The sequence below is a fragment of the Monodon monoceros genome, unplaced genomic scaffold, assembly GCF_005190385.1.
Source record: "Monodon monoceros isolate NGI ecotype Baffin Bay Population unplaced genomic scaffold, NGI_Narwhal_1 Super_Scaffold_8, whole genome shotgun sequence".
Lineage (NCBI taxonomy): Eukaryota > Metazoa > Chordata > Mammalia > Artiodactyla > Monodontidae > Monodon > Monodon monoceros.
Window position 1 is genome coordinate 2,913,755 of NW_021703785.1, and position 71,857 is coordinate 2,985,611.

Here is a 71,857-nt window from a genome sequence, read left to right on the forward strand (position 1 = left end):
ATGGACAATTTGTTTTCCTGACCATTTGTACCATACTTTTACTTTCAGTGAAAGACTATGTCTGAATTAAAGGCTTACCCGGCAAAAATAAAGCTTTCCTATATATGATTTTACGGATGGTTCCATCACTGATATTCCTGGCTATTAATACTTCCCATGATTTAGGCCATGGGTGAGGGTGTTATTTAGAATCTGAAATATTACACAACAGTTTCAAAGGAAATATAATTATATGATCCATTATCCAGGGAGTGGGCCAGAGTTTTAATCTCATAACATCGAAGATATAATTTTTAATATTATGTATGCCTGGGATTCTGTTAAACTATAACTTTTAGAACCTTGTTTCTGTTGCATCAACAAATGAGGAAATGAAGCTGCAAGAGGAGGTGCTAGTTGCTTCACCTGAGATCTTTTTTTTAAATAAAGAGACAGACGACGGTGTGTACAGTGCTGTTGGGTGAACAGGCACAGATGGAAGAGAGCGAGAGCTCCGTCCTGGAGGAGGGGAGCCATGGAGGGCGCGTTATGTCACCTGAGAATCTGTTAATTTTACAGAAAGACAGCTATGTTTCCTTATCCATCAACCATGGTGTTTCCTTATTCCACTCTGGGCCAATGGGGGGGATTTTTCAAAAAAATCAAGTCTTGGATACTTCCTGATGGTATGTTCAAGCAGTTCATATTTTATCTCCAATGATTTGAAGCTCAATGTTTATGGATGGATCTTTACCTTCCTTGTGAGAGGGAACTGGAATGCTGCTCAGAGCAAAGTCTGTGGTCTGGGGGGAGGGGGCAGGGCCAGGCCATCGTCTTTGGCTGGAATCCTGTTCCCTCCAGAAATCACAAACAGCACGTGGGAGAGACAGAGTGATGAGCAGCTGCAATGTCTACTGGGAAAATCTTTAAAATCCTAGAGAACCTCAGTATTCCAGCTGTGAGCCCTAGCTGAGGGCAAAGTAGATTCACAGGATCATAAAGAGATTGTCTGATCTGTTGGTTTTCAAAATATTTCTCATCAACATGTCCTATTCTCAAACAAAATCTTAGGCAGGTCTCTAATAACACAAAATAAAGAGTAAGATAAAGGAGGAGCTGCTCTAGTGAGGGCAGGGGTCGGGTGGGGAGCCCAGAGCGGTTCGTTCTAGATGGTTCTAGGTGGTTCTAGATCAAAAGAGCAACCCTCAAGAGCAAGGGAACAGATGAGCCTATGTGGCTGTTAGCAACTCAGCTCAATGGACGCAGAAGTGCTACCAGAGCTTAGTTCTTTTGAAGAACACAGTGGGGTGATGTTTTTTCCAGCACAGAGTGTGCCAACAAGAAATGTGTATTTCAGTAAGAGGTATATTGTTTAAGAAGCAGAGAGATTCACATTTCAGTTTAGAAAAATTTCCGTTAAGTGGTCTAACGAATACACCAGGTGTTAAAGGTGTATTCACCTTTACTTATCTAGACAACTTATTCTCACGAGGGGAAACTTCATTTAGTGGTGCTGGACAAACAGGTGGTTTGGTACACACGTAGACAACAATACAAGTCATTTGGTCTTGTGTTTTACGTTAGTATGCACACCTTTCAGGGCCTGGGGACGCAAAACAACTACAGGCATCATTAACCAATCTCCTCCCCTCCAGCACCGTCACCTGCCTCTCCTGGTGGTACACTGGAATCTACTCTTAATCAAGGTACTATTATCCACGTCAACACTCTTCCCACCATTTCTCTCAGGGTAACACTGTCTGACTGTGTCGATCAATAAGAGTCTGTTGTAGGCTCTTCTCTTTCTCTTATAGGGTAAGTATGCAGGACGTGTTTAGTCATGGGGCTGTGGCTTATCACAAGCAGGTGCCATGCCGTATGAAAACTATTGTATCCACGAAGACGAGAAGTTTCTGGGCCCCCTTCTTGCCTCTACCCTCCATCTCTGTTCCTGCCACAGCCCTTTGTGTGACAGAAAGGAACAGCAGTGGGAGGTCTGTCTAGTGAGGGAATAGTCCTATACAGAAATCTACAAAGATGATGACATGGCACCCAGCACATTGCAGCAATGTACATTTCCTGGTTTGGATATTGCAGTGTGGTTATGTGATATCTAACCATAGAGGAAACTGGCCTGTGGGTATCAGAGGCCTCTCTACATAATTTTTGTAACCACTTGTTAACCTACAATTAAAGTACAGTAAGTCCCCTATATACAAACCTTCAAGTTGTGAACTTTCAAAGATGCGAACTTGCGTTCGCCTGTCCAATCACGTGAGCTAGTTCACGCGTATGGTGTACGTTGTCACGTCCGTGGATCCTCTACAAGGGGTTGTGCTTTTGTGTACTTTACAGTACTGTAGAGACTACAGTAGTACAATACCTTTATTTCTAGCCGAGGATGTCCAGAAGCAAGCGTAAAGGTACCGGTGATATAGCTGGTACTGCTACCAGCCCCTGGATGCCAGCTGTTGTACTGTATCACTGTACCTTTCAAGGTGCTGTTCTGTAAGATTAAAAATGGTTTCTTGGGCTTCCCTGGTGGCGCAGTGGTTGAGAGTCCGCCTGCCGATGCAGGGGACGCGGGTTCGTGCCCCGGTCCAGGAGGATCCCACGTGCCACAGAGCTGCTGGGCCCGTGAGCCATGGCTGCTGGGCCCGTGCGTCCAGAACCTGTGCTCCGCAACGGGAGAGGCCACAACAGTGAGAGGCCCGCGTATCAAAAAAAAAAAAAAAAAAAAAGGTTTCTTTATTTTTAGCGTTTGTTTTCTAGGTATTACTTGTGTGAAAAGTATTATAAGCCTATTACAGTACAGTACTATATAGCCGATTGTGTTAGTTAGGTACCTAGGCTAACTTTGCTGGACTTACGAACGTGCTCTTGGAACGGAACCCGTTCATATGTATGGGACTTCCTGTACAGAGAAGGAGCCCCAGAATCTCTTTCCTAGTTGGTACTTGCCCCTTCTCCCCATCTTTCTGGGTATCCCACCTCCACGACCTCAGCCGGATGGCAGCAGTCACCCAAGCTCTGGGGGAACGAGATGAGGGAAGAGCACAGAGCCTGGAAAAGCTGAGAGGTCCCCACTCCTCCTCCCCCTCTGCTGGGTCCCAGATCCATGCACATCAGCCCTAGGACCAGGACGCCTGTAATTTTAAGTCATCTTTTGCTGTCTTGCATTCAGTAACGGCACCCACAGGTCTGTGTGACAGATCTCTTGAGGTGGACCTTTTTCTTTTTTAACCAAGATTACTTTAGAGAACAAACTCACAGTTTTTCGACTTCTATTAAAGTACGTGGCTTTCTAGGTACTTTTCAGTGGCTCACACAAATCCCTGTTGTGATAACAGAGCTAATCAGAGGATGCTCTCTGGGCTCCTGTGGGGCTGAGGGTGGGAGTCTGGGACTCCTCCTCTGTCCCTTTGATTGGAGGTGTAGGAAATCTAGGTACTTTTCCCCACTGGCACTAAAGTCCTGTGTAAAATGAGTAATATCACAGGATACCGGGAAAACCCAACAAGAAATTTTCAAGTATTTTCCCAAATATTCCTTTGAAAACCTTTTATGCACCGTTGTCACATTTATTATAAGACATAACGCCTGTGGCATAAAATGTGTACACGGAGCTTTTCCCTCTGAGATACACAAATAGTAAATCTGAACAACGGAGCAGGATTAAAGCAACTTCAATTGTGCAGTGAAGATGCTGCATTCTTTTTTTTTTTTTTTTTTTTTGCGGTACGCGGGCCTCTCACTGTTGTGGCCTCTCCCGTTGCGGAGCACAGGCTCCGGACCTGCAGGCTCAGCGGCCATGGCTCACGGGCCCAGCCGCTCCGCGGCATGTGGGATCTTCCCGGACCGGGGCACGAACCCGTGTCCCCTGCATCGGCAGGTGGACTCTCAAACACCGCTCCACCAGGGAAGCCCAGATGCTGTATTCTTCACATGGTGTCATAGCCACCGTTAATTTCTTTTTTAAAAGAATTTATTTTATTAAAGTATAGTTGATATACAATGTGTTAATTTCTACTGTACAGCAAATTGATGTTATACATATATATAGTGTGTGTGTGTATATATATATATATACCTTTTTTCATATTCTTTTCCATTATGTTTTATCACAGGGTATTGAATATAGTTCCCTGTGCTCTACAGTAGCACCTTGCTGTTTATCCATTCTATACGTAATAGTTTGCATCTACTAATCCCAAACTCCCAATCCATTCTTCCCCTACCCAGGTGGGGCAACCCCTTGGCCACCACAAATCTATTCTCTATGTCTGTGAGTCTGTTTCTGTTCCGTAGATAAGTTCACCTGTGCCATATTGTGCCACTGCTAATTTCTAACTGTGTCATGGTTGTAATGATCGTCAGATCTGCTCTTAAAAAGGTTGTTGTTAAAATTTTTTTTGGAAAACAGTATTTAATAATTCGCAAACACTGACTGCAAATGAAGCATATGTAAAATTTTCTCCGGGCTTTGAGTGAATTATTATTAAAGAAGTGAAAGCAAAGGGAAATAGCTAATCCCGGTCTTTGAAGTCCGTTTGGAACTTAATTGACCATTAGGACACCAACTACTTTGGCAGACCACCATTCAATAAAGAGAGACTCAGCCTTACATTAGGGATGAGAGCAGAGCAATTCATCAAAAGCTACACACCATTTACATTGCTTTCCGTGGAGATTTCTTGGGGAAAGTGCAGAGCACACAGTTTTAAGTAATTTATGAGCTTTTTAGTAGTGTTATAGCAATTGAGTTCTGACAATAATGAAACTGTTTGTTGACAAGTATGTGTGAGATTTGTTTGACTTGGGCCGTGATTGTACCTCGTCTCCTGCCTTAGAAGCTCAGGCTGCAATGAATGAAGTCAGGGGGGAAATTTTTTGAAAAAAATAAGTAATGCTGATAAACATCTCCAGTGTTTAACCAGACTAAAACAATAATACTGCCTTATATCCAAACAAAATCCATTTGTAAAGTTGCATTGCTATTCTGACAAATCTCATTTGATCCATAGGGACCCAACTGTCAAAATATCAATTTAACAATTAATTTTCAGGCTTGAAAAAATATTACTCTCACATTAGCCCTATGATATGCGTATAACCAAGAAATATGATCAAAACCATTTTTTCAAGTTTTGATCTGAAAACGGACATAACCCTGGTCCCACTGGTGAGCTCTCCATGGTAAGGACACTGGATAGATTCCCACCAGCTTCTCTGTTTCGAGAGGTTGAAAAAGATACCAGAAAAGAGGGATTCTGACTTTTCTTTTGATGAGCTCCATGGCCTTGAGTATAGCATTCAGCCTGTCTGGACTGCAGGTCCCAGTCCATGATTCTAGACTGTCCTGTAGAATTGTGATTTTCAAGCTTTGCTCACGTGAGGACCATTTGTGTAACATTAACAACTATACAGACCACCATAAAAATAGTAGGTTTACCTTCATTCTCCACCGATGAAAAGAAAAAAATATATGTATATATATATTTATTTAATTTACTCAGTCTATAAAATCACAAGAGCTATGACTCTTAGCTAGTAAGCATTGTGCTAATTATGTACCTGACATTATAAGTGAACATTATTAGTATACTGATTTTACAAGTGAGGCCCTGAGGCCTTGAAAGGTTAATTAACTTGCTCAAGGTCACAGAGCTGGAAAGATGTGGACTATTGAACCCTCTCAAATTACTCCAGACCCTAAACGCCCACGTTCCAGACCTCGTGTTGGGTACTGCAGTGGGGCAGGGAGGTGGGGGTGGGTGGGATGACGATAGGTTTCGTCGTTCTATTATGATGCTTGAGTCTAAGGAAATTCTTCCTCACCAGTCCCCAGAGCATCAGTTGAGAAGACCACACCTGTTTGTTTATTGCACAAGCGTTGATTTACTCTGTTAGAAGCAGTGATGGATCTGGATCTACACACAAAGCAGTGAATAAATAATTAGCTGTGTTGGCGACCCTGTCATTGGCTAATAATGGGGCTCGTACTTGATTCCCTATGACTGTAGGATATCCCAGGTAAGAAATGTAGGAAGCAATGTATTTTTTTTTTGGAGAAGCTGACTTCAGATGAATAAACAAAATAATGACTTGAAATGTCTTTTCATGGACGCTACTGTATTATTTATCAAATGGTGTAAATGCCTACCTTTAAGGAGGTTTCCAAGGCAAACAACGTGTGAGTCTTGTTAAGTGCCCTAAAATACTTTTCTTTCTTTCTTTTTTTTTTTTTTTTGCGGTACGCGGGCCTCTCACTGTTGGGGCCTCTCCCGTTGCGGAGCACAGGCTCCAGACGCGCAGGCTCAGCGGCCATGGCTCACGGGCCCAGCCGCTCCGCGGCATGTGGGATCTTCCCGGACCGGGGCACGAACCCGTGTCCCCTGCATCGGCAGGCGGACCCTCAACCACTGCGCCACCAGGGAAGCACAAGTGCCCTAATATTTAACAAGAAATTCCCTGCCTAGATTTTCAGGTATGGCCCTATTGTCTGTGAGGATACTCACTGTTACATAATTCAGGACCTCTGAAATCATTTTGAATGTCTCTGCTAGAAGAACCTTACTTTCCACTGTTAACATTGGGCAGATATAAGACCCTGATTTTGAACTTATACCAAAGGGACACCAACTGACCTCTGATAATGTTTGTGTCATAGATCCAGCTCTGTTCCCTCCATCCAAATCAAACCTCTTAGGTAGCTTTGCGCTTCGTTAATCCCACGTGTGGTTCGGGAAGACTGTTTTAACTATAGGACTCACTTGGGGCGCAGGGTGAGGGCATCCCCACAACTTCACACACAAGTGAATCAAGTACACATATTTGATTTCGTTGTTATGTTAGGTTGGCATTTTTTCTAATCAAGCAGCATCTTTCTAAGGCTGTACTCCATAGGGTGTATTCATAGGGTGTTCTAGATTGAAATGTACATTCACACACATTATCATCACGTTGAATAATGCTAAGTCGTTCCAAATTTGAATATCTTAATGTATTTATATAAATCTCGTTATGAAAGTTATTTGCATATGGAACGTTATTTAAAAGAAATTGTCATTCCTAATTATTTTTTAACCACATCCTTTATTTATTAACTTGAATCTTTACTTCAAATAGTCCACAAGAGACAATATTCCCAACAGGAATCCACTGATGCTGGAGCTATTTTCATGTGAAACCGTTTTGCAGATGCCAACTGTTCTCCTTTTTCCCAATTCTATTCGCTATTTGAAGTTTGACCAACAAGTATTTGTATTAATTTGTATTATTAACTGAGCTGCAGAAATTTTCTTAGCAATGTTTTGAATAAATAGGAATATTGTCCCAATGATACTTAGACTGAAAAATAAGTAAATGCTTCAAGAAAGTATTTTGAGATGCAGGAATATTTGATGCATTTTCAGTAAGTACCAACAACAGGACACGCTGTGTTGACTTCACTAACTGAAGTGACAACTACAACAATAAACCCTCCACCTTATGTGTTGTTTCTAGTCACAAAAAAGCGTACTTTAAAAAAAAATTTTTATTGACTTATAGTTGCTGTACAATATTATATAAGGTACAGGTATATAATGTAGTGATCCACAATTTTTAAAGGTTCTACTCCACTTATAGTTATTATAAAATATTGACTACAGTCCGTGAGTTGTACAACATGTCCTTGTGGCTTACTTTATACGTAATAGTTTGTACCTCTTACTCGCCTACCCCTGTTTGCCCCTCCCCTTTCCCTACAAAAAGAGTACTTTGGAAGCTTTTCAATAGCCCCACAGTTTTCGTACAAATCTTCCTAACAAAATCTATCAACTCTTTTGCTTTTGACCAAAATAATATATTCCAGCTTGGCCTCTCCACATTTGTTTTATATTAATTTTTTTACTGGCATATTTAGTTGCTATGCCTAATTTGTGGATCATTACATCATTTTGAACAAAAATCGAAACCAGTCATTTTTTTTTTCCAAGGGGGTGTATGCTCCAAAATATTTGACAGACTCTAAAAAAGTGTTTGGGAGGAATCGTCGTGCACACTGATAAATTACACAGTTAAGGAAGACTCACCAGGTTCCAGACAATTAGCACATCAGTGAGCACCCCAGATGTGGACTTTATACTCTAATAGTGGGAAATGCGGTACAATCAGTAGAAATGATAACTAAACATAGTCTTTGCATGTTACAAATGGACCTTTGTTATGAAAAATAAAGTAGAAGAGGGGAGAGACACTTAAGGTGACACATGGGCAAAGTCTTGAAGGAGACGGGGGATGGGAGGACATCCAGGGCTAGCTCAAGGCACCACGTGCTGGAGGTCCTCGCCTCTTCCGTTGGAAAGAACTTGACTTTTTCCTCCCAGAATGAAACAGAGAGACAAGTATCAACTGAGAGAAAGCCCTCTGTGCAGAGGGAGCAGACAGGCACAGCCTTTACATGGTGGGTTAAATTGCGTTCCCCAAAGAGATGTCAAAGACCTAACCCCCAGTACCTATGAACGGGGCCTTAGTTGGAAATAGGATCTTTGCAGGTGTGATCAGGTGAAGATGAAGTTATCAGGGTGTGATCAGCGACCTTGCGAGAAGAGACACACCGGCCAGGAGAAGATCATGGGAAGCAGAGGCAGAGCTTGGACCACGGCATCATCCCCCCAGGATCAAAGGCCACCCGCAGCAGCTGGAAGAGGCAAGGTAGGTCCTCCCGTTGAGCCTTCGGAGGGGGCTTGGCCCTGCCAACACCTTGATTTCAGACTTCCAGCCTTCGAAGCGCAAGAGAGAATACATTTCTGTTGTTTTAAGTCCCCCAGTGCATAGTACGTTGTCACAGCAGCTCTGGGAAACTCACACATCAGCTGAGAATGAGGATGGGGCGCGAGGGGGCGGAGCCTGAGGAAGGAGGGCCCGGGGCAGGGAGAGGTGCTGGATCTGGAGATGCAGGAGGCTGGTCAGCGTCCTGGGTTCATTTGATGCTTGTGTTTGTGAGTTTCCCGGAAGACCCGTCAGCGGGTTCCGTTTTCTCTCACAGCCCGATGGTGGGGAATTGCATGAGGTACAGGTGGGCTCGTTACAGCGGGTGAGAGGCATGGCAGCATATAGGGTATTTGCCAGGGAGTGACATAACTAAGTTGACCTTGGAATTGAAGTTGGGTATCTATCGAGGGAAGCGAGGGCTTGAGGGCCGGCTGAGAAATCACGCAGAAGTGGGGAAAGCACTGAATTCTGGCTCCCACTAAAGTTGTTTTTCATTTTCCAATTGCTGGAGTAGTTAATTCCTGTATAATTCCTGTCCAATGAATTGACAAACTGAAATAATACAGCCCTAAGGTTGTATTGCTTACAAAATCAGGGCTCTGGGTTTAAACATGGTTGAGGAACGTAATTTTTTAGAACAGAAAGGAGCCTCAGCAGGCATCTAACCAGACACCCACATGTTTTTAGATGGGAAATACTTAGGGTAAGTGCGCTGCCCGTAATTTCATGGCTATTAAGTCATAGAAGCAGGAGCAGAATTGAGGTGGTCGGTTGGTGTAGCGCTGCTACCGCAACTACAACTTACTTGACGTAAACGTCCATCAACCCTGGCAGGCTGGAAACGACTTTGAAATACATTTTTTTAATGCGTCTGTTAATGTGTCTGTTAATGGTTATTTAGAACAGTTTGCTTTACGGAACACATTTTAAGATTCAAACAAGATTAGAATAAAAAGTAACTGTATTATTATATCTGTTCTATTTTAACTTACTTGCTTTTCCCACTAAATCACACCATTTAAAAAAAAAAAAAAACCCTACCATTATTTTTGTGTCTTTTAGCAACCTAAGCAAATGCAGTCACCTGGTGATTACTCAGAGGGGCGACGGGTGTCGGAAAAAGGAACTGTAGTCTGTGTAGCAATTTGCATTAAAATGTATGCTAGATGCTGGGTGAGGATTTACAGACGATGTATTCCCTCGTATTCCCTTGGTTGTCATACGTTGAAAGAAAATATTAGTCATAAGTGGGAAAATCTGCACTACTGACCACTCGCATGCACGCTTTTGTGTTTCAGTAAAGCTCCTTGGATGGAGTGGGGTGTAATTTCCAGCATGACTGACTGTGTCTGTTACTGGCCTCCAGTCCACTGCTTTCTCAGCAATTTATGTGTTTTGAAAATGTTCATGCAACCTCAGTACTTTCTTTTCCTTCCACTCAGCATCTCAAAGCTACAGACACCGAGGAACAAAGACTAGAGAGGAGGTGGAACCTCATTTCTGCTCCACTGAGGATGCCAGCCAAGTGGACGCTGAAACGTAGAAGTCCTTCCATCACTTCTGAAGGAGAGTCAAGAGCCCTTTGTGGTCTGTTCTCCCACGATTGCTCCTGGGCTACCTCTGTTGTTCCCAAACTCTCCGGTTCCTTATTCTATCGGCCCCAACACTTCTCTTACCACTGAGAACGTACCCTCGCCCATCTCACGTGACTCCAGCTAGAGGGTTAACTCTGAGACCCCCGTCTCCAACCACGAAATGGGCACCTGGCTGAGCCTGGTGACCCTGGCGTCCCATTTGCCCTTTGCAGTGATGGGTTCAAGGCGTATAGGGAACCCCCAGGTAGGACAAGTGTGAGTCGTTCTGTGACAACTGATACTAGATGCTGGGAGAGAGGGGTTCTTTCTACCTTCAGAGCACTAGCTGTAAAGAAATGGCCATCTTTCCAACCGTGGGGAGAGAGTCTGCTTGCTGGTGGGGACAACGGAGTCAACAAGGAAAATTAAATATTAGAAATAAGTCGAGAAGGGAGAGGGGAGGGAGAGACAGAGAGAGAGAGAGAGGTCAGGTTATATTATACCATCTAAGCTTTAAGCTCCAGGTCCAAATGTGCATTCCATCCAGATTGCGTGCTGTAGGTCAGTAAGCCTTTTCTAATTAAGTCAGTGCAACCAGTGGGCACCAGGAACTTCAAACACCTTCTACATCTTTTCCTCTTTCTGCCTCCTAAAGACACTCAAACCGGTCCCATGACTTTTCTGTCACCCTCAGTTATCGGCACCCTCATTTCCTCAGACATTACAAATGCCACTCCCATACAAATCAAAACCCGTACTCTTTCTTCCTGGTCAAAGAGCTCTTCTTCCCAGCTCAGGGATTCCCTGAAATGTGGGGACCAGCCATGAGAGAGGAAAGCTGGCATTTGTCCTTCAATTCTTGGTGTCGTGACTTTCCCCTTGGTACGATGACTTCTGCAGAAGGGAAGGGAGAGTGTCCTGCTTGAACAGTGTCATGGTCTGAGTGTTTAATCCTCGTTTGCAAATGCCTAGACATTGGGCGTTTCTATAATCTGGAGGCAGGAGCCCCATCCTGACCCTGCCTTTTCCCCGCCGCCTTCTTGGGCGAAGTCTTTGAGCTGGTGACATTTCCTGGTACCCAGCTGGTCCCTGGGAAAACCTGGCACCCTTGCCCCTCCCCCCTCCCCAATTCGGGAAGAGCTTGTTTCTCCCTCTGCTGCCTGTCTTTTTGTCTTGTCACTGGGGGCTACTTCAGCCTTCCTGCTTCCTACAACAGTCTCTTCCTTCAAATATGCCCACCAATTCCAGGGGTGCCTGTCAGCCCCCTGGGGGCTCCTGGAGGTGAACTTCTTGATCCATTGCAGGTCTTGTGAGGTTCTAGAGGGTGTCTCCTCTTCTTGAAAGTACATTCTTGTTGCTCAAAGATTCCCCTGGACTTCCCTCAGTTGACTCGGGAGCACAAATGCCATAAAATCCAAACTAGACCAACAAGTCCCGGCAAGGAGAGCAAGCTTGGCCATCAGTCTCCTTGACTCTCTCCTCTTCTTTCACCTTGGCTGGCGGTGGGTGATGGGCAAAGGATCTCAGAAGGACCTTCTGCAGGTGCTGTGCCTTTTCCCGTTAATAATGAGGACAATCCTGTCCCACTGTCCTGAACCTCTGAGGCACGAGGAAAGTTTAATGTAGTATCCCATGACAGCGATTTCAACTTAGGTTGACTTCATTGCAAGCAAAGGAGTCCTGACCTGCACACCTCCTATTTCTCATTCATTCCTGAGGCCTTGGGGTCTCCTGTTTATAGAAACTTGCTTCTCCCCTGGAAGGCCCCTATACATGTCAGGTTTATTACTGCTGTTTCAATTCCCTGTCATCCAGTTGGCATCCCCTAGGAAATCCCCTCTGCTTATATAGAGGTCCCAAATATTCTCTTTCCCACTCCTTGGCAACAAGTGCTGGATGAAGGCATAAATAGACAAGTCAGTACAGAGATCGATGCGCTGCCATCATCCTGATGTGTCAGGTCGGTAACTTTCCATGTGAAAGTTCATGACCAATGTTCGCTACTGCCAATAGTCAGACCGTTTTCCACCCCTACACCAAACAGTGTGCATCTGTCTGTGTAGAGACATGTCCAACCTAGAGAGGTAAGCCCTACCAAATGCTATAAAAGACAACGAAGACTCTCAAAGAAAGGGCAGTGAGTTGCCATCAGCTTGCAAACAATGAGAAGGCAACAGGCGCACCCCCTGGGCAAGCCCGTGGAACATAGGTACCACGATGCACGAAACGAAGGCGGGGCTTAGTCAACTGCTAAAAGCCAGTGAATTTGTTACAGCAACCAGGTCCATACGCTGAACGATGTCAGCCTCCCCAGAAGCCCTGGCTGTGTCCCCCTCCCCATCATGGGCTCTCACCCCTTCCAAAATCACCCCTCTCCTGGTTTTGACACTAATCGCTCCTTTACACTTCCTTATTGCTGTACTTAAACTTGATTAAGTTTTAAGTCCACACATCATCTCCCACCAACCAATTCTTTTTCTTACTGTTCGTCTGTTGAAGAAGGTGGGCCATTTGTCCTGTTGTGTTTCCCAAGGACTAGATCTTGCTGCTTGCCATATATCATGAACAAACCACACAGCAATAATTACATAAAGTTTTACTGATCCAAAAGTATTATATTTGCCACCAAAAATGATTCTTTGTATTATTTTTGTTCTAAAAATCATAATGATGCCACAATTCAGATTTGCTGCCTACTTTTACAATTAAATATTAAATTCTTTTGGGAGATCATGATACATAAGAGGGAGGAGATATGGGGATATATGTATACGTATAGCTGATTCACTTTGTTATAAAGCAGAAACTAACACACCATTGTAAAGCAATTACACTCCAATAAAGATGTTAAAAAAGCATTTATTTCAGGAACAGCTTTTGCAAAGATGTAATCGATAACATTAAAAATCAGAATATGCGTTTTCCATACTTACCTGTAAAGTACAGAAGTGCAGTGTTGAGATGTTAAGGCATTTCGGGACAAAGGACACTTCCATGTTTCCTTAGCTTAGAGCTTGCCTCTTTGCTTAGAAGACTCTTTCATCCTTTTGACAAAAGAAAGGTCCCCTACTCCCTAGAGCCAGTTATCCTGTACCCGCTGTGTGTGGTTGGATTCAGAGGTTCGTTCAGATCTGGGTTCAATTCCTTTGGCAAGACCACCCTGGGATGTATCCTCAGAACGTACTTTATGTCTGTTTCTTTGTCCTTTTCGACACCTCGATCCATAGATTCACTGGAGATTGGTAAATAGTTGCATTCAAATTTTATCATTTTGTTTTCATTTATTAGCTAGAATAAGTTTATAAGTAGAGCTTTCCCCTCATCTGATCTTTAGTTAAATGTCTATAGTTGATGGAGGATAAGCATAAGAAGTGCTTGATCCTTTCCTTTTATTTACTGGGGTTTCAAAATAATGGGCTCATTATTCATGCCTCTCAAGAAGTGACCAATTTGGTTTTGTAAAATATCATTATAATCACAAGGATTTAAGCCAATGTGATATAGGTCAATCTTTGCCATTTCTACCCTTTTTAAAACTCAAATTGCACCCTTTTGACCAGGGGGAAATTTGTCAAGCTGGCTCCCTAGTTCTTTTGAAATAAGCCTAGGAGTCTTTTATCGCTTAGTAATTATCTGGAATTACAACGTGTTTTAGGCTAATTGTAGTAGTTTCTTAGGGCTCCGTAGCAAAGTACCATAAACTGATTGTTTAAAGCAACAGAAAGGTATTCTTCCGGTTCTGGAGACCAGAAGTCTGAAATCGAGGTATTAGTAGGGACGTGCTCTTAATGAATGCACTAGGGGAAATCTGCTCCACACCTTCCTCTTGGTTTCTGTTGCTGGCGATCCTTGCTCTTTGGCATGTAGCAGACCTGACACTCCAATCCCTGCCTCTGTCATCAGGTGGCTTCTCCCTGTGTGTCTTCACACCATCCTCCCTCTGCATGTGTCTGCCTCTGTATCTCTTCTCTTCTATAAGGACACAAGGCCTATTGGATTAGCCCACCTAGTCCACCATCACCTAGGCTGTGTTATCAAAGGGAGATACACATGTCCAATTGCTCTCACCCTCCATTGTCTGAGGGTTGCCGCGTGGTATTGGGTTGCCGTGGGACTTTCATGTAGCGTAAGCCTGAGTGCTGAGAAGACATTCCCTTGTGTCTTTAGTATCACAGAAGCCCAAGGAAAGAGCAAGAGAGGAGTGGCATGCATTTGAGTTGAGGTGCCGTCAGCATGAGGCAAGCTGCAGCCTCACTGAACTGCCAGCCATCACTGTGGCCAGAATCAGAGAGGAGCCTGGAAGGATGGGAGGCTTTGCACAGATGCACCCAAAACAGGGGCCTGGCCTGGGCTCAGCATCAATCCAGAAGCAGGTGGTGCAGAATTGGTAAGGCAGCTCTGCCATCGTCAACACACGTCTTCTACCTCTGGGTCCAAAGTGGTTCCAGAAGTGCAGAAGCTAAGGAGCACATGCCCACTCCCTGGGAGGATGCATCCAGAATGTATTACCCATCTTGTCCCAGCAGCTGGAACTACGTGAGTCATGCACGTTGGGCTCCAGAGGAGAGGGGGAAGCTCTTAGCATGCTCAGCTGGTGGTCCTGTGCTTCCCCAAGATCTCCATGAAGGGAAGCAGAATGGGAGAACGCACATCCCGACGCAGATGTCAGGACCTACTCTGGAAGGAAGTCTGGGAGGGAACGGTGGCAGCAAGCAGGAGCAGCCCATCAGCCGGCAGAGACGTCTCGCGGAGGGCTTGGGAAGGGCAGCTGGGACAGTCATGCTAAGGCAGGGACCACCCACGGGAGTGCCAAGGTGTCAGTGCTGCTGGGCTCCCTTTCTTTAGCTGATGTGGTTTCAGTGCAAAGGAGTTGGTGTCCTTGCTTTTCTCCTTCAGCCCAACTTCCTGCCTGGTTGAGTGCCCTCCTCCCCTCTTGGCCAGAACTCCTCTGGGGCTCTACCTGGATCTCATGGTAACTTTTTCCAATTCTGCCAAATTGTCAGAGGAAAAATACATAACAACAGTTCCAAAGATTTACAGACAAAGAACAATAGCTTACAAACATTTATACCTGGGCCAAGTTTTCATAAATTTTCAGCCAGGTACTTCCAGGAACCCTCTTAGCAAGCATCACGCTGGAAACACCACGCTGAGCCCAGGGCTCGGGGCCAGGGCATATTCAGGGATGTATTGTGGGATTGTTTATGTCCAGGTTTGCATTTGGACTCGACACCAGCCAGGCTTCCCTGGAGCGCCTCTCACCAGGGGCTGCTTGGAAGCATCCAAACAGCAAACAGCTTGTGGATCGGAGGTTCTGAGAGGCTGGCTAAGTTCTGGGGTTCCCTGGGGCTTCTGCATGTCACTCTGCTGGCTGAAGGGTGTACAGGTCAGTCTCTGCAACTCGGAGCATTCTTCAAACCAAACTCGGTTCCTTAAAGATTCTGAGGGCTAGAGGTCGTCTCGGGCTGGCCGGTCACTGTTCCTTTCCTTACCGTCTCCTTCCTGATCTTCCTTACCCAAAGCGTCTCCACCAGGAAGGAGTGGGGGGGGGGGGGAACCCGGGACCCTAACCTGGACTCGTGGTACACAAGCAAAGCTTAATCGCATAATCGCTGTACCGTTACTATTACGTCTGTTTCCTATCCTGAGGGCAGGACCCATGGGGCTGCTTCATTGTCCCTCCTGACACACAACTCTGCACTGCGCACAGCAGGTCCCCACTGACCTTTTTGCTTAGCTAATGGTGGGAATGTGAGAAAGTAAGTTACTGGTAACCCTCCTCGCTCCTCACCAGCTGGCTGTGTGGGTTCTGAGCCCACCTGTGGCCTCGGGCACCACACAGCTTTGGCGGGGGTTGGCATGGCCCGCAGAGCTCGGCTGCCAGCCCTGAATCTCGGCTCTGCTCCTCACTAGCCATGTGATTTGAGCTTAAGCACCACTCTGTGTCTCAGTTTCATCATCCATAAAATGGGAATAATGACACCTGCAGTATTTAGGACCATTCTTGCTATATCTTCTATTTCCCTGACTCCGTTTGGTGTCCTTTCTCTTTGGGTCCTCTACTTAGCCAGGGCTCCTGCATGCAGAAGTACAACAAATGCTCAGTGAACTGAAAGGACCGCCACCCACGTCTGCTGCCAGCATCCGCTGTGTCTGCAGTCCCTCGGGAACAGCGACCATCAGACAGTGGCGGCGATGCTCACAGGCCGCGTCTGGCTCTTCCAAACGCTATGAGCTTGGCAGCCTGTGGGCAATGAGTGCAAGTGGCTGAAGGGACCAGGTAATTGCAGTGAGGAAATGGAATGGTACGTAGCCATAAGAAAAATCATGTTTTAAGAAATTGGTGGCATTGAAACATTGTAAAGCAGCGAGGCTTCCATTCTGCACAACAACGTATATGCATATGAAAAGACAGCCAGGATGTCCTTAAAGCGGTAACAATGGCTGTCTCCGGGTGCACACTTATGGCTCATTTTAATTCTCCTCTATTCACTTTTCTATAGTCAAAAATTCGTCTACGCTAAGCAATTATTCCTTCAATAATCAGAATATAGATGTAGCATTTTACACGGCAACTGAAATCGTTGCCAACCTCTTCAAACCCATGTTACGACACTGAGGGTGGATGGGTGGCTCGTGAAACCGTGCGTGTGCTGTGGGAAATCAACGGGGGAAGAGGGATGTATGTTTGTTATGCGATAATTATGTGGCTGAAGGTTCAAAGCCTCTCTGGGCAATCAAATTAGAGCATTCCCTCAGACACTGTTAATGCAGGATCGCGGATCGTAATGCCTTCTGTTCGAGTGCATCCCAGGTGATTCAAGGTCAGGACCCAGCACCTCCAGCACAAACCCCTAAGAGAAGCTTGTCAGTTTATCAGAAATTTTTGTCTTCTGATCTGGTGGGATTAGGGCACTACCTGGTTCTCTTCTCCTTAATTTGGGAATGTCAGCATTTTGCGTTTTAGCCTTGCCTTCCCTTTTTTCTTAATTTTCTCTATCCATTTCTGCTCTCCTTCTGTTTCCTGTTTTTGAAATAAGCACATCTTTTGGAAGAAAGATTATGCTTTGGTTTGATTGTCTGTTGCAGTAGGATAACCATGGCGTTACTTGAACCCTCTCCGTAGAGGTGAAACGCTTTTCTTTAATCACGGCGGATTCTTTTAGGTGAAATTCACATAACATAAAATAACTATGTTAAAATACATAATTCAGTGACATTTAGTACTTTCTCACGGGAGATGTTTTTTGAAACAAAATTTAAGACTTTATCATTTAGAGCAGTTTTAGGTTTACGACAAAATTGAGAGGAAGGTTTAGAGATTTCCTCCTGCCCCCCTCCACCCATTCACAGCCTCCCTCATTATCACATCATTCACCAGAATGGTGCATTTTTCACCACCAATGAACATATATTGACAGATCATAATCACCCAAAGCCCATAGATTACCTTAGGTTAACTCTGGGTGCTCTCTATTCTATGGGCTTGGATAAAGACGTAATGACACAGAACCATCATTACGTCATACAGAGTGTTTATTTTCACTCATCTCTCGCCTTCCCCCAGAAACCACTGATTTATTTATTTTTACTGTCTCCATAGTTTTGCCTTTTCCAGGATGTCATAGAGTTGGAATCATACAGTGAATAGCTTTTTCAGATTGCCTTCCTTCGCTCGGTAACATGCATCTAATGGGCTTTTATATCTTTCATGACTCGACAGCTCAGTTTTTAAAAGAACCGGTGAGTATACCACAGTTTGTTTATCCATTTACCTATGACTGTGAATCTTGGTTGCTTGCAGGTTTGGCAGTTAGGACCAAAGCTGCTGTAGCCGTTTGTGTTCACATTTTATATGGACATGAGTTTTCAACTGCTTTGAAAAAATACCAGGAAGCATGATTCCTGGATTGCATGGTAAGATTATGTTTAGTTTTGTAAGACATTGCCAAACCACCTTCCAACCAGCGCAGTTTTCCTCCCTCATCTCCCAAACTCCTCCGTAGGTTCTTTCAAGTTTGCGTTTGACTCTAAACCTGAGTCTGTCTTATGTGAACCCTCCTTCCATCCTGAGGACGCCCGCTGCCCTGTGTTCCCCAAGGATACTGCTGTTTCTCCACCTCAGCTTCCCTCGGAATTCTGTGTCCTGCTTGGTCCCCACCGCTCCTGCCAGGACAGTACTTTCAACCCATAATGGAAGTACTTCCCTTGTTCAATTTCATCCTCAGGGACCCTGCTCATCTTTCATGGCTTCTCTGGGCTTCCTTCCAACCTCCTTGTCTCCGCAAACACCCTCCATGAGGAAACCGCTCCTGTCCAGATCCACAGCGGCTTCCGTGTCACCAGATCCACTTCCCTGGGTCACTCAGCATCCTTATCCTGCAGGGCTCTCCTCCGCTCACTCTTGTGATGCCTCGCCCTGCTGTTTCTCCTGCTTCAAAGGCTGCTTCTTCCGACTGTGCTCTGAGGGCTCCTCTTCCTGTCACTGACTTTGAAATGTGAGAGTGTCCTGGGTGCTCTCCCTGCTCTCATCTCTCTCACTACGAGTTTAGCCCATCCCACAGATTTAAATGCCACTATATGCCTGTGACTCCCAAACTGATACCTCCGGTCCAAACTTCTGTGACAGTCTACCCAGCATCTTCCCTTGGATCCTGACGGTATGTCCAAACCCTCTGGCATCTCAAATCAACCTCCCTCCCCAGCCCTCTCTCCATGGCCAGTCTCCCCACCTCAGGAAAGTTTGCTGCCAACCACCCAGTTTCCATGCAAGACGTTTCAGGAGCCATTCTTTGTTGTTGTTTTAATTTGATTTTTATTTTATATTGCAGTACAGTTGATTTACAAAGCTGTGTTAGTTTCAGGTGTACAGCAAAGTGATTCAGTTATACAGGTACGTATATCCATTCTTCTTCAGATTCTTTTCCCATATAGGTTATTACAGAATATTGAGTAGAGTTCTCTGTGCTGTACAGTAGGTCCTCGTTGATTATCTATTTTATATACAGTAGAGTGTATCTGTTAATCCCAAACCCCTGATATATCCCTCCCCGCGCCTTTCCCATTTGGTAAACATTCAGTTTGTTTTCGAAGTCTGTGAGTCTGTTTCTGTTTTGTAAGTAAGTTCATTTGTATCTTTTTTTTTTTTTAGTTCTACATATAGGTGATGTCACATGGTATTTGTCTGTCTCTGTCTGTCTTACTTCACTTTGTACGATCGTCTCGTTGCTGCAAATAGCGCTACTTCATTCTTTTTTATGACTGGGTGATATTCCATTGTATACACGTGCCGCATCTTCTTTATCCACTCCTCTGTCGATGGACACTTAGGTTGCCGCCGTGTCCTGGCTATTGTAAATAGTGCTGCAGTGAACATTGGGGCGCATGTATCCTTTCGAATTAGAGTTTTCTCTGAATATATGCCCAGGAGTGGGATTGCCGGATTATATGGTAGCTCTACCGTTAGCTTTTTGAGGACCCTCCATGCTATTCTCCATAGTGGCTGCACCAGTTTGCATTCTCACCAGCAGTGCAGGAGGGTCCCTCCTCTCAGGAGCTATTCTTGCTTCTTCCCTTCCTCCCTCACAGACATACCATCAGCAAGGTCTAGTGAGCCACTAACCGTTAACATCCATTACTTTGACACCTTTGAATATTTAACAGATTCTTGTGTTATATTTTCTCTCCTTATACTGCATCTTCAGATACTACGGTCCGTACGAATAAAGCTGCCTCATTTATGCCTCAGTTGCAGAGTATTACATCCATATATGATTTGACCAGTCCCAAATTGTTGGCACTCAACTAGCTTCCAAATTTTTGCTATTCCAGACAAGACTGGAATGAAGGTCTTCCGATACATATTATTTCACACAGGTATATCAGGTTCATTCTCAGCAATAATGCAGTAAATACTCTTGTAAAGCAATCATTTCCAGAATGCACAAGTGATTCTCAGAAGTTAAATTGTCAGTCAAGGAGTGTGGGCATTTGTCACTTTGATAGATTCAGTCAAATTGCCCTGCATGGATGCTGCTTCAGTCTATACCGCCAGCATCCTTGTAGGGGAACCTTTCCTGACATTCTGGCAAACACACTGTGTTATCAAACTTCTCGATTGGTGCCAATCTGATAGGTGAACGATTGTACCACTCTGTGGGTTTAATTGGCATTTATCTTATTATGAGAAAGGTTAAGCAAGGTTTAATTGGATTAAGACTTTCTTGCGTTTATTTTCATCATTGTGAACTTTGTGTTCAGATCTTTCATCCATTTTTATGTTGTGTTTGTGGTCTCTTTATTATTGTCTTACAGGAGACTTGACGGTATGAAATAAACACAAAATTAGCACTTCATCTGTGATATTGGCTGTGATTTCTTCCCAGTTTGCTGTCTGTACTTTGATTTTGTATTTTTCTCCTCAGAATTCTGTTTCAGAAAGTTAAATTTATCAATATTTCTTTCCTTTTCTCCTAAGTTTTATGGTTTCGTGTTTTAAGATGCAGAACTTTGATTCATCTGACATTTTAGTGGAAGGAGACAGGGATGCAACTGTAACGTGTTTTCAGATTTATTTTCCGGTTGTGCCAACATCATTTATCAAAGAGTCTATCTTCTCCAGAAACGAAATAAAATGCCAACTTTAGAGTACACCAACTTCCCCTGTGAAGCTGGATGTATTTCTGTACTGAATGCTTCTGGCCCTTGGCTTTGGCTATGTACGTACAGGCTCTCTGTCCCCTCAGACGGAGCCTCCTGAAAGGCAGTATCTCAGGCTGAGATTTCATTGTGCTTTTTCCTTATGAGCTGAGCACTTAGCCTGTCACTGTGACATGCTCACTGGCAGAGGACGTGTGCTTCTCGGGTCAGAGACTTGTGCCACAGAAAAGAGCAAGACCTGCTTCTGTCCCTCACACCCCCCCAAGCATCATGGGGGTGATATGGGGAGTCCCAATGGATGTCCCTGCAGCAGGGGATAGGCTGTCACAGCTGTGGTTCACCGGGCTTGGGAAATCCACCTCTTTTGTAGCAGGAAATAAGCAAGCCTGCTCTTTATCCTGGAGGGAGCCATCCATCACCTTATCTCTTAGGGTGACTGCTGCAAATGCAGTCCCTGGAAATGACTTGAGTAAAGGGGAGCCAGGGACCTGCACATCTCACTTACCCAGCAAGAGGTATGGGGACCAGAGACACCTGTGGGAGGCCGTCCCTCCCGACAGGCACAGCTCGGGGGCTGCTGTGGGTTTGCATTTTGGTGCCAACAGGACCACACAGACTTTAGCTCAAAGTAGATGCTGGAGACATTGATCAATTTGATAGAATCAAATATTTTATTGGGTTAGTATGAGTTTATCACCAGATAACGTTAACTGCGGACCATCTACTAGTATTCCCTACTGTAGACCTTCAGGATCGGTTGTCTAAAATATTAGCTTTAAAAAATTTAACCTAAAAAGAGTCTAAATAGAATTACTAATGTTTGACTAGTTAAAACTAATTTCCATGAAATGAAAGTTAGAGACTTTTTTTTTTTTTTTTAAAACAATTTTCATTCCCTGCGGAGTTTTCAGCTTGGGAAGCAAGCACAGGGTTTAAGCACACTTAATCTCTTTTAAATGGATGTGCCTTGTTTGTAAAATGGGCACTTTGTTATTATCACTAAAATGTTTTAATTATGCATGGCTATGTTTGAAATTGTAGTCCAATCACGATTGGGAACAGCATCCAGAAAGCAAATTTGGGAAGACAACACGGGTTTTCCCTCCTATGGAATCAGCTGGAGATTGCAAACAGCACTGAGAAGAGAGTAAAGTGAACTTGCTTAAGAATTTAAAGGGAGGAAAAAAAAAAAAAAAAGAAAAAGAACCAGTGGAAAACAAACAGCTTAATTACAGTTAGGAAACATTTTGAAATGAATGACAGGAACTTCAATAGCATTAAAAATGGGGTTGTTACTCTAACTGAACATGGAATGAGGACAGATGAGCCAGGCACATGCTCCTGTGAGACCAGGTGGAAGGTCTTTGATGGCTCAGGATCACCTGCAATTTGATTTAAATGTTAACTGCTCAACACCTCACATCAAGAAAATAAAATAAAATAAAAAGCCATTTAAAACAAGGTTAATGTTAAAGTTGCCTCAATTTACCTTTTACTTGTTCTCATGTATCCTCTCTCTTTCTTCTAATTGCAAACAGAATTTTAACCAGAAGATAGTTCCATGTAACCAAGATGAAGTTCAGCTTTTGTTTTCTTATTATATCTTCATATCACCTTTTCCTGGAATTTTCCTAAATGTTATCTAATGTGATATGGGATACTTTGTGAAACTTCCTGGGCTTAAAGATGAAAATCACTTTCTCTACCATATATTATTAATTAGAAGAGGTTAAAATAGCAACATTAGGAACCAAAATACAGCATTAAGAAAATTAAGAAAAATGCCAGATGACGGTTGTAATAACATATAACAATTTTTGTTTCCAAATTATATGTGACAATATTGTAACGAAAGAAATTTCTCAAACGTAAATCATTTATTATTTAGATAGAAAACCAAAGGGGCAAAAACCTGTGTTCTAGATAATTCCTAAAATGTTTGATGCTTAAACGAATACTTAACATATGTTTAATAATATGATATTTCCTGATTTTCATATTTTAAATTGAGAAAGATAAAAATTCACCTGCGTAATAAAGGATAAGCCTACTTTTCTATCATTCTATAACTGAAAAATAATGTAACTTTAAACAATGTTGCTCATTGACAATCTGCATATCAATTTCCTTTTAAACTGATACCATGAGGGATACAGTTACCATTTTGAAACTGGAATCCACTTTTAGTGTGTAGAAGTTTTAAAATCAGGGACACACTTGCCAAAATAAAAACAGAATAATAAAGTCTCAAAATACCAAATATATTTCATTTTCTGTGTGCTGTTTAACAGCAGAGAAAAATATGGCTTTTTAATCCTTACTACTAACTACCTAAAAAGACATTCTTATAGTATCAAATGTCATTTCAAGAAATTTTCAATAAGTAATTCTAATTTTTTTTCTCTCTTCTAGCAAGACGATAGGCTGACATTTTAATGAAGAACTAACAAACGTGAAAATGCAGGCTGATGTGTGCACGCCCAGCAGGGATTCTTAGAATGTGTTTATCTGAACTGAAATCTCCATTTAACATTTAACAGTCAGTGGGGAATGGCGATAGTGGCATCTGCTTTAATTTCACAAGTTGTTGCTCTAATTATTTTCTTGTGAACCTCAGGAATCCCTCTTGCCTCAAGTTACTTCAGTTTAGTTAATATCATTTGTGTTCCACGTGTGTTAAACAAGGCAAAAAGTAGCATACACATATAAATAGCTCATCATTCTTAAACATCGTATGTGGGTTCATAGTTCAAGTTACTAAAGATAACCCAGAACGGGAATTAAAGATCTAGCTGGATGCTCACTTGTGTCAGAACCATATGTTTATAATATTGGCATTATGGGAGAATGATGTATTTTATTATATTACATTGATACCTATTATAATAATATATCAATATGTTATTAATTATTATAATATAGTTACAACTATAATAATTATAATATATTAATTAATAATATAATAATATATATTACATTATTTGATTTGATACTCACAGATTGGTGGGAATCAAATGCTGTAACATGTAAATACACTGATAAACCACTCTAATTAGTTGTTATTATTATTATTATTGCTATTGGGTTTTTTTTTTTTTCCCTCTTTCATCCAGGATAAAGGTACCTGAAGAACAAATTTGGGGACTTCCCTGGTGGCGCAGTGGTTAAGAATCTGCTTGCCACTGCAGGGGACACGGATTCGACCCCTGGTCCAGGAAGATCCCACATGCCGCTGAGCAACTAAGCCCATGCACCACAACTAATGAGCCTGTGCTCTAGAGCCCACGTGCCACAACTACTGAGCCCGTGTGCCACAACTACTGAAGCCCGCGCGCCTAGAGCCCGTGCTCCGCAACAAGAGAAGCCACCGCAATGAGACACCTGGGTGCTGCAATGAAGAGTAGCCCCCGCTTGCTGCAACTAGAGAAAGCCCGCGTGCAGCAATGAAGACCCAACGTAGCCAAAAAAAAAAAAAAAAAAAGAACAAATTTGGTAGCAAATAAATCCCATCTTCTGATCCCTTCACCTTATTTGGGTAACTTAGCTCAAATACCATCACTAACTTGACTATCTCTGTCATTGGCATTGCCTAAAAACTGAGACTAGAGCAATTATGAAAGATGGTATAATTTATACATTTAGCTTTGATAAATAAGCCATGAGTTCATAAGTTCAAATTAATTGGAAAGATAGCCACGGTTGACACTTCACTGCTATTTGTCATTTATAGCTTTTAAAATGTTATTTATAGTTTTTAAAATATATTTTCTTTCCTCCATACTTTTTCAAATTTTGCTTTTCACTATCTCTCAAGATGACTTTGGCTTATTCTAAAAAAAAAAAAAAAAAAAATTGAGACTGATAGGTCGGTTCAGTGGAGAAAACAACGAAAAGTTTGTATCCCTATTGTAACCCTTAGGTTTGCTCCAGGAAATGCTCGAGAATAATCTTGTTTAGATTCTTGTTTTTAAATTGTTGGTTAAGTAGTTTTCTAAAATCTTAAATGGACATTGCTATACACTTTTTATACAGTAGCTGTTCTTGGTAACTAAAGATGCAAATTGAGATTTAAAGAATATTAGAAAATGTGACCATGTTAGCTTGATACCCAATCCAAAAAAAAAAACAATTCTTAAACTTACTAATATACTCATCCCTCATTTGTCATCTGACTTTGCCCTTAGTTCACTTGTTGATATTTCTTTGTTTTATCTCAAGTAGTTTCTATTGATTTATTTAAAGATTTGTGCAGAGCAAGTGTAGGTGAGGTTGCAACCAGCTTTCTACAAAAGCAGGCACCACTCTGGCTGTGACAACTCGCTTGGGAGCTGGTCCCGCCTTGGGAAGAAGCGTTGCCAGTTGGTGGCAGCATTCACAAGAGCGGGTCACATTTCCTCTCTTATCTTTAGGTTGGATTTCAAAACAACTCTAGAAAACAGACTGAAAGGCAAGCCTAGAAACAGCACGTGAATGACTGCAGAAAAGTGGAAGGTTTCTGACTACAGCCCAAAACACCAGAGCATTTGGCGCAAAGCGGGACAGCCGTGTCCTATTTGTGTCCTGAGCAGTTTGCAAAAACAGGGCGAAAGCTTGTTCCCAGAACTAACAGTGGGATCAATGAACTCGGGTTGATCTTTCCCCTTCCTTAACATTTGCGCTCTGTTCAAGGGCACTCCCAGCGGGCCTCACTGCTCATCCCCCCTCCCTTCCCAGAAAATATAGCTGTGTCATTTTAAAGCCCCCCCCCTTTTTTTTAATGTCATCTGCTCATGAACTACACGTTGAGAAGCAGACACTTTTGTTCTGCTCTGACAGGAAAAAACAAACAAACACAATAAACAACGTTTTAACTCTGCAGCCAGAACATTGCAAAGCATCAATTTAGTCAAGCAAAATGTTAGTATATTCTATTTCAGGGCCAAGAATTCCAAGGAAGAGGGATATTTTAAGAAGGAACAGGTTTTTTGTTTGATTGTTTTTTTAATGATTCAGTAATTTTATATAGCCATTAATGTGAAATTTTTATTTCAATCATGGGAAGTCTTTAGGGAAAAAAAAAGTTCTGTTTGGTTTTGTTTTTAATCTAGAAATATATTCTCGAAATTTAAACACAACAAAATTCAGGGGTTAATGAATAAGAATTTTAAGTCACTGACAGCAGTCACTATGTAATTGGTTGTTTATGTGTTAATATTTCTTCAACACAATTCTATTTAAAATAAAAATGTTTTTAATATTGGATTAGCCTATCCTGGTGCCTACTACTTAAATGAGCATTTTTCTAAACAGTATTAATTCAATTCATACACTTTTCAGAATAATTCTTAAGTGTTAGTTTGCTCTAGCATATATGTGCATGAGAAATCATTTATTTTAGAAAATCCCTCTTCCCCAAATGAATATTTAAGGAAAGGACTATTTAAAATATATCAGGATTTTTAATGAGCGAAAGAAATAGTGAAGTGGAAAGCCTTTACAACTTCCGAGAAACCGATACAATCTATGAACAAATCCTGCTTTTTCAAACATTTGCAAAGCCACCCGTTGACAGTGAATGATCCAAACAGCAGTTACATTCCTTCATGTAAATCATTCTGTTGCACAGCACTGGAATGTTACAAAATCCTTGTGAAATTTCAGTTGAAACATATTAGCAAATACATTCGTGAGAGAAAAAAACTAGCTGCGAAAGTGTAGGAAGTCCCCATATGAATCCTAGATGAGGAAAAGTCTGTCCTCAGGGTTCATTCATCACAGAAAGGGAAATGTATTAAATGAGCAACTGTCATACATTATTTAACACAGCAAAATTGATGAAATGTTGCCACTCTTTTTAAAGACTACAATGTAAACCTCTGATGTTAAAATTTCTATTCCTAAAATACATTTTATTTATTTTTACACTGTATATCTTAATTTTATTTTTTTAACATCTTTATTGGAGTATGATTGCTTTACAACGGTGTGTTAGTTTCTGCTTTATAACAAAGTGAATCAGCTATACATATACATGTATCCCCGTATCTACTCCCTCTTGCGTCTCCCTCCCACCCTCCCTATCCCACCCCTCTAGGTGGTCACAAAGCACCGAGCTGATCTCCCTGTGCTAGGTGGCTAAAATACATTTTAAAACTGGTCATATAATATTCCACTTAGTGATCTGCTTACTCAGTTAGATAAGAGTTCATCCAGACCAAAAATACTGTCAAACAGCTACAGGGTTAAGAATTAAAAAAACCAAAAATACAAAAAAAAACCCTCTCATGTTATCTGCTTTTCTCCTGTTACAGATGCTTCCTTATATGAAACAGAGAAGAAAATTAATGATGGTCACTATTATTGTTACTGTTATTTGTGTTATGGATTTATGGTACGTATGTAATGTCTACACTTATGTGAAATTTACTACTTTATGAAAGGTAATTAAATTATTCCAGAAAGGACTTTGGGTTTTAGTAAAAGAATCCTTGTGTAAGATTCTATGTTAAAAAACAAAACAAAACAAAACAACAAACCCAAACAAACAAAAATCCCTCCTTGTTTAAAGATATGGCCATTTTGCTATCCACGAAAGGAAAGAGAATTTCTGATGCAAGCTTTCGGACCATGAGAAAAAATGTCATCCAGGCTCTTGCTGGCAACAGGCCACACAGCAGCACCCAGCCCTGCGCAGAGAGCAGGTAGGCAGATGTTATTCAGCTGACTTTTGCTGGAAAAGTATGGGAGAGCAGTTGGAAAATCACAAGGTGTCACACAACCTTTAAATAAATAGCTTATTTGGCAATGGAAAGGGAAAGACAACCAGTTCCTTCGCTGAGGAAGAAGACTGGGATGCTTCTAATTACAGAGCTCCTTTCTGCTGGTTTCATGGACTGACTTCTTAATGAGAATGGAAACTGTGCTCCCACACTTGTAGTGAGAGGTTCTAGGACTTCAGAATGACAAGTAGTTTTGCTGTAGCTTTGTGATCTTATAGTATGAGAACGCCACTGAGAGAGGAGATCATTCTTCACCCTGCCTTGTCTGCCCCTAATCAGTGACTGAGGCAGTACTACATGGGGAAAGTGTCAACTGCCAAAGGAGAGCTTCTGACACCTTTACTTGAAACCGGCATTGAACGTTGTAATCCCTCTAAGGGGAAAAAAACAAACAAATCCAAGATGGACTTGTTAACATCTGAAGGGCACAGCAAAGAAGTATTCAATGAATATTTGAAAACTTAATTTTGTATGAAAAGTCAAAATCAAAAAGAAAAGGTACTTTCTCAGAAGAAATTATTATGGCATGATGCTGAAAACAGGTTGCCCCATGATCCCACTATGCCCATTAGGGTTACTGAACATACAGGCAGCGCTGCTTTACGGTAACTCATCACAAAGCCAATAAAATTGGGCCACATTTTCTTCAAGCTCCCAGATAAGAACCCCTTCATCTCTCTCTCTCTCTTTCTTTTTTTTTGAGTTCCTAAGAATTTTATTTTTCGAAGGGTCAAGGAAGAAGAAAACATGAATGGATATTAACTACCTAGCAGATTGCTAGGCAACATGTTACCATAAAAGGGGCAGCGAGATCTAAAAAGAATAAAAAACCGAAGCACAATGTCCATAAGGGTGGTGCCCCCAACACATACACAATCATACACACACACACACAAATGTATATACACACCCAGGCCCACACACAGAAATACACATGCACACTTAAAAGGGCACTCCCAGAGGTATTACTTTTTAAAGCATGGTTTAAAATGAAAGATCAACTTTACATACACCTCTTTTTTTTTTTTTTTTTTTTTTTTTGCGGTACGCGGGCCTCTCACTGTTGTGGCCTCTCCCGTTGCGGAGCACAGGCTCCGGACGCGCAGGCTCAATGGCCATGGCTCACGGGCCCAGCCGCTCCGCGGCTTGTGGGATCCTCCCGGACCGGGGCACGAACCCATGTCCCCTGCATCGGCAGGCGGACTCTCAACCACTGCGCCACCAGGGGAACCCTACATACACCTCTTTGAGGCAAATTCTATGATGATTTTTGTGACATTGATTATTCTTATGTTTGTTACTCATCAATAATCATAATGTGTATACACAACAAACAAAACTACTATGATCTTTCTGTAAGTAAGGATCTCTTGGCCCATAAAATTAACTAGCAGAATTTTTAGGTCACAGTTTTACAAACAGGTTAAAATATATATCACCCTTTCAAATATTACAATCTTGTTACTTTTCTTAAATTTAAGACTTTATTATATTTAAAATAAAGACTTTTATAAAGTACAGAGGACATTCAAAGGCAAACTTCCAGGACTTAATAAAAAAATAACCAACATTATTGTTCCAAATCATTTCGTGAAGACACACAATTGAAAAAAACAAAAAACGAAAAAACAAAGACACAGGCTTGCTTTTAGCCTTCTTGGTTTCTACAGGATCCGGAGCCTGCTCTGATCTGAACTCGGGGACTCCCACCCTCACCAGTAGCCCTCACTGTCATTTAGGAGACGCGATTGTATGGTGGGTCCTTATTTGTGATCGACTTTGAAAGTCACAGAAGGCACACAGATGTAAAAATTCGAAGCATCCATGGGCGCCTTCCACGCGGCGGCCGCTGCCGGCTAAGGGCGCGCGGGTCTGGAACCGCCCACTCCCGCGCCTCCGCGCGTGGGGCGGAGGGTCTAGCAGGAGGAGGGCACCCGCCGCGGGGACCCGGCTCACAGGGCTGTGTGCTCGCTGGAACGCGCCCCCTTCCCGGCACTAAGGAAACTGCAGTTTTCTACGCCTGCTCGTCCTCCTCTTTCTCCTATTACATCCAACAGACGATTTCAACTTCCCGAGACCCTGACAAGTGAATGGCGCTGATGACGCCCCGGAAAGAGCCCACGACCCGGTGCGAGGGAAGGGCGCCCCTGAGCGGGTGGGACCCCGGGAGCACCCCGGCTCTCCTTCCAGGAAGGGGCACGAAACTGCTATGGATCCAGAGCTCACTAGTGCTAACGTGATGCTCGTAAACAAGCCGCGGGCCGGGCACCCGGGAACCACCCAGGAGCAAACCCGCCCAGCCGGGCGGGCGAGCGTCCACCCCAAGCCGGGGCGCCGGATCCGCAAGCCAAAGTGTGTGCTGGGGTGAGGGGATTCCGAGAGGGCGGCCAAGTTCACTGCCCCTATCTTGGCCCCCGCTAGTGGGGCGGCGGCGAGGCGATGCGGGGCCCGAGTGCGGTGCCACCGTCCCCTCCCACGCACCGAACCCTGGCGGGCGGTGTCGGCCCTTGATCTCCGCCGGCCCCCTTCCCCTGCAGTCCCAATTCCTCCCCCCCCCGCCCACCCCAGTCCCCTCCCTGGCGGAAGCTCCCAGCCCAATTAATTGAGTCAAAGGCGGGAGGGCAGGGCCCTCCGCGCGTCGGCCGCCGGCCCCCGCCCCTCCCGCGCGCCCCTTTTCCCGCCCTGGGTGGCATCTCCTCCGCCGGCATCCACAACGAGCCTCTGATTAATGAGGCCCGAGCCGGCCCCCACCCGACCCGGGCCCTGGCCTCCGCGGGAGGGGGAGGGGACGGCGGGAAACGCGGCCCGGGGAGAAAGGGGGGCGGGGCGGGGTGCGCGGCCCGCCCCGCCCCCCCCGCGCCCCGCGCCTATTGGCCGTGCGAGCCGTCCGTCGCGGAGCGCGGCGCCAATGCGGGCGGCGGGGCGGGGCGGGCCGCGCCGTGTGTGCCTGCGTAACGCCGAGTCACATGTTGTTTTGCTCTTCTTAGTTCAGTCACTCGGTGCGCGATGTGTTACTCACTGTGCGGCGGGGACCGCGACGAGCCCGGGTCGCCGTTGGCAGCACCAGCAGCAGCAGCCCCGGCGGCGGCGGCGGCGCGGACCCCGAGTACCGGGGCACACCCCGGCACCCCGGAGCGCGGCGCGGCGGCGGGACCCGTGCGGCCGGGCGCGCCTTAGGCTCGGCCCCGAGGCTCGGGGACCCCCGACTCTCGGCCCAGCCCGCGAGCCCCAGGCGCCGCCCGAGAGCCCAGGAGGCAGCGGCCGCTGCCGCCGCCGCCGCCGCCCGCGCCGGGCATCCTCTGGGGCCCCGGAGCGCGGAGGTCGCTGCGCCACCGCGCGGTGCCGGCCCCCCGCCCTCCACCCGGCGGGGCTCCCCGAACCTTCCCCACCTCCTGGGCCCGAGGGACGCGGGCTCCGGCGGGCGAGCAGGGGGGGAGGGAGCCGCCCGCGCCCCCTCCGCTCCCCCCGGCCCCTCCACGCCGGGCCGGGCGGCGCGGCCTGAAGCGCCGGTGATGGCGAGCCCGCCGATGAACGGGCGCCCCGGGCCGGCGGGTGGCGACGGCCCCAATCTCAACCTCAACCACAACAACAACAACAACAACAGCGGCGTGCGCAAGTGCGGCTACCTGCGCAAGCAGAAGCACGGCCACAAGCGCTTCTTCGTGCTGCGCGGACCCGGAGCGGGCGGCGACGAGGCGGCGGCGGCGGCGACAGCGGGCGGGGGGCCGGCGCCGCAGCCGCCGCGGCTCGAGTACTACGAGAGCGAGAAGAAGTGGCGGAGCAAAGCGGGCGCCCCGAAGCGGGTCATCGCGCTCGACTGCTGCCTGAACATCAACAAGCGCGCCGACGCCAAGCACAAGTACCTGATCGCCCTCTACACCAAGGACGAGTACTTCGCAGTGGCGGCCGAGAACGAGCAGGAGCAGGAGGGCTGGTACCGCGCGCTCACCGACCTGGTCAGCGAGGGCCGAGCGAGCGCCGGCGACGCGCCCCCCGCCGCCGCCGCCGCCCCCTCCGCGTCCTGCAGCGCCTCCCTGCCCGGCGCCCTGGGCGGCTCGGCCGGCGCCGCCGTCGCCGCCGCGGCCGATGACAGCTACGGGCTGGTGGCGCCCGCCACGGCCGCCTACCGTGAGGTGTGGCAGGTGAACCTGAAGCCCAAAGGCCTGGGCCAGAGCAAGAACCTGACGGGCGTGTACCGCCTGTGCCTGTCGGCGCGCACCATCGGCTTCGTGAAGCTCAACTGCGAGCAGCCGTCGGTGACGCTGCAGCTGATGAACATCCGCCGCTGCGGCCACTCGGACAGCTTTTTCTTCATCGAGGTGGGCCGCTCGGCCGTCACGGGCCCCGGTGAGCTGTGGATGCAGGCAGACGACTCGGTGGTGGCGCAGAACATCCACGAGACCATCCTGGAGGCCATGAAGGCGCTCAAGGAGCTCTTCGAGTTCCGGCCGCGCAGCAAGAGCCAGTCGTCCGGCTCGTCGGCCACGCACCCCATCAGCGTCCCCGGCGCGCGTCGCCACCACCACCTGGTCAACCTGCCCCCCAGCCAGACGGGCCTGGTGCGCCGCTCGCGCACCGACAGCTTGGCCGCCACACCGCCGGCCGCCAAGTGCAACTCTTGCCGGGTGCGCACGGCCAGCGAGGGCGACGGCGGCGTGGCGGCGGGGGCCGGGGCGGCGGGCGGCAGGCCGGTGTCGGTGGCGGGGAGCCCCCTGAGCCCGGGGCCGGTGCGCGCGCCCCTGAGCCGCTCGCACACCCTGAGCGGCGGCTGCGGCGGCCGCGCGAGTAAGGTGACGCTGGCGCCGGCAGGGGGCGCCCTGCAGCACAGCCGCTCCATGTCCATGCCCGTGGCGCACTCGCCCCCGGCGGCCGCCACCAGCCCCGGCAGCTTGTCGTCCAGCAGCGGGCACGGCTCGGGCTCCTACCCGCCGCCCCCGGGCCCGCACCCGCACATGCAGCACCCCCTGCACCCCCAGCGACCCTCCAGCGGCAGCGCCTCGGCCTCGGGCTCCCCCAGCGACCCTGGCTTCATGTCCCTGGACGAGTACGGCTCGAGCCCTGGGGACCTGAGAGCCTTCTGCAGTCTCAGGAGCAACACGCCCGAGTCCATCGCCGAGACGCCCCCGGCCAGGGACGGCAGCGGGGGCGAGCTGTACGGGTACATGACCATGGACCGGCCCCTGAGCCACTGCGGCCGACCCTACCGCAGAGTCTCCGGGGACGGGGCCCAGGACTTGGACAGGGGGCTGAGGAAAAGGACCTACTCCCTGACCACGCCTGCCCGGCAGCGGCCGGTGCCCCAGCCCTCCTCCGCGTCCCTGGATGAATACACCCTGATGCGGGCCACCTTCTCCGGCAGCTCAGGCCGCCTGTGCCCGTCGTGCCCCGCGTCCTCCCCCAAAGTGGCCTACCACCCCTACCCCGAGGACTACGGCGACATCGAGATCGGGTCGCACAGGAGCTCCAGCAGTAACCTGGGCACGGACGACGGCTACATGCCCATGACCCCCGGCGTGGCCCTCGCGGGCGGCGGCGGGAGCTGCAAGAGCGACGACTACATGCCCATGAGCCCCACCAGCGTGTCCGCCCCGAAGCAGATCCTGCAGCCGCGCGCCGCCGTTGCGGCCTTGCCCCCCACGGGAGCCGCGGGGCCCACGCCCGCGTCTGCCGCCAGCAGGGCCTTCCCGGGGAGCGGGGGCGGCTACAAAACCAACTCCCCGGCTGAGAGCTCCCCGGAGGATAGCGGGTACATGCGCATGTGGTGCGGAGGCTCCAAACTGTCCGTGGAGAGCGCCGCCGACGGCAGGCTGCTTCCAAACGGGGACTACCTCAACATGTCCCCCGGCGACGCGGGAGCTTCGGGCACCCCGCCCGACTTCTTCTCGGCCGCCCTGCACGCCGGCGGCGGCGGCGGCGGCGGGGAGATGCTCCGGGGCGTCCCCGGCTACTGCTACAGCTCCCTGCCGCGCTCCTACAAGGCCGTCTACACCTGCAACGGGGACAACGACCAGTACGTGCTCATGAGCTCCCCCGTGGGGCGCATTCTGGAGGAGGAGCGGCTGGAGTCGACGGCCGGCCCGGGGTCCACGCAGCCAGCCGGCGCCTTCGCGGCCGGGGCAGGGGGCGGCGGCGGCCACCCGCAGCCACCCCACCCGGCGGTGCCTTCGCCCGGGAGGCCCGGTGGCAGCGGCAGCGGCCGCCTGGAGGGTTTCCTGGGCCAGCGCTGCCGGGCCACGCGGCCCACGCGCCTGTCCCTGGAGGGGCTGCAGACCCTGCCCCGCATGCACGAGTACCCCCTGCCGCCCGAGCCCAAGAGCCCGGGCGAGTACATCAACATCGACTTCGGCGAGGCGGGCGCGCGCCTGTCGCCGCCCGCGCCCCCGCTGCTGGCCTCGGCCGCCTCGTCGTCGTCGTTGCTGTCCGCCGGCAGCCCGGCCTCGTCGCTGGGCTCGGGCACCCCGGGCACGAGCGGCGACAGCCGGCAGCGCTCCCCGCTCTCCGACTACATGAACCTCGACTTCAGCTCGCCCAAGTCACCCCAGCCGGGCGGCCAGGCCGGGGACCCTGTGGGCTCCCTAGACGCCCTCCTGTCCCCCGAGGCCTCCGCGTACCCGCCGCTGCCCCCGCGCCCCGCCGCCCCCTCCTCGGCCCTGCAGCCGGCGCCCCCGCCGCCCCCGCCCGGAGAGCTGTACCGCCTGCCTCCGGCACCACCCTCCCAGGGCCCTGGCACGGCCTCCTCTCCATCCTCGGGGGCGGGGGACAGCGGCGACTACACCGAGATGGCCTTCGGCGTGGCTGCCACGCCGCCGCAACCGATCGCCGCTCCCCCGAAGCCCGACGGGGCCCGCGTGAGCAGCCCCGTGTCCGGCCTGAAGAGGCTAAGCCTCATGGACCAGGTGTCGGGGGTCGAGGCCTTCCTGCAAGCCAGCCAGCCCCCAGACCCGCACCGCGGGGCCAAGGTCATCCGCGCGAACCCGCAAGGGGGCCGCCGCCGCCACAGCTCGGAGACCTTCTCCTCGACCACCACTGTGACCCCCGTGTCCCCGTCCTTCGCCCACAACCCCAAGCGCCACAACTCGGCCTCGGTGGAGAACGTGTCTCTCAGGAAAAGTGGCGAAGGGGGCGGCGGCAGCGTCCTGGGTGGCGGTGACGAGCCCCCCACGTCCCCCCGCCAATTGCCGCCGCCGCCGCTCCACCCGCAGGCGCGGCCCTGGACGCCGAGCCAGCCCGGGGGCTTGGTCGGCTGCCCCGGGGGCAGTGGCTCTCCGATGCGCCGGGAGACTTCTGCTGGCTTCCAGAACGGCCTCAACTACATCGCCATCGACGTGAGGGACGAGCCCGGGCTGTCGCCGTCCCTTCAGCAGCATCCTCAGACGGGAGACAAGAGCGCCTGGGGCCGGACCCGGAGCCTCGGGGGTCTCATCGGCGCGGTAGGGGCCGGCAGCACCGGCGGGGTGTGTGTAGGGCCCGGCCCTGGCGCCCTGCCCTCCGCCAGCACCTACGCCAGCCTCGACTTCTTGACGCATCACCTGAAAGAGGCCACGGTCGTGAAAGGTGAGACCCCTGCGGCTGGTGGAAGAAGGGTGGGCACGCGAGGGCATCCGTGGCTAGAGCCTCTTCCCTTCTTTGGTACCTCAACCTAAATGCCAGAGTGTGGGTGCAGGTTTCCTGTTCTGTTTCACTGTTGGGCCGATGTCAGCTCTCGAACCCCAGAGACCTTGCCAGGAGCGCTCAGGTCATCTTTGAGTTGAGTGTGAATCTTTGGATTCGGGAGACTTTTGATTTGTTTTCTTGGGCCCAGACTCCCCGTCTTCCCATGAACACACCTGGCGGGTGCCCCCAGGTCAGCCCCCCGGGGAGAGGCAGGCGGCAGAGGGGGTCTTCTCCATCTGAGAGGTGGGAAACTTGTGTCGGGAGGGGACTTGAAGTTCCAGCAGCTCCCAGGCCGCAGCCTTCACCTTTCTCTTTGTTTTCCTGGAGCCAGGCCCGGCTGACTCTTGCCGAGCCTCAGAGTTTATAAAACACAGGCCCAAAAGTTGTTTAGGAAACGAACATCCATTTTGGTGACTGCTACAGGGAACAGCGAACCGTTTCAAGTTTACACGTAGCCTGTGGGAGCTTTTCCACCAGAGACGTCCCTTTGCTCCGAACAGGCTGAAACGGTAACGCTGCTTAAACACAGCTCAAAAGCAGTGCTTCTCCAACTCGAGCCCACCTGGGAGTCACCTGGAGAGTTTGCTGAGCCCCGGACGGCCGGGCTAGGTGAATCCCCGTGTTTCCAGTGCAGTGGGTCTGGGATGCGGCTCCCAGTGTGCTTTTTCTAAGAAACCCCCAGGTTGTACTGGTGCTGCCAGTTTGGGGACCATGGCTGGGAGCACCTGACCCAGTTAGACCGCCTGAGCAGGCTTGAGAAATGGCCTATGGGGGCAGCCCAGGCTCAGTCATGTGAAGCGGCCAGTGGGCGGGGCCCAGGCCCCCAGCATTTTTCGGCCGCCCAGGTGATGTGAATCTGGGCTTCAGAGGAGACAGTGAAAGACGACCATGCTGGTCTTCTCAGGAACCATTGGATGGGATGGTGTCCAGTATTGTTCTTTGCAGTCTCATCACAGATCCAAAAGGAGAGAGGTGTGCTTTCCTTGCACCTGCAGGTGCGTCCTGACTGTCTCAGAGGTCTTGACTGTCTCAAACTTTGAACGATGCGGTGGAGGAGAGGTGGTGGTGGGGGGGCGGGTGGGTTCAAGAGAGTTTCTTCTTTAATTTTGTAGCCGCTTCTGTGCAGCGTTGTCAGGAAGATAGAGGCTTTGTGGGAACCGCAGAACACAGAGCAGTGAACACGGCTTAGATGCTAGCCCGAGGTCAGCAGTCTGCAAGGGTTACAGGGTGACGATTGAGGTAGCTTGGGGATCCGTACACCTTTTTTTCTAAAAGTGAACAGATCCCTGTAATGCCATCTAAATCCAGCATGTGTTTTCTAGTATCCATGGGATTTAAAGTTATAGCTGTAGAGTGGATACCCTGGAAATCCAATATAACAGAGGAAACGCTACCTGCTTTTTTATTAAAATTGTGGAACACAAGATAAAAAGAGTCACGGAGAGCTGTCAGAGCATGGTGCTTCAGCATCTAACGAAGCCCCTGGAAGTTGTCAGGATGTGTCCCATAAACGACGCTCAGCGGAAGGTCGCTTTGCTTGGAGTTAACTTAAGCCCTACAGGTGCATCTGAAAAATTGCGCGTGTGTCTGGGACTTGAAGGATGATTAGCTGCCGTCCAAGATGCAGACCAGATAAACACACCCGCGTAACTAGACTTGAGTGGAGGAGAAATCTGTACACACAGGAATGGGTATAGGCCATCATGAGCACGAAAGTACATTTTGCTGAAATCTGATTCTAATCAGAAAAACAGCCTGAGAACACAACACCTCTTACTGCTTCTGGTGGAGTAGGCGGGAAAAACCTGGACTGGATTGAGGAGGGCCCTGGGAGGTGTTTCTTGCAGTCACAGGGCGAACGAGCTGGAGCGTGCACCTCCAGGCCTGAAAGGATTCAAGGCCTTTCCGATAAAGTAGATACTTTCAGAAACGTGATTCACGTCTAATATAATGCCCTTTTCAGATGCGGGAAAATGTTAAACCGCAAGAGATAAGTTTATGAGAGGCCTGATTTGGCCTGTTTTGTTTCAGATTTCCCACCAGTATAAAATTCCTTACAACCTATAGGATTCAGGATTCTGAAATCAAAACAGCAGTTTGTATGTTCGGTGGTGGCTGAACAAAGATGAGAGATCGCTTTGGATTGCTGGTTGTCCAGAGTCTCTGTGGGCGTTAACGTAAACACTCTCTTAAGAAGGAAAAAAGACTATTTTTAAGCAAAATGGATAACTACAATTGGTCCATTGTTCCCAAACCACATTTTTTTTTTTTTTTTGAAAGAAAGGACTACATGCTAAATGGATTTCTAGTAAACTAATTTGAGCACAGAGAACAGTAGGGTAGGGAAGACGAGCATCTCATCTTAATTAACGGGGAAACTAAATTGCATTTTGTGGAGCCAGAAAGGGACTGTAGAGAAACCCAGAATGAACATCCACTTTTACTGAACTCACGTTTACGCGTAGACATTTGTCTGTGATGCTCCTAAGTAAAAAGTTCACGGGAGATAAGTGTTGTTTGAGAGCACGATTTATGGAAGGAAGACTTGCAAAGCATTTCTTTGAAGATAAAATGGAAAATGAACTTCCTGAGTCATTGGGTGTGCTGCCCTGACTCTCGGAAGTGGCCGTGTTTCCACATCCAGCTCCTTGGGTTCCGCGTGGAAAAACTTCACGAGTTACACTGAAGTGGAACCATTCGGGGTCCCTTGGGGGGTAGCGTTTGGTATTTGGAGAGGTGGTGACAAAGAGGTAAGGTCCCAGCAGTGTTTGATGGTTGTTTCCAATAGAATTGGGGATGGCGGTGGGGTTTCAGTGGTGGAGCCAATTAAAAAGTTAGCACGCCTTAGATTGACACAGGTGTATGTATTTGTAGGTCCTGCAGAGCAGGTACAAATTTAACTCGAAACTATGCATCTTACTTGGGAGCAGGGAGAAGGTTACCTACCCTGTGTTTTGTGGGTGTGTATGGGAAAAAATACAACCAATCTTTAGAGTATTGTTGTTTGGGAACTGAAACTATGCTACTGGAGTCACTGTGCTTTAAAACCACTTTTTAAAATGAACTTTATATATTTGGTCGTTAAGGTTATAGATCGGTGTATACCATAAACTGTGCTATTTTGCTATTCCTCTTTAGTGGGGTTTTTGTTCTAGAATTGGTTTACGTGTAGGTACAAGGCAGATTAGATAAGAATTACCCCGAAAGCATCTGTATTTAAATTTGTTCCATAAAAGGACTGTTTATTCACCTCCCACAGTGAAAGAATCAAGGGATGAGAGAGCAACACAATTGTTTCTGAAGGGGCAACAGAGTCACAAGGCACGTTTAAAAGTATTGTCTGTTGAAGTCTTAAAGCAAGGGGCTTGAATATTTTTAGAACTCCAAGGAGATGACTTGACAAACCACACACGCTTTATTTTTCCTGTCGTGCAAGCTTTTCTGCTTTGGTTGGCTAGCTCTTGTCATAATAAGGTAATCCGTGCCCTGTTCCCACCCCGTTCCCAGGAACAGACAACTAAGGTGCTAATGAAAACACACACAGGCTTTCCTGAATGAAAGTCACATGACTTGTTCTAGTTCCTTTATTGAAAGAGAAACCTTTACCAAAATAGTACTTCGGAGCAGGAAGCAGGGTGTGTGGAACACTAGCCCAGGAATCAGGAAGCCAGGTGTCTAGTTGCTGTGCTGCGTGAGTCACGTGCGAGAGAGGAAAGCCATTTAATCCCTCTTTCTCACTTTCTCTGTCTGTAGAATGGGGTCCTTATAACCCTCTCTTCCTGTGCTCAGGGCCCCTGGGAGGCCCAGGAGGTTGTCAACATCCGGAGCGGTTCAGCTCCTCTAAAGAAACGTGTTAATAAATCCAGCGATGCTACTCATGCTTATGTACAGGAAAGACACTTTTGTAAACGGGTGTTCTTAAATTAAAAACCAGGATGCTCAAAGTTGTCTGAACGTGGAGCCGGTACCTTCCTAAGAAATTCAGGCCTTCTCTGTTTTGGTGGCTGGTTTTACTCCAGTCTCCGAGAACCATTGTTTTTTCCCCCTCTTTGATTCACTTGAGATTTTTCTTTTCCTAGATAATTATCAATTGTCATGAAGTAGTGTTTTAAATTACAGAGTAAAATAACAATTAAGGAAAAGAGCATTCCGATCCTGAAACTACATCAGGACCGTACTTTCTGATGACCTTTTGCGACGTGGTTGTAAGAGATAGTGTCAAGATGAAAAACGTGTAACTGGAATATAGATTTTTTAAAATTGACAGTATTGCTCCTAATATGGGGCGCCTTATGAGAAGAGCAGAACCCTTAAACTGTTAGTTGCTGAATCGGCCATTGTTTGGCCTGGGGCTTCAGTCTTCAGGGTTGATTTAATGAGGGTGATCACTCCTGCCCTGTTTTGATTTGACTGGTTGTCAAACTGGGTAGGAAAACCTCCAGCGTTTCTTTTGTTCTTCCACAGGCCCACTAACCCCCAGAAGAGGAATTTTCATAGGTAATTAATGCTTTATTTTCTTTAGAACTCTTAGTATTAAAATGAATCTCTTTCTGAAAAGAACTTGCGAAAGTTTCAGGACCAGCACAGGGATAATGGGTTTTCTGTTAAAATTCCCACTAATGCGTTTTCTGTAGAAGCAGAGTCCCAAGAGCCGGTTAACTTTTGGTATCAGATTTGGCAAGTGGAGAGGGTTTTTTGTTTTGTTTTTTTGGGTAGCACAGAATCAGGTGTTCCCATTTCACCTCAGAAACTTAAGGGAAAATGTACCTTGACTCCTTTATCTGCTTTGCCAAGTACACCAAGTTGGGGAAGCTCGGAGGGAAGGGGACCAGCGTGCCCGTCCCCACAGCCCGGTCTTCACTGGGGCTCCTGTGATAGGTGAATTTTCTGCAGACTTTATCTACTGCAGACATGAGCAGAATGCATGTTTCCGTACAAGTCGGGCAAGGCCTTTGAATGCTGGCATTCTTATCCACCAAACGGAATTTTCTGAACCTCCAAGATCAGCGGATATAAACATGTTATCGATCAGGTGGTAGGTTTTATGAGAATAGCCACATTTCAATGGGAAGATTCTTTCTGTGTTCGTTTCATTAATTTGAACGTATTCTTCAAGGTGGCAGTGATTATTCTGAATCACTCCAGGTCGATTACTGTAGACAGAGTTCAGCGGTAGATTTTTTCTGAAGAGAACTGGTGAAGTCATCACTCAAGATGGAGGAAATGCTGAGGCTGCTAATTGCTCCTGATGATTCCATTTCTTTCTAGATGTGGCTGCAGAGACTTACATGAACTGTGCGCTGAAATAACGGGCACAGAAGAAAGTGTGAATAGAGCTGGAGTCTATGTTGGACACTAGCATTTCACTCTGTGGGTGCGAATAACACAAGGTGCTTCTGTGCTTGGCCGTCTCATTTAATTGAATTCGTTGCATCAGAACTGAATTCATTGCATTCTGCTGAAATGGATTTGGGTCAAGACTTACAGGCTGCACGTTTACAAATGATACAGTGGTTAAGTGGTTAAGTTAGCGGCTCTGAATGTCTTTTCTATTGGACTAGGAAATGTTAACTTTGTATCAGGTCGCTTTTACCTGTCCAGAGACTTCGTAAAAGTTGATCAGGCAAACGTGTCTTCAGACTTGGCCCAGTTTTCTTACGCCATACGTGATATTTATGCCCAGAGATGCGATTTGCTTATGGTGCTTTTACTGAAATTTGGAATATTTGGTCAAATATTGTGATCCATGATATACCTTAAAGATGAATGATTACGTGTACGACATTTTGTAAATACTGGGCTTTTTAGTATCAGTTTTAAAGAGTACCAAATTTGGGGGAAATAAATAATTACTATTTTGGGGTGATGTGTGTGTGTATGTGTACATGTGTGTAGCTTCATAATATCTCATCCAGTTGTGCTCCAAGAGGCTGGATGTGGGTATTATTTTCATAATTGAAGCTCCAATACTGAATAAGAATGTGTTCTCTAATCGCATTAAAACTTTTAACCTTAAGTATAACCTATAGTTTTACTGTTACTTTAATCGATCCATATGGTATTGTTAGTACAACTGCTTGAGTGAGTTACTATGGTATAGTACTAAATTTCAATCTTTCCAATGTGAAAAAAATAGGTATTATGATAGAGTTCATTATATTAGTGATTTTAATGATTACCTTAAAATCCATATGTATAGCTCAAGAATGACTTACACTTTTGCATAGAATCAGTGCATAATCTTTAATATTTATGAATGCAACACAGGGCTTTCTCTATGCAAATTCAAAAGTACTTACTTAAATCCACCCATCTTTTGCCTCCAAATTATAAGTGTAACTAACAATCCCCAAAACTTGGTGGACAGTGAATGATTTTGAAAGAATGCTACTAAAGTCAATGAGATGGATGAAAACGTAACCATTGTTCTGATCAATATTGAAAGATAATTGCATGCCCCCTCCCCTTTCAATCAAAAGAAGTGTTTAAAATCCAAAAAGTATTTTTTTTTCACTTTATAGCGTTAAGACATTTTCATACATAAAGTCTCACGTAATACTCCAAAAGCCCTGTGTCATAGGAGGGCCGCCTGGATCTCCATTTTTGGAACGAGGAACCTGCAGCTTAGAGAGTCCCAGTGACTTGCCTGGGAATCCCTGAGACAGAAAAGGGTAGTGATGGGTTGAACCACACGAAGACGCTGTTGTACCAGTACTCTTTATTTTATATCCCATCTTATCCAAGTCCTACACACTGTCTACTTTGGAAGCTCATATACAATAGTGACCTTGGGATTTTACTGTCGATCGGCCTTAGGCAGCTTTCAAGTTAGCAGCTGGGTTTTTATTTCACTTGGTGGCAGTAACTTAATTTCTCTCTCTTCCACACGTTATTCATTCAGAGTAAGATGGGGACAGCTAAAAGCAGGAAGACTGGACAATAAAGGAAAGCTCTGTCATTTTTAAAAAATGTATTTATTTTATTTTCTAATTTTTATTGTAGTACAGTTGATTTACAAGGTCATGTTAGTTTCAGAAAGCTCCCTCTTTTTTTTGTTTTTGGTGTTTTTTTTGATGTGGACCACTTTTAAAGTCTTTATTGACTTTGTTGCAATATTGCTTCTGTTTTATGTTTGGGTTTTTTGGCCGCGAGGCATGTGGGATCTTAGCTCCCTGACCAGGAATCGTACCCGCACCCCCTGCATTGGAAGGCAAAATCTTAACCACTGGACCACCAGGGAAGTCCCCCTCATTTTTAAAACTGTTTTCCACACCTGCCAGTTGGACGGGCTCAGGATTCGACATTTTCAAAGCTCTTGTGATGTTGGTGAATTTTAGAGCTGAATCAAAATGTTGGTTGGTCGTCTCTTCTGGGGCCTCTCAGGCTCTCTTCCTGGACTTCCAGTGGTCTGCAGAGTTGGAAAACTTATATTTCTCCAGCTGTCTTTGTTTTAGTAAAGCAAACTGTATATTGTACATGATAAGATACCCTCCCACCCCCCACAACACTAAATGCTTGAAAACTCTCTCCACACAGAGTGGTGACAGGAAAAAAAAATACAAGGTCATTTTGAGGGAGAGGAGTTGAGAACCATCCGTCTAATGTAACTCATTTTAAGGTTGTGAAGACAGAGGCCGAGGGAGGTCGTGCGTCTTTTCCAAGGTCACTGATTTAATTAGTGGGTAGAGATGTTTGTAAATATTACCAGGAAAGAATACGGTTTGCTCTGTCTCTGTGGGCCTTTGTGTGGAGATGAATACCTTTCTCCTAGGATATGGCCTGTTCCCTCTAGAATGATTTATTGTTTGTAGAAGTGCTATTTTTTTTTTATTTGGGAGCCTTGCAGGAAATGGCTTCATGCATATACTACAAGGTATGCTGGTGGACAGAACTAGAGGAAAGCAGACACTTGAATAAGGAAGAATGCTGTAAGTTAGAGAAATAGGCTACTGATGCCCACGTGGGCAGTGTTTTCTGATGTGGCAGAAGGGTGAAGGCCTGGCAGACATTCAAGATCATGTGCTTACTTGTGTTTAAAAAAAAAAAAAGAGGAAGAAAGAAAATTCTTGGGATAATTCAAATCGAAAGGCCTCTGTGATCTGGGAAAATGTAAGTCCTTTTTCTTTATCAGTGGGTCATCCTGGGGCCCTGACCTGACATCTAATGGAGCTGTGTTTTCATTCCTTCCTTGAGGGGTCCTTAAGATGCATTTCTTCTCTAAGTGAGATACCCTATACTCGTCATTATGAATAAGGCCATTAGCAGTTTCCTAAGAAGCTGTTTCATGACGAGTCATCACTCTATTTCATGATGAGTCTATTTGGAAACGAACCATTTTAGAATTTGCCTAAGGACCCATGAATAATCAGTGGTTGCTAGGTGGTGATCTTCTGGGGAGTGGATTATCTCACCGGTGCCCTTCTTGTTTTTAAGATCTTTTATTTTTTTCCGAGAAAAAACTTACTTAACTTCACTGTTATGGGATAAGAAATGGTTTTTCAGAAGGCACTGCCTTCCTAAGATGTGATTCTAACCCCCCTTTGAAAGGCATAAAAGAAGACATAAACAAACGTAACAGCTCACACAACAGCTATCCATGTTTGAAAAAGCGTGGTCGGGAATCTATAGCCTTGTGCTCTGGGGAGTGGTTCAGGGCTGTGTTTACACGAGCTGCCAGTCTCTCCAGCATCCGCAGAGAGAGCACTTCCTTCCTAGCAGACGGCCACACGCCTGCCATTAGAAGCCACGCGCGCCAGTAATCCACCCAGCATCGCTGGCGGCCAGCGGCGCAGGGTAACAAAACGGGAATGCTTGTCCCCCTGTCAGGAATGAATGGAGTGATGAAACTGCTTCTCAGGATAAGAAGAAAGCAAAGCTCAGAGGACCCTGTCAGGGGGCATTGGCTCTGTGGAGCACTTTCCCAGTTAGGTGGAAAGCGGATGGGAATAAAGATGCTGATGTGCTATGTGGGGAGTGTTTGTAAGTAAACCCGGTAGTCTTTCCCTGGATGAGGTCTGGATCCCTTCTGTGAAAACTTGTCTTCCTCGGAGGACCTGGGACGGAGCTCTGGCTTCCCGGCCCCGTGCTAGTGATGGAAAGCAACTGAAAATAGAGGCTGAGCTCAGTGACCGTCTGATGCCCCTGGATCCCCAGGTCGTAGAAGCCTCCCCAACCTGTCATGTGAGTGACGCAGCCGTTTTCTGCCCTGCCAGGCCCAGCTCAGGCCCCCTGTGGTCCCCTGCTTCTTTCTTCCTGGAGGGCTTCCAGAGCCCAACGTGGGTGGATGAATGGATGGATGGATAGACGGATGGACGGATGGATGGAGGGAATTGTTAGCTGGGGGAGAAGTTTTGGAAACAGGCCAGGACGTTCTTACTAAATTTAAAAACTGTGCATATAGTATTTTAGAAACTCCAGGCAGTAAGCAGGATTAAACAGGGCATGGACTAGAGGGTGCTGTGCACATTGATTTTGTTTGAAAATCAGAGATGGACGTACAGCCAGAGCTCCTGAAGTACTAAGGCAACAAGAATTCCTAGAAAGGGAAAGTGGTCAGTTTCTTATACCACAGCCTGGATGCATTTTTTTAAAAGATAATTTGCTACCGTGATTTGTGGTGGTGTTATGCTTCTGTTTTATTCTTATATGATGCAGGTAATTTAAAAAATGTTTTCCAGCATGAAAGGGACCTAAACTAATACTTTTGGTATTATGCAAATGAAACAAAACAAATCCATGAGCTACTCATAAGCTCTTCCAGTTATATCAAATTTTTTAAACAAATACTTTATCAAATATTTATATCAAATAAGTTTGGTGAAACTTACTTCACCAGTTAGACTTATAATAAATGTACAGTTCAGCTGAAAATATTTAGGTGCGTTTTCGCAAAATATCTTAGTTGCGAAACTGCAAAATCTGTATTTCTTCTTTCTTTAGAATATTATAAAACCAGAGTGGACGTTTATCTCAGTCAGTTTCAGAAAACTCACTTTAACTGGTTGAATAAACAAAAAAAATTTAAACTTTTAATAATGAACTGTGTGGAAATATTCGATATGAAATATTGACCCACTTCTATAAATACAAACATTCATGAATTTTGAAACAGTTTTTCGATTTTATTTATTTTGACAAGTTTTTGAAATGAACATTTTCTTTTCAAGTTGAAAGTTTGCAGTAGCTTCCAAATACTGATAGAATGACATTTTGGTGCTGAGGGTCATAATCAAAATTGTAAAGACGCAGTAGCACGGACAGATCTTAATTCCGTTTTACTGTTATTTGTGGTTTAGCTTGTGGGTAGTGCTGGTTTATGAGTAGATTTAGTTCTCAATGAAATAAGCACCGCAGTAAAATACCCAAGTTTAACCCAAGTTAAACGCGTGGAGCGTTCAACTCGGTTCCTAGAATAACTCTGGGTGATAAGCATGCATCTTCACGAGTCTGGAGTCCGTGCCGTTCAGCTGGAATGTTCAGAATTCATCTCTGAATTTATTCTTGAGCCGTTCTTGGCCAAAGACACAGGATGGGCTGTCCCTGCTGGGACTGCAGGTGTCCTTGCTGGAAAAGTCTGGTGGAACCACTCAAACGTGTAGTGCCCCAGTCCCACACACACACTTGGGGTCCATCCAGTGAAGTGGAATTTCCACATCAGTTTTCTCCTCCGAGAAACCACAGGTTTGATCTTGCTGGGCCCCGGCTCCGAGCTGTCAGCCTCTCTGAGCTCTGGGTAGCCTCGCCTCAGAACTCCCAGTATTTCTCTGTGTGCTCTGTCTTTGCTGTTAGCCTTTGGATTCCAGAAACTTCACGAGGTTAGTGGACTCCCTCTCGCGTTCCTTCTGAGGCTTCCCTGCTCACCCTCAGCTCTTGCCGAAGAAGGATGCTCACCTGTAGTCTGTGTGATGGGAAGCATGCGTAGCTGCAAAGCTGAGAAAACTCACACGTAAGATGTGCTCAGTGCTGCTGCCTGTCCGTGAGAAGTCAACATTTCGATTTTAGTTCGTTTTTTTCCTCATAAATGATCCACAGACATTTCATGTGATCACAGTTCTATTTATAGTGCAGGCTTCAAAATTGCTTAATTTTCAGACGTCCTATTAATTTCCAAGTAGAGTTCTGTTTTCTTAAGACACACCTGAAACCACGTGCAGGCAGCTCTGAGCCTTTTTAAAAAGTGTGTGTTTTATCTGTTTTCCCCCGAAAAAAGCCAACAAAGAAATGACAGGAACTTCCCTTAAGGGCTCCTTGGGAGGATAGAAAGGTGGCTTGTGGGGCAGGAGAGACAGAGGCGGGAAAGGTTAGATCTTCCTTCAGCTTTCAGATTTAACCAAATGGTTAGGTTTTCTTACTTTTTCATTACAGAGATGCTAATTGTGACATGTTGCATACTTTAAAACTATTTCACCCATTTGAAAAATATTACAGTGCAGGCTAGAAAGAGGTTTGGCTTCCAAGCTAAAACAAACAAAGAAAAAACAACCCAAAACCAAAAGTACCGAATCTTCAAGCCTACCTTTGAAACCAAGGAAATAAATGTAATGTTGACATGTGTTCGGAGCATGAAGTAGTGTAGGTAGTAACAAGTGCTCCAGAAAACAAAGCAGGGAAGAGAGAGGGAGAAGGTGGAGAGGAAGCAAGTCCTATAGGTATTTAGGGGGAGAGTCATATGAGCAAAGGGAATGACTAACTGTGCAAAGGCCCTGGGGCGGAAAGTTGCTGGTGTGTCCCAGGATCAGAAGGAGACCCGTGTAGCTGACCAAGAGGGAGCAGGGAGAGAGTAGTAGGTGATGAGAAGGAACTAACAATGAACCGTGACGTGTAGAGAGCCTGGTCAACCAGTGTAAAGACTTTGTTCATGTTCAACAGTGAAGATGGAAAATATAGTTTCTTTGGAACAGTATGTGAAGTGTTTAAAAACTTTTCATATCATTTCACCATAGCATCTTTTTCCACTTAGTGTGGTATATGTCAACTCCTGACTTTCTTTCTCAAAAACATGATGTAAAAGGTGAAAAGACCTAAAAGTTTCTGGGGGAAGGAATATGCTGAGATGTCATTGCACTGGGGAAGGCAGAGGGAAATTGTCACAAGATAAACAGTGCCATCAAAGCACAAGTGTCTGGTCGTGGAATTACATGCTCGGTTACCCAGACGTTATTTGTAAAGCACCTTATAACATGTTTAGATGGTGTTTCATCCTCAGAACCTCCAAGGAGGGAACGTTCTTGCCCTTACCCTTATTTTTTAAAGGAACCACCCGAGGGTGAAGGGGTCTAGCAGTGGACCTCAGGGGAGCCTCTGCCGGGCTGTAGGGAACGATGCTCTGGTCCGCTCGCTGCTTCCTGGTTCTGTGTCTTCTCAGAACCCCCAGTGGCTTCCTTTGAAAAACTGGGTCAGTTACTCCCAACTCCCCCTCCCCAGGGCATCCGTCCACACAGTGTGCTTTCCGGTAAGGAGCGTGAGGTTCAGGCTCTGCAACAAATTGATTTTCTTCATCAGCTCATTGGGAAACTAAAATGATAGAAAAGCCATTATTCCATGTATTTCATGGAGATTGGGCCTCAGCGTGGAAGCACCGATGGGGGTGAGCTTGGAGTTAAGGGGTGTAAGACGTCCAGAAAAGCTAGTACTGCGTGTGGATAAAGACCCTCCCCTTCTTCTAGCCTTTCTGTGGAGAAACCGCACCCTTAGTACGTGGACTTTGTGGCTATTTGTAGCTTATGTCACTTTAAGGACTTGACATGGGTTTAGGTCTACCTTCAGAACGTAAGCTCGGTTTTACTTAATTTTTCTGAGATACGTAAAAAAGGGATGGCCTGCATGAAGTGTCTTAAAGAAGCTCATCCATTCAGACAAGAGAAAAATGACGATCCCATCCTAATTATTTATTTCTACTGTATTAGTAGTTGTTCCTTCTTGTAGGGGTTGCTATTACTTTGTCCAGACCGGAAGTGTGAAATTTGCATTTTCTCTGTCCAGTGTATATTTTAGGAAACACGCTTATGCTCGTGGGTCTCTTCAAGTCATTCTTCAGAATTTGATGTGTAAGGAATCAGAGCAGGAAGGGGTGGATGGCGGGAGGCTGCGTGTTCACGTTGGGGGGAGGTTTGTGAGCAACACCCAGGGTCTCAGCGGGGACACACGGCCGGGGGGGGCTGTGCTTCCCCCTCTGTGTCTGCCACTCTCGCCCTACAAGCAGATTGCTAGCATAGACTTGTAAATAACTTGATTCACGCGTAGTCTTGTCAGATCTGTGCAAGATGTGTGAAGTATGGGCAAGTCAAATAAGGCTCCAATTCAAGCTTATCTCCAAAGAATGACAATGGCTAAATATTAATCTTTCTTTATGTGAGCCTATTGAAACAACCAATTTGTAAATATAGTGAAAGTTACAATGAATGGGCAAGTTTATTCTGCTGCTTCTGTTTCGGTCACTTTGAAGCCTACGCCCCATTCGTGTTCAGTTCGATACGAGTAAATTTTGCAGAATGGCCGGCTGCCCTCTAAGGAGAATGGAGAAAATAAGTTATTTTATGTTAATTCATAGAGACCGAGTGTCACAGAATCATAACGCTGCTAAATGTGAAAAGGCGGAAGTGATCTCTCCGGACAGGACATCCCTGTCTGCGTGATGCTTTTCTGGAGGGGAGGGGCCTGTGTGTGTGATGTATTGGGCGTCGTTGTGGTCTATCAAGTGGTCCTCTGCTCAGTCTGGAGTTTGTGTTTTTGATTCCTAAAGAGGTGGTTGGGAAGGCATGTCTTCTCTAAATCCATTCTTAAAAGTCATAGAGAGGGCTTCCCTGGTGGCGCAGTGGTTGAGAGTCCGCCTGCCGATGCAGGGGACACGGGTTCGTGCCCCGGTCCTGGAGGATCCCACATGCCGCGGAGCGGCTGGGCCCGTGAGCCATGACCGCTGAGCCTGCGCGTCCGGAGCCTGTACTCCGCAACGGGAGGGGCCACAACAGTGAGAGGCCCGCGTGCCGCAGAAAAAAAAAAAAAAAAAAAAAAAAGTCATAGACAAACCCTGCCCAGCTTTTGGAGCCCCGGGAAGGTTTTCGTGTCAATCAGTAAGAAATGCCGTCTTTACACCGGATGGATGGATCGTTTCCCACCTTTCCAAGCCTTCAGCAGTTTGGGAAGCTGACTTTATGTCGCTGGGTATTTTGGTCCTGCCCTCTGCCTTCTCCCTGGAAAAGAGGGAAGGATGAGACGGGTTTGTGATCAGGGGTGTCCCAGCAGCGTCCCCCTGTGTGTCACCGTCTGGACAGGACTGGGTGCCTTCCAGCCCCGGGCATGAAGGCTTCCCACCTGGGGGCAGCGGCAGGCACCTCCCTGCTCCGTGTCTGACAGCTGGTGGCCCTGGGCACTCCAGGAGGGGGCTGGGGGCCAAAGTTTCCAACCACAGGTTTCTGCGGATCTCCCGATGCCACGTTGAAAGTCCCGGGTCTGAGGCCCCTGGTGTGCAGGGTCCCTCCCAGCAAACGAGCAAGTAGAATGTCTAGGTTGGGCTCTGACAAGTCTGCACAAGTTCTCTTCAGCAGGTGTACCCAGCTGAGGCTCAAGTTGTGAAGGACATTAAAAACATTTCAGCATTTGGGCGGAACGAGCGTGCAGGGCGGCTTCACCTGGCTGGTCTGGGCACTGCCTGCCGGGGAAGCTGGGGGTGGTCTGCAGCCTGGGGCACCGGGGCCTGGGTCCCCCTGGCCCTGCTTTCCTGGGAAGGCGTGGCTGTCGGCGGCTGCTGTCTTACTTGACTTTTTAGCAAATGCACTTCATAAAGATGGTCTGTAACTTCGCACGTTCCACTCTTCATTCCTGAAATTTCAATCAGGGGTACTGCTTTTGGATGTAAATCGCTCTCTTCGGCCACAGAGGAATTTACAGAGGAATTTAAATGTCTGTCTGCATTATGGGACACCGCCGTGTGTGACCCCCGAGAGAATTGAGGTCCTGTGCCCCGTGGCCCCGCCTAGTTGGGGCCCCGTCGGCCGCTGGCATCTTGCTCGCGGGCCCTGCGATGCGGAGAGGGATGTGTGCGTTCTCAGGTGATGCAGAGACACGCGCGGCCTGTGCACGAGGCGTGCAGAAAGCACCCAGGCAGGGTGCTCTGGGCAGGGTCTGAGAACTGTTAGCTTTAAATGGCCCTGAGTTACCCCCCCCCCAAAAAAAACACACAATTCTGCTTCTGTTCCGCTTCTAGCCAATGAAAACAAGTTTATTCACTTTTTCCCCCCCCAAGAGCTCTTCGCCCTGGTGTTTGTGCATTCATGGCTTGTTTACTTACTGCTTGAAGTTGCAATTGCTGGTGACGTCATTCATGGGTGTAGTTTTGAATGGAGGAGACACCGTGAAGGCAGATGGATGTACTCAGATTCCCAGTGCACAGGGCTGCCAGGCCTGGGGCTTTGTCATTCCCAGCGCAGCGTGTGGTTACCCGTGTACATCGTTGAAAGGGGCGGGAAGAAGGCAGAAGGACCCGGCCCCAAGGTGCACATCCTGCCAGCAGCACGTGCTTACTGTGTGTGGAAAAAACAATTTTTGTGTGTGTATGTATGCTTTTCCTGTTTGTACTACTTAGTCATATACTGTATGCATAAAACCTCTTTTGGTAGTTTCCCCATGCCCAGTGAGAAACCTAGGGCAGAAGAATAATGTCCCCATTTTCCTAACAGGGAACAGCCTGGTGGGTGCTGCCTGCTGGGCCTGGGGACCCCGACTCTGGTGAGGCCAGTGGCTCTCCACACTCGCATGTCCTTGAGCCGTGGGGACGGTTGCCCTGAGTCCCTCCTGAGCTCCCAGCAAGGCTCCTGAGGTGGCCGGTGGTAGGAATGGGTGTCCACCTGTGCCAGGGCAAAGGACACGGCCCTCAGCCTCCTCATTGCTGGGAGATCCTGCATCTCAATGTAAAGGCCAGGTGTACGTCTGCACAAGGTGTGTTCTTTCCCCCGAGCCAGGACGCTGGCGTCCGTATCAGTGAGGTGTCATCCATGGGAGGGAATGTACTCGCAGTCTGGAGGCGGAGGCTGCTCAGGCCCTGTGGGTCTGTGCCCAGCAAGACAGCTCGGGGCACTGGCTGGGCTGGTGGTGGGTCACAATATGTTTCCCCCCATTTTTTTCTAATCCTTTCTTTTTTCTTCTTTTTCTGTGATGACAGACAAGCACTTCACAAATCCCGTTTTCAGAACATTTCCAAATTATTGGATTATCATTATGTATAAACCAGAGTAAATTTCAGATTCCTGAAGGTGTACCTTTTTAGCTGTACTCATAGGTACGTTTCCTATTAGTGATATTCTAGAGGTAATTTGAGTTACATTTGGCATAATTTCAGACTTCCAGAAAACGCTTATTTCAGTCTCAATAATAAAAACAAAAAAGGTATCAAATCATAAAACGAAGAAAACCCAGTAGCAACTCTTAAATATTTAAATATTCGAAGGAAAGAACGGTTCATTTGAAATGATACCTAACAGGATATCTGGGGTTGGATATATTTTGAACAAACTGTTATTCTACATTCCCTTAAATTTATAGCAAAACTTTAATATTTAGGTTTGAGAACCTCAGACAGACACAATATAAACATTTTTATAGTGTACAAAAATATACCCCTGAGGGAGAATTACACCGTTCATAGGATATTTGCAATTTTAACGCAAGTTCCGTCACTTGGCCCAAATGTTGTTTCAGAGCGTAGGAACATAATGCTTATAGTCGCATTCTCAAATGACTCAAGCAAGAGAAGAGATTTGGGCCCTTTCTGAATTGCAGATCTATCATATATAAATTTACTTATTATGTTCAAGTTGAAAGAGTAGTACTGTAGGATATATTTAGTAATAATGAGATTTATTCGGTACTATGGTATTATGCATGGAATATCAAGTGGAAGAGTAAGGGAAACTAATTCCTAAAGTGTGTGCTAGCTTCATAAATGATTTTATGACTTGCTTCCTCCTCCGTAGGGTCTGTAACAGGATAGCAGGCTTTTAAGTCAATGGGATTGCATCTCTGAAGCACGTAAGCCTGCCGATAATTTTCAGAGGGGGTATCAATTCGTCTCCAGGTGTAACCCACAGATGGAAATGTGTGTTGTAACTTTCACAAATTTACCCTTCTTTCTCCTCCTTGTCTTCCTCGTGTCCTGGGACACAATGTCTCTGTCACCATCACTCACCTCCACTGTTAAAGTGAGAAACAGCCGTGTCCAAGTGAGTGAACGTGGCTGTGTTCCAATAAAACTTTATTTCCAGAAACAGGCAAGGACCCGATTTGGCCGTACTCTGCTGACCTCTCCCTTAGAAGGCCACTCTCGTGTGAGACGACAAAGGTTTTCTTTTCTCTTGGGCCTCAGACAGTCCTAAAGTTCTGTGCTCCTTTAAAAGATTTTATTCTGCTTTTCTGCCTATGAGACATGGCATGAACCACATGGGTTTTTCTTTCTCTTTAGCTCGTCAGAGCTTCATGAAGGACCTAACAGGCATGTGCTGTATGCTGGGGACCGAGGTGGTCCAGGCCCTTGACCAGCAGGAGAGATAGGTGCACGAAGCAGAAACGCACAGTTTGCAGGGTTCGGTGTCTTTGGGGAGTTGATAAACAGCTGATGGTACCGTGTAAAGGTTTAAACTCCAGGACCCAAATGGAAGTTCCAGACCTCCTCTCACTCCTTCCCGAGTCCTCCCGTCTTTTATTTGCAAAAATGGGGGCTGCATTGTCAGCCCCCAGGGCAGCAGTGAGGAAAGTTCTGGGAGAAGTTAAGGATCGTCCTTTCCTGCTGATCAGCTCCAAGGCAGCGGGCAAGTCACCAAGGCTCCCTCATCTGGTTTTTACCTAGAAAAGGTCTAACGTTTCATAATTTAAGAGAAGGGTCCACCAGCAATTTAAGGACATTTTTGCCTCTTGGGTGTTTGCGTTAGGGCATGATAATAGTTCTCCGATGATGCTAGAAAACTCTTAAAAGGGTAGCTTCCAGGATCCACACACCAGGCTTTTCAATAACAAACAGAAAAGGAATGGATACTTAAGTATTACAACATAAAGTTGGTGTAGGCTATTCACTATAAAGTTTATGCTGGTTGCTGTGGGTGAAACTTGGACAATGGGGGGAAATTTGAAGTGCGATAACAGTCTAGGACACCTGATTGCTCTAGTCTTTGGTGATTAAGACAGGGTCTTATGTGAAGGATTAAACAAGAGCTAAAGAAAGAGAGATGCCTTTCATTAACCCCAGCCTCACGTAAGAACTTGGTTGTCTCATCCTGTTTCACGTTGTGTCATTAGCATCAAGTTGCAACTTGATGCTGGGAAATGACTTCAATAACAAGCATTCCGGATGAAATGATTTTAATTGTCAGTGGAAATGATGAGCTCAACTCCAAGAAGCTTCTAAATCTTTCACGAGTCGGGTTGGTGAAGTCAGTTACTGAGCCTGTTTGTCCTGGGAACCCTGTGCTTCCATATTTTCCTTTTAAGTTATTTTTTTTTTCCACTTGCAAAGTTCAAGTAACCGTTTTTCTTAGAATCCCTGGCTTGTTATCACACCCGACCTTACTTTCTTTTTGGTATATTCTAAGAGTGTTTTTGCTTCTAGTAAAGTGAGGAGATACTGAATTATCAGGTTGACTTTTCTAGGAATTTCTCATGTAACAGAAAAGTTTATTTTCTCCCGTCATTCTGTGTTTAACATAAAAAGTCTCAATGGACCTGAAGGACATGTTTGGGCTCACCATAGGGTTTATTTTTTTTTTTCAATCATAGTTGCTACTAGAAATATAAATTTTAATCTTAAGAAGTATAGTGTTTCATTTTTGTCATGCACATAAGTGTCTGCACTGGTCCTCATTCAGATCTGCCTGAAAATAGTAAGTCATTGGTACCTGCTACGTGGGTTTGCTGTCTGTTTTGTCCACTGCTGCTCACCCAAGGCCCATGAGACCAGGCCCCGTTCCCTCCTGCTGTGTCATGGAGCCCCACATGGGACTCTGTCTGCATCCAAACCCAAGTAATCATAAGAAATCATTAAAAAAAAGAGCCGTGAGTCAGAACATGCTCCCAGAATGCTGCTTGAGTTTATTTGCCTGAGCACGTTTACCCGATTTATTTCTAAAACCTTCTCGACCCGACACTCACTGCATTTTCCACTGAAGTGTTTGCGATCTTGGAGGCCAGCTCGGCGGTGGTGTGATGTGGCCGTGTTCTGACATCCGAGCCTTCCGTGGCTAGGGAGCTTCCCCACTGGGCTCAAGGACAGAGTTTTTCAGTGATTGTTTTCTTTTTCTTTCCTTTTTTTTTTTTTTTTGTAAAATAGAGCAAATTGGAGGTGGGGCCTTTGTTGACAACACCCGTGCTCATTTGCATTCTGATTGGTCTTTTAAATGGAAGAGAAAGGGCAGAATTAGCGCTGGTCCGTAGGGAGTTAGGATAACTGCATAAGGGACTGTATCCCTCATATGAACGTCATTTGTCATATGTCACAGAGCGAAAAGGAAAAGGATAGCTGGGCTGCGTGACATGCCATATGGAACAACGTCAATCTTTGTGCTGAAAGTTTTTTTTTTTTTTCAATCAAATAACTAGATTGATGCTTTCCATGAATGAGTTTCTTTATGAAGCAATGTCTAGGCTACAGAACAAGTACAGTGTGTAATTATACCACAAATGCAATGTGTATCAATAAATTTAAATTATTTTAGAAGCATTACATCTAGGAGCAGATTCAGAACTGGTGCATGTTACTCTGTAATTTTCACCAGCAACACATGGTTCTGGCCTTTATTTCTTCTTTGTGTCGCCCCTGTACCCTCACAGTTCAGAGAACGTCTCCCATCTTAATGATATTCACCGTGGAGGAATTGTGAAATTGATCACTGGTTCTTTGCCTCTAGTAGAATTAACATAGGTCATAAAATAAATAAAATTTTGCTGGAACCTCATCGTTACGAAGCACACATATTTAACAGTTGAGTGTGATGGGCTAGCAGTGTTGGAAGATTTTTTTTTCTAGTTGGCTGAAGCAGACTAATTTTCAGTGGGAGGGGTAATTTAACTTACTTTAGAAGTAACTAACTAAAAGGCAAAAGTGGGCTCACATTCCCAGGTCCCCGCTCCTGCCTCCGTCCCCTTCTTCCTAGGACGCGGGATGGAGCGACAGCAGTGAGAGGCGGCTCGTGGCAGGCGGGTCTGGCTTTGCTGGCTGGCTGCTCGCCTGGCCGCAGAGAGTCTGCTTGCTTGACGCACTTGAGCCCCGAATCCCAGGCATCTTCCCCGAGTGGCCCCCTCCCGGTGATCCTAGGTCCGGATTCTTGCTGGGGTGCGTGCAGGAGGACCTCCCCACGAGTTGGGGGTGAACCCAAGAGGTTTCAGTGGCAGGTGACTTGGGTGGCATGGACTGAAGTTCGGAGGCTCTCTGCCTCGAGGTGTCTGTGCAAGGCCACTGTTATCTGACCCAGTAGGAGACAGATTGCATCCACGTTGGGTCGATGTGTTGGCTCCAGGGCACATCTATACGCTTAGATATGTGAAGCACGGCACAGCTCTCGCCCAGACATCTGTCTCTGAGCTGGTGGCCGTCCTCTTTCTGGTCTCCTTGGCCTGAGGCTGCTCACGTCCTTCCCACGTGCCGTGAATGAATCCCCCTCCCTGTGATGGTACCTGTGCGTGCGTGCACGTGCGCGCGTGCTCAGCCTCCCTCCCCAGTCATCCGTGGCTCTCCCTGGCCATGTGTGGGACCACATCCCTGGCCCTTCCCTTCTGTGGAAGCCTGGGGCTGCTCGGCCCACGGCTCAGCATCTTAGGGGACCATGTTCCTTACTGTCCCCACATCAAGTTGACTCACTGGGTGGCCGACAGCCCGAATCTCTCTTGTGCCCTTGGAAGAGCTTTCTTCTCCCTTTGCTGGTAACTGCAGCCGAGCATCCTTCAGAATGCAGGTGTTTGCAGAGGGCAGCACACCTTTGAAAGAGTTGCTTCCTTCCCTGCCCAGAAAACAGCTGTCATGTGACTCCCATTCTCTACCTCATCATTCTCCCGTGTGCCTCACAGAGGCCCTGCACCGGAGCAGAATTGGAAGTAATGTTGAAAGGTCATTGTGTGAATAAATGCATGAATTATTTCCTTGCTTCTTAGCAGCTCTTTTCTTTCATAATGCTAGTGCTTAGAAATTAAGGTTTTGACAATTGTGTTGTTTGTACTTCAAAAAAATGAAGTTACACATTCAACTTGATTAGAGCTCATGACGATCTAATGATAATTATTTCATAGCAATAAAGCATCCTTAAAAACACAGCAAAAATGTCCATGGCCCTATGAGTTTGCAGTAAAGGAATGTAAGTTTTTCAGCAATAATTAACTCTGTGTGTTTGAGTTTGAGGGATTAAAGAATTTACTTGCTTAGCTGTTTTCAAGGTAATGGGGTTTTAGCGTTAACAGGAGACAATTAGGTACATTTAGCTAATCGTTAGTGTAAAAATAAAATAAACTCTGAATAGAAACCTTCTGAAAGTGGACCCACAGGGTAGTACTACCTCTAGGGTGGCCGTCAGATTCTTTTCACAGTCAGGGCCTGAGTGACAAAATGCAAACTCATTTAGGGTGAGACTGAAGTCCAGGTGGATTTTAGCAAATGCTGTATTTATTAAGGGACACTAACCTTCAGGTTCTCACCAGAGTCTCTTAGGACACCAGAAATCACAATAATGAATAAAATAGCTGGAGACACATCTTCCCTTCGGAGGAACTTTGGGACCCTGTTCTCCATTAAGTTTCATGTGCTGAACAGTTTACTTGTTACGTTTCTTAAAGGACGTAAGCTTTTTTAAAAATAATGAAGTGGCACTGCCTCAAAATGTCACATTGTAGGGAACTTCTGAAAACGTCATGAAAAGATACAGTATTTATGTTGCGTGTAGACAGCACGTGTCTACACAGGCTCTTGTTTGGGTTCTGCTGGGCTACAGAGCAGGTGCTTACTCTTGGCTGTGGGATACTGGAAGTTTCTCTCTTGCTGGGATTAGTCCTCTGAACTCAAGATGAACAGAAAAGAAGTAGACACACAATAAAAGCAAATCCAGGAGTGTGGTGAGCGCCGAGCGCAGAATTCTGAGTGATTTTAGAGGAATATTCAGAGGTGCAGGTTAAGCAAAGGAAGACACTGCTCTGTTTACGGTGGGGCGTGACCCACCGGGCACGCATGTGACCAAGTAGTTACCAGCATGGGGAGTGATGTAAAAGCCAAGAGGCTTAAAAAGAAAAAAAAGGCAGTATGCTGTGAAATGTCAGTCAGTCTCTCCAGTTGGTGTGTCCTCTAAAGGGACAAACACATACAGTAAAAATATGCTGAAAACATTGGGGACTGGGAAAAAGTTAAGGAAGTTTGATCTTTCAGCCCAGAAAGAGGGGAGCACTTGAAGCTGGTGAGGGTCCTGCTGGCTCCGCCCAAGGGCAGAGGAAGCGGGTGTGTAACGGGGGCTTATTTTTGAATCTTGGGTCGTTTTAGCAACAGGATAGAGTACCCAGTGGGAAGGGTTTTCCGAGGGCAGAAGTGTGAACGTATTACTTCTCCCACTTTCTTACCGCGACCCACACTGGCATTATCCGTGTAGCTGAGAACACGCGGTGTCACGTGGCGTGGTTTTCATCCTCTCCGCAGCCCTGTGAGGAAAGCAGTGGTTTCTCCCCCTCTGTCCGCACGAAGAACTGAGACCTGGGCATTTAAGGGGCCGTTGCCAGGTCGCTCAGCCCCTCTCCCATGGGTAGAATCATGAATGGTTTTCTTGCATTGAAAATGTGAACCTCACTTTATGGATCTCACAACTCACTGTAAACCCAGTCGCCCTGCTCCTGGGGAAACCGAAGGGGAGTTTACCCATTGAACTTGTCTCTGGAAAACGGAATGAGGAAAAGTTTGTTTCCCAAAGTGGATCATTTCCTGAAAGTGACACAGATGGTAAAGGAGGGTTGAGAGGGACCTCGTCTCCCGCAGTAGGATGTCTCTGTGTGCACAGCGGCCCCGCTGACTTCTTTTCTTCCTCTTTCAGAGTGAAGATCTGCCTGGCTTTATCCCCGTGACGACACACATCAGAGAAAAACATGAACAGAAGATGCTCAGCATTTTTTTAAAATCTGAAGCTGCTCAGTTTCCTTTTGAATCTGAGCGATTACCACGTGTGGACGCCTCTGGATTAGACGTGGAACCATCTCTATCCCTCGTTCCCACAGGGGGCATTCATCCTTGTGCTGGTCGTGTTGTGTTTTGTTTCTCGACAAAATTAGCGGAAGGAGTGATTCACGAGAAAATTGGACGTTTTCATCGGCCTTTTCCGTTGTGGCCAGTGTCTTAATTTCTCCTTAATTTTCATTTTGGCAAAGCAGATATATCCCTCAGCATGCTAGGAGATTCTACCAATTCGCATTAAAGTGGTAAAATCTGGTATTTACTGGCATCCTCTCAAAACTACCACCGTCCTACCTCAGTTCCAGGTGAAGCCAGATCGGCGTGGTCAGGGGCCGGCAGGACGTCTGGGTACCTAGAGTCCCAGCGCGGTCATCTGCCTCATCGAACAGGCCCGGTACACAGCTGCTTGTCAGACTCCAACCCAGGTACCTGCGTGTTTACTCACAGACAGAGCCCAGCGTGGGACTGACGTTTCCCAACGGAGATGAAATTTGAGATTGGACTTTGAAGATGGATGGATAAATAATAATTATTATATGTAACTGAAGCAACCTACTTTGGAAAACCATCAGCTGTACTGGGGGATGGGGGGGTGGGAGGGGCGGGGTCTGGGAAGGGGGTGAGTATCTCTTTTTACCTTTAACAGACTTGTTTAATCTTCTCTCTGTAGATGTTTATGTAGGTACTTCAAATTGCAAACGCCTTTGATCCTATTTACAAGCTCAAACGTCTCTGCTATCCTTAATCCTGAGCTTGCATTTCTCTAACCAAAAATTCACGTAGGCATGCTAGCGGTTCAAGGCTGGTCAAGGGTTTGGCAGATTTCTTTTAAAATGTATTATCTTTACTATGATGCTATTGTGTCTGGCAACGAGGCTGCCCTCAACAACAGCCACACACACACACACACACACACACACACACAAAGGAACTGATAAAAGAGGCATTCTGGCCCCTATGTTATTAATAGACAAGGAAGAAGAAAAACAATCTTACAGTACATGTCACTTGTGAAAAAAGTTCCCGACAAGGCTACCCCTATTGCACATGTTTTCAGTGTGCTGAAAGTATCGGTGTGGTGGTAGTTACCGCGGGTGTCGGGGAGAAACGCTGCCCTTGACCTGCAGGATGTCACGGCATCTCTCTGCTGCCTTGACACGTCGGGGGAGCTCTAGAGCCCCCCTCCCGTGTCTGGGTCCCCAGTGCCTCTTCTCTGAGAGTCCTGTAGAGGTTACATGAATTTATTGGAGATACGAGTTGGGGTTTTTTTTTGGGGGGGGGGTGGGAGAAAAATATATATAAATATATAGATAGATATCACTATAGAATAATGCATTCATAAAATGAGGCTTTTCTAGAGGAAGACCAAAAAATTCAATGTCTTAAACATGTATTTAATTGCAATGCAAAAGTCTTTCTCCTGCCATGCTGACCTTTTAGAACAGAGGATTGTACCGCAAGACAAAGTTGAATGTAAAGTGATCGCCCTGAGCATTTTCCAAGTTTCACTTTTCTAGAGAATCACACAGCACAACAGCGCGTAAACTATACCACGTTAGTTTGATGGTCATTTTCAGTGTGTAATATAGAGAGACTTTATTAAAATGTATAAAATGTCCTAAAGTTTTGGTTTAGTTTTGGGACTCGGGATGGATGGAGTTGCTATGGAAACCACCCCCCCCCCCCCCCCCCCCCCCCGTAGATAGGACTGAACGTGGGCGCTGCTGATTGCAGTGTCTGACTCGTATTTAAGTAGCTCTCCCCATCCTTCACTTGGTCCTGCCACCCTTCCCATGGTTCATGTTCCTCCTGCAACTTTAAACAAGCGAAGTAAAAAGTTGATAATATACTAAATTTTCTTCTGTACATTTCAAAAAAAAAAGGCATATGCAATATTTACATTTTTAATTTAGTTTACAGAATGGAACCAAAATGTATAAATGTTATGTTTGTTAAAACTTCACAATGTATATTGGGTCTTTGTACATTTTGCCTGACTTACCTTAAATTTAAAATATTTTTTGCTATATAAACTTTAACAGTTATTAAACAGTGTTTTCTTTTGGGGTACGTATTGTTTCTGGAGATCAAGATGTTAAATATATTTCTTGCTATTGTGATATGACAAAAGACTGACCTTCTCTTGCTGTCTTCCACTGTCCTTGCTGTATATAAGGGCCCATATGGCACTGCTGGAAACCAGACTCAATGGAACTAGACTAGTGCATTGTATTTAGTCTGTAATGATCATGGATGCTCTCCTTAATAGCCATATGCAATACAATAAAATACATTATTTATGAAATGAAGAAAGCCTGGAGAATGCTTTTTCCTGTGTGGATAATGAATTTGACATCAAGCCACTCTTCTGGTGTTTGGGGTCGTTAAGTAAATATTTGGTTCTTTAAAAACACTTTGTGACTGTGTGACCTATTCACTTAATATTTGTTTTCTGGAAACCAGAAAATACCCCACACATCACAACATTTATGAAAAGTCGATGTGTTAATTAAAAAAAGAATATTTTACTCACTTCAGCAAACGTAGAATCATTGCCTGTGTGCTGGATGCTGTTCTCAGTCCTGCACAGATACTCACTCACTCCTTCATCGTCCCTCACACCCTTCGGTGGTGGCATTCGCCATCCCATTTTGTAGATGAGGAGACTGAGGCACACAATGGTTAAAGGACTCGCCGGAGGGCACAGGGCTCACTAGCAGCGGAACCAGGACTCAGACGCAGAAGCACAGCCCCGGAACCTGTGCCTGTGTGCTTGCTGCCATCCTGCTTCCGAGACACAGGCACGGGACAGATGACATCCAGAGCATGTGGCAGTCAGGTCAGCAGAGCCAAGAGGTGCAGTTCGGGAGGTGGAAGATACGAAAATGGTGTCTGTTGGTTTTCATCAAGGATGGTTTCACCTCCTTGTTAGAAGTCGTTTTTCTGTACCTCCACTTTACCTGGGCATTATAGTAATGCAATAACATGGGTGTCATCTCTTTTGAACAAATAAAATCAGAGCGATGGGGAAGGTGATTTTTTTTTTTTTTTTTTTTTTGCGGTACGCGGGCCTCTCACTGCTGTAGCCTCTCCCGTTGCGGAGCACAGGCTCCGGACACGCAGGCTCAGCGGCCCTGGCTCGCGGGCCCAGCCGCTCCGCGGCATGTGGGATCCTCCCAGACCGGGGCACGAACCCGCGTCCCCTGCATCGACAGGCGGACTCCCAACCACTGCGCCACCAGGGAAGCCCCGGGAAGGTGATTTTTAAATGATGGAGTTTAAGTCACAGACTGGCGTGCATTGTGTGGCATCTGGGAACTTGTCGGTGACGTGCGGCCCGTTGGTGCCCTGACTGATTGTTCCTGGGGGCTCCTGTTCGGCACCGGGAAGAAGGCATGATCTGCAGGGTTTCAAATCCCTGAAATCTGCTATTTTAGTGACGAGAGGGCTGTCATTCTAAGGGAGTCGTACAAGGCAGGAATTGGCGAGTGTATTTACCCAGAAAAGTTGATTGTAAATAAAGAAGCGAGGAGTTGTTTCAAAGTCCCGTGGATGCTGGAACTATTCACCAGAAACCAACTTATAAACTTGGAGGAGAATGCTAGGTTCCAGGGCATCCCGCACTGAAGGCTCAAGGGCCCCCCTGCACTGTTTTGGGAGAGTTTGACTCTGACCCATTAGTGGTCAGCTTGGAAGATGCACATTGACTCCTGGTGATCTAGTGATGCTGTTACCATCTTCAAGGGTCCGGCAGGATCATAGCTAGTCCGTCTTGAAGCCCCTGAGTCCCAGGTTAAAGATCACTTGGCAAGTTTGCAGGCTACTTGGGCAGGCGGTTCATTCCTCTTTGTGTCCAAACCCTGAGCTATACCAGTGTTCGACTTCTTTGTCATTTCCGCTCTTCAGTGCCACCAGTTGAAAGACAAAGGGGGTCGTTGCTTCTTTAGATCTTGATGACGCTGTTTCCATTGCCCTACATTTAAGATAGCGCATGTGATGAGTCAGGGTGATTCAGAATTGCCGGGCCGTGTATTTTCTTCATCCGCTGATATAACTGCTGTTAGCACGTTATTGTGATCTTGGTTAGTATGACCATCAGTGATGTCTGCTATGCACGGCCATGCTGTGTCCAAAAAAAGTGAAACACACAAGAGTCACGGTCCTTTTGTCCTCACACGGAATGAACGCTTCCGGGTGTGCTGAGGAGGGGAGATGGGCACCTCCTGTTACAATAATCGAAGGTGAGGTTTTAATGAAGTTGCCGTCTCACTGGCAGTGTTTTTCACAGGCCACCTACCTTCACCACCCAGCGAGGCCAGAGGATGCCCAGAAGTGGTCATGCCCACGGCGACTTTGCAAGATTAGAGATTCGGTTCATAACTGTGTCCTGCGGGGTGTGCAGAAACAGGTTTTCCCCTAAAAAAGCGAGGGAGGCCAGTTAATTTGCGAGGGCACCGGACGACAAACCCCAGGGAAGGGTCTGTCTTTGCAAAGTTCTTTAATCCTTGTGGATGTGGTCATGCCCCTCTCAGACTCCTTGTGAGGGAGGAAGGGAAGCCCTGGGCTAAGACCCAGACGGGCCCTCCCTGCAGGACCCCGTGGTAACAGGACCCTCTCGTGAACGAGCTCCTGTCCCGCAAGAAGCACCTGCTGGCAGAGTTCGGGAGATGCCGCCTGGCCGTTTCCCTCCATCCTCTTTTCCCATCAGGGAGCTGAGCCCTGGTGGCGTTTATCCCAAACACCAAAGCCAGCCCGGGCTCTTCCTCTTCCTCTGGACCATGGCCCTCCCTGGGAAGGGAGGGAGGAGAAGGGACGACCCCCCCCCCCCCCCCCGCCCCCCCCCCCCACCGCCCCTGCCCAGCAGCCCTCCTGCTGCCCATTCCCAGCCCTAACGAGGCCCCAGCAGCCGCCAAGCTTTCCAGGATCTGCTGGAGATGTCAGCTCCTCCCTGGCAGGCAGCCAAAGTTTTGTTTACTGCTCTCAAAGCAAACCCGTGCTGCTTCCTCCCGTCCGGTCTATTTTTTGAAAACACTCAGCTCTTGGCTCACAGACATCGCTTCCTGCTTTCATCTGCTGGGCCTGGACCAAGGACGTCCGGCCAGTGGCCAGAGCAGCCCTCCAAGGTCAGGACCACTGGTCCTGCAGAAACACAGAGGCCCGGGGAATCCTCTTCTTCTCACTCCCCTCCGAGTTACTTACCAAGCTGACCTTTGAAGACTCACGTGAAGGGGAGTGTATCCAGCTTGGGCCACGGAATGTAAAGTTGATAATACATCTGTCTCCGGCTCAGCCGTGCCCTCAGCCACCTTGATTTTTGCCAGATGGCAGCCCCCGGGGTGGTCCTCCAGTGCTTGCCTAAATTCTGGAGTCGTGCTGCTAACGGCCCCTTTCTGGCCTCCTCCAAAGGGTAACTGAACACGGCAGGAAGCTTTTCATCACATACTTTTCCAGTAGGAAGCGAAGCTGTTCCACTGCAAGGATAGTGAGTAAACCCCTCCCTCCGCTTAGCCTTCCTCTGCACAGACTCCCATCAGCCGAAGGGATGTTGTTTCCCTTCCACTAAACGTTTTCTCCTGACTACCTGGAGGCATCCAGGTGTGGCTGAAAATATGCTCAATCCCGGAGTAAATATCTACACCTGAGGGCAGTGAACAGCTGTGCAAGACAGCTGGGCAGGGCACCGATGCTCGCAGTAACCTGAGCTATTTACCTGGTGACTCAGGAGGGATGCAGGGGCCAGGTGGCTGGCTTGTTGCAAAGGATGCCGGGGTGCTGATTCCCTAAGTTCTCTGGAAAGAGGGTTTCACGCGTCCTCATTCTTTCTGGACTTCACGGGTTCATTACCCTGCTCGCTAAGCTCGTATCTTGGGGAAGAAAATAAGACTTTTCCTTACATTCCTTTGCATTCAAGACCTGCTAGAAAGGTGAGACTTGTAGTGATTGAAAGGCACCGAAATGAACACGTAATGAACATGTAAGGAAGTTGAAAGCATAGGTTGAAATGGTTTCTGTGTCATTTTCTAGAAAATAACTTCTCATCTTTGTTTGTTGCTATAGACGGGATGTGTGTGTCTCTTCCAGATTCCTTTGTTGAAACCTACGTCCCTGGGTGATGGTGTTGGGAAGCGGGGCCTTTGGGAGGTGAGGGGGTCATGGGTGGGATTAGGGCCCTTATGAAAGAGGCCTGAGATGGCCCCCTTCCACCACGTGGGTACAATGAGGAGTCTGCAACCCAGAAGAGGCCCTCACCAGACCCTGCCCAGGCTGGCACGTGGACCTCGGAATTCCAGCTTCCAAAACTATGCAAAATAGGTTTCTCCTGTGTTTAAGCTGCTCAGTTTACGGTAATTTTGTTACAGTAGCCCAAACGGACTGAGACTTTTGCAAAGTACCCACCCACCTAGGATGTGAAAATGGCTAAAAGGATGCTATACAATTCAAAGTCAAAGCCAGGAGACGGCAAAGAATGATGCACTTGCTTTTCTCAGTCTCTGGCGCTTGGACATTGCAGGGAGCTGTCTCGGGGCCCAGGATAGAGACCAAAGCCTGGGTCCGAGTCTCGCTCGGCACTGGACGAATGACTTGGAGCCCTTCGGCAGCCACGGGTAGAGGGGAGAGCTCCCAGCCCTGCTGTGCCCTCAACATGGCGAACAAGCATGAAGGCTCTCCAGAGAGTGAGTGAAGCCTCGGGCCAGGAAGTGTTAAAGCCACATGGGCCACTCCTGTGACACCAGCCACCTGCCCTGCTTTGCTTTGGTTTTGTATTTTTTTAATTTTTCTTTTATACTGGAGTATACTTGTTTAACAATGCTGTGTTAGTTTCAGGTATGCAGCAAAGTGATTCAGTTATACATGTACATGTATCTATCCTTTTTCAAATTCTTTTCCCATTTAGGTTATTACAGAGGATTGAGCAGAGCTCCCTGTGCTGTACGGCAGGTCCTTGTCGGTTACCTATTTTAACTAATCCCACTTTGTTTTGATTTATATAATCAGCGGATAAGGATAGAATCCTTTATAGGAAAAACAGGATCCCATGATTTCCTTCATAACGTGACACCCATAAATCCACTCCCAGGACACACAGCTATCCTTTGCTGATCACGTCTTTTTTGCTGCTACAGATGTTTCCCAGCCAGACCACGTGCCCCCCAGTTACTGCCCGTGGCACGTGCTTCTTCTGGAACCTCGTCTGTGACTACTTCCCCTGGGCTTTCTTCCGTAGTATCATTGCTCTGTGGTCCAGGGCTGCTCTTAGCCAAGGGCCCTCCTGCAGTTTGAGGATGGAATCCCCACTTGCCTTTGACAAAGGGAAACACTGACCAGCAGATTGAGTATAAAAAGCAGAGGATCCTCTTGTACTAAGTCTTTGCTGAGTTATTCAAGAAACGACTTCTCCAGACCTAAAGAGAGGATCTGGAGTGAATATGGAATCAGCTGTCCTGGAAAAATCTGAGGCTAAAATAAGTACCATTTGATAAAATAATTGAACAACGTTCTTGGGTTTGATGTCCCAAGGCGTGGTGTTAGGTAGTCGGCAGAGAAACTGGTTCCTTATATTACAGGATAATCTATTTCATATCGTGTAATATACCACCGTAGCCACAAAACTTTTGAGCGAAGCTATAGGTTAAATAAATTTAAAATGATAAAACAGATTATGTGATTTAATGTTACAGTGTCTTCAATCATTTTCTCTTCTCTTATCACGTATAAAAAAAAAACACAATTAACAGAGAATGAAAAGGAGGCGGGATTAACTAGGCATCGGGGAAGGAGATTCTCCTGTGTGACACTGAGCAAACTCTTCTGCCTCTCTGGGCCTCATTTTCCTTACACGTGAATTATCTCAAAGGGGATTGAATTAGATTCATTCAGCAAATACCTCTACTAATCACCTACCTTGTGTCAGGCACAGGTCCTTCATAAAAGTTCATTAATTTTATAATAAGTGACAAGCATGAAAATAAATCATATAAGAAACTCTGAAGATCCTTCCCCCAATTCCCTAAACGACATTCTACACGACAGACCATCGTATCAAGTGGCAACTCATTCGGCCTTATCAGGAGTTGAAAATGACCCATTGCCAAGACTTCACGCTCCGAAGTTCCCTGCCTGACGACAGACGCCACCGTAGCGCCGTTTTTCTTTGTCTCCTTCCTCTTCCCCAAGCTTCAGGCATAAATTTACTGCAAAAACGCTCCCATGTATGTCCCTCTCCGGCCCCGCCCTGCATCTCACCCCTGAGATGTGACCCCCGTCTCATCAGGAAAAGGAGTCTGTTTCTCCGCTCCTGAGTCAGGCCGGCCGTGACCTGCTGTGTCCAGGAGGATGCTGGCACAAGTGACAGGGACCGAACCTGGTCGTCCCCAAGGTTGGCAGCTTCCGCTTGCCCCACTGGAGCCTGGGGCTCGCCGTGGAGCAAGCCCAGGCTGGTCTGTTGGCTGATGGGGGACCACACACAGCAGATACCCGTCAGGCCGGTTGTCCCAAAGCCTTCTGAGAGCCCAGGCTAGAGGAGAAGTCACCCAGCTGACTCAAAGATTCCCAGCCCACCCTTCGGAGCAAAGGGGAAGGTCTGTCTGCCACTGGGCTTCCCTGCTTGTTCGGTGACAGGAAGATCTCCTCTTGAATGTGCCCCCCTTCCCCCCGTGCTGTCCATGGTTATGACACTGCCCCTCGCTTTTCTCTACGTCCCCAGCCCATCCTCCCTGCCGCCCCGTGGTCTCAGGTGCACATTTATCCTGAAGCAGGTGGGCAAGCATAAATAGAGTCAGGAGATCAGTCCAGAAAGGCCTGACAGTTTTCACCTTCCTGGCCCAGAGGACCCTGTGGTCAGGGCCTTCCCGACCTCGGGCTACGAGGACACCCCACGTCAAATCTGCACTTTCTAATCCCGGCTCGGGTCTGTAACTGACAGCTCCCCGCTCCTCCCGCTCTCCAGGATGCTGGCTGCCTGGGTTTCTCCCTCCCTTTCCCCCGTCCAGCCAGCCCCAGGGATCCTGGTTCTGCATGGGGGCGGGGGGGGGGCGACGGAGTGTCTACCACGCAAAGCCCCCTCCCTCCCCTCCTTCTGCCTCATTCTCATCAGCCAACTGTACAACCAGCACTTGATCCCATCCTGCTCTAGGACGTGGGCATCATTCCTGTTTGAGTCTCTGTCTGTCTAATCCGTGTGGGCGGGCTGGTGCCAAACCAGCTGGTGAGAAACTCAGTGGCCCCCCCTTGGGCCTCATATGAAGAACAAAGACCAGCAGACGCCAGTCGCTGAGATCCCAGTTCTGCTTTGAAGAGTTGAGGAAAGCGTTCGGGGGAGAAACTGTCAGTTATAGCTTCGAAGGAAGGCAGGGAGACAGACAGTCTCCATGTTTTCCAGGTAGAGAAGGGACGACCCGCAGTGGCTCCGGCGCCCCCTGCCAGCAGGTGCCACGGGTGCTGACAACCTCCCGGCCACCAGAGCCGTACGTCACGGCTCCTCCGAGAGGCCTCCGCGGGGCGGTCGTGGGCCAGACCCTGTGGTCTCATTTCATCCTCAGAGCACCTCCCCCTGGAACACGAGGGGATGCTGGCAGGGGGAGCCTCGCGTACCGTGGCCTCAGGAGGGGGGGCCAAGGGCTCACGCCCAGTCTGTCTGGCTTCACGCCTCCGCACGGCGTCCACCCTCCCCCGGGGCTCTGGTCGCCCAACTGTCCTTCTCCTCCAGCCCTTCCTGCGTCCTCTGCCCTCTGACCCTCATCGAGCCCCGCTTTGCTTCTGTAACCTCCCGGCTCGGCGTTTCCTTCCTCCGCGACCTCCTTCTTGGTGTCTGCTCCCATCTCTCAGTCCCAGAAGCCACGGTCTCGCATTGACAGTGGCCTGCAGGATGCCTTCACCTGGTTTTCCTGATGGCATCGTCAATCCAGCAGGTCCAAAAACGGACCATTGTCTTCCCTGAAAACCAGTTCCACTTCCTGACCACGTTCTCTGAGTCAGTGAGGCTGAAACTTACTTCCGACAGCCCCCTGGGCCCTCCCCACATCCAGCCAGTTTCTGTCTTCGGGGCCTCACTCAGCTCCACCCCTGCTTCGCCGTCCCCGCTGATAGGATGCTGCGCCTTGCGCCAGCTCCTCTGGACTCCGCCCGTCCAGCCCGCCTCTGTGGCGTCACAGATTCAGCGTTCTGACGCTCAGCTCAGGTCACATCACTGCTCAGCGCACAAAACCTCGACAGATCTCCCTCTTGTTACCCAGCAAGGTCTAAACTCTGGTCTTCAGCGTTCCGGGCCCTTACGACTCAGCCCCATCTCCAGCGACTCATCTGGGCATCCCCGGTGCCGTGTGGTCCAGGGGCGGCGGGAAGGAATCAGGAGCCCTCCCTACACATTTACGCCCCCCTGTCTTTGTGGCTGCTGCTTCCTTCTGTCCCCTAAGTTGGCCTGGTAAAAGCCTAGCCATGCTCGAAGGCCTTTCGCCACTGTTACCTCCTCCCGGAAGACTTCCCTGATTCCCTCAAACGTACGACGGACCCATAGCACGGGGGTGGCTGCGGCGGCTCATGCTTGCCCCTGAGTTGAGGTACCTGGTCACCCCTCTAGTAAAGTGTATGTTCTCCGAGGGTAGGGATGGACGAATGTCCAGCCTACCCCGAACCTGGACTTTCACGGATGTAAATGTTTAGAACACTGACTCAAAATGAGAGTATGGTGGTAACTGTGGTTTTATAACTCGGGGATAGTCCTTTTAGAGGCGTGAACATACTCCGGAAGAGTGGACGGGGGAGGTAAGCTCCGCGGGTGCTGAGGCGCGAACGGCTTGATGGGGGATTAACCCTAGCGACGGGCTGGCCTCTCCCTGGTCAAAGTGTTCGCCCCAGTGCTACTGGATCTCAAAGAATGTCAAAGTTTGGGTCTTCAAAATCATTTGTGGACTGGCGGGTTGGTGTGAAAAGGCCGTTCTGTAGGGAGCTACCTTTGGATTTTGATAAATGACTTTTGTGGCCAGGTCAGCTTAGCCTGCTACACTCTGCTCTCTATATTTTGACAGGTCTGTTCTTGAATGATAGGATTATGTGTAACTCGGACAAACATATCATAAGTGTGTATCGCTTCTTTTATTTGGACTCTCAGATTAAATAAATCTATTCATAGAAGAATCCTAGCTGTATCTTTAGAAGATCTAACCAGTTGGTATTGGCATTTTGAGAAACCCTCTCCCCAAATTCTTTCATTCATTGAAAATTATGTTAAACCCCATAATATGCACAGTCTTTTTTTTTTTTTTTTGCAGTACGCGGGCCTCTCACTGTTGTGGCCTCTCCCGTTGCGGAGCACAGGCTCCGGACGTGCAGGCTCAGCGGCCACGGCTCACGGGCCCAGCCGCTCCGCGGCACGTGGGATCTTCCCGGACCGGGGCACGAACCCGCGTCCCCTGCATCGGCAGGCGGACCCTCAACCACTGCGCCACCAGGGAAGCCCTGCACAGTCATTTTTTTATGATGTGGAGACATGACGAGGAATAAAATAACAATTTGAGTCGTGGCGGGGGTGTGAGGCGGCGGGTAGCGGAGTCCAGCTTTCCCTCCCTGAGGCCAAGGTATCTTAATGGAAAAGGACATCATCCCCCAGACCCACATTTCTTACCCCATCAGCAGCAAATACAAAGATTTCCTTACTCCAGTGAGCTGCATGTTTCACACTCTTATGCTATATTTAAAGTTTGAAATCCCGACTTGGCGTCAGAAAGGCAAACACACAAACAAGGCGACACAAGGAGATTTGTTTTAATTCACACTTCCTCCCTCTGCCTCCAACTTCCTTGTACTTTTGCCCCAACTCTCTCTCTCTCCATCTTTCTCTCCGTCTCTCTCCTCTCTCTCTCCATCTTTCTCTCCATCTCTCTCTCTCCATCTTTCTCTCCATCTCTCTCTCCGTCTCTCCCTCCATCGTTCTCTCTCCTCTCTCTCTCTCCCTCTCTCCAGTTTCCAGCTCTCTCTCTTCCTGCAGACATTCCAATCATGCAGACTTGACCTAATGCTGCCTGGGACCCCCTGACCCAACTTTTGCCCGGCCGACACCTCTCCACGTGGTCCTCAGAAGAGCCCTCTCCCCAACCTGGGCCCTGGTTTCCTTCCGGACTGACCCCCCAGCTTCTCTCTCGCTGCCTTTCAGTTCATTCCTCATTAGGAAGCACTGTGACCCTGTTAAGAAAATAGGTCAGATGTGTCCCCACTTGACTCGGGGGAAAAGTCTGTGTCCTGAAAACCTTCCTGGCTCCATTCCCAGCTCTGCTTCCCCAGGCCACGCCACACGGCATCTCCCAAAGTCACCAGGCAGGGCCTGGTGCCCAGCGAGTGCCCCCGTGCTCACCACGACGGGCAGCCCCCTGTGCTCCAGAACCTTCTGTCCCCCCTGGTCCTCTGTCTGAGGGGCGTCCTGAGCTGTGTTCCCCATGTTCCCTCTGGTCCTCAGCCGCCCTGAGTCCCAGCTGCCCCCGTGCAGCTCACTCTCCAGGCTCCCTGCTCACCTCCTACTTCCCCGCTGGGCTTCCTGGAGTTGCCTCCCGGATAAAGGAATTGAACCCAAATCCTTGCGGGGGCTGGTTATTTTCACAGTCAGTACTTCCCTGGCTACTATTTAAAATGAAAACTCTAGCCTTGCCTCCATACTTCCTATCCGCTTTCCTATCTGTTGCTTTTTCATGCTTGTCCCTCTGTCGTTCCATTTGCTGACCCTGTGTGTTGTCCGTCTTTCCTGCCAGAATGTAAGTGACCTGGGCGGTGAGGTCTGCTTTGCTCACTCCTGCTATCCAGACCCTATAAGAAGAGTCCCCTCCACACAGTAGGCATTCGATAAATCCTTTGTGAATCTTCTGTCCTGACAAAGTGGGACATTTCAAACAGGTGTAACGTTACAGGCTCTTGGAGTTGGAAGAAGCCTCAGATGGGCTTGAGTCCTAGCTCTCAGTACGGAAACCCTGGGATGAACTTCCCGACTGGTAATCCATCACTTCCGTCCCCTTGAGTTATTCTTGGGTTGGGGACTTGCAACTTCGCACCGCTGTTCCTCTGCTAGAGATCCCCTGCTTCATTCCACAGACATTTCTAAGAGAACGTTGAGGCCCCGACGGACCTTATGCCAGAAGGAGGCTGGTCCCCCTGCAGCTCCAGGGGGGCTGTCTTCTCGTTTCTGGGTGGTTTGGGACCCCAGATGGCATGTGAGGGAGGCTTAGGGCTCATGGAAGGGTTTCCCCAGCACCGCTGAGAACCTTCTGGAAGCAGCTCACTCAGTGAATGTAAGTTCTCAGGCAATCAGCCCAGGACTCCAA

The 71,857-nt window shown here is 47.4% G+C and overlaps 1 protein-coding gene across 1 annotated transcript; it reads left to right on the forward strand.

The window, feature by feature from the left end:
- Window positions 1-31,074: 31,074 nt before the first annotated feature.
- IRS2 (insulin receptor substrate 2) lies at window positions 31,075-59,128 on the forward strand. Its single transcript, XM_029210449.1, has 2 exons — window positions 31,075-35,281; window positions 58,417-59,128. Exons 1-2 carry the CDS (start codon window positions 31,240-31,242, stop codon window positions 58,419-58,421), a joined length of 4,047 nt encoding a protein of 1,348 aa, XP_029066282.1. The 5' UTR covers window positions 31,075-31,239; the 3' UTR covers window positions 58,422-59,128.
- Window positions 59,129-71,857: the final 12,729 nt, after the last annotated feature.

What these genes read in the sequence shown, in the direction of transcription:
- IRS2 (XM_029210449.1), top strand. Translation starts at nt 31,240, where the DNA reads ATGGCGAGCCCGCCGATGAACGGGCGCCCCGGGCCGGCGGGTGGCGAC.